Below are 72,089 nucleotides of genomic sequence, written 5' to 3' on the forward strand. Positions count from 1 at the left end.
TGACATGTGGCATCTCCCTTTCTTCCACTCACCAACGAAACTCAACAAGTACAGAACGCACAGTCAGTACATCATCACACTAACTGTAAACAGTTAAACACAGCACTGAATTTCACCAGGTCACATCTATCTTTGCCTGTCTGCAGCTGTCTTTATGAACAACTGTAAACATAACAGGCATGGCCATTATTATGATTGTTAATAATCAAATACTGAAGCCATGACATTCAAACTAGAAATAGCTCATGTATCAAATAATCAGTAATATCTGACAACAATTGGAAAACATCAACTGTATTTTTGTAAACTATTAAAAAGAAATAAAAAGGCACCCCCCCCGAAAAAAAAAAAAAAAAAAAAAGCTGAAGCAATGATATTCAAACTACAAATAGCTCATATAAAAAAGGCACTTCTAATAACTAAGCTAAACTAAAATAAAATAATTAAAAAAATAAATAACATAAAAAAAATAATAATAATCCTAAATTAAATGAAACAAAATTAAATAATTATACTGTACTTTTTCAGGCTGGTCCAGCTAATTGAATGAATTTTTGAAAGAAAAAGAGAGCTAAAAATAGAAAGAAGAAAAAAATAAAAGAAAAAAAAAGTTAAAAACAAGCAAAGAAAGAATGTGTTTTATTATGAGACTTTTTATTATGAGAGTTTAGTAATCGTCAATACTGAAGCCATGACATTCAAAATACAAATATTTTCTCTTATGATGATTCACAATTATGATTCACATCCATCTTTGCCTGTCTTCAGCTGCCTTTGTGAAAAACTATAAAACATAACATAACAGGCACGACCTTTATTATGAGAGTTAATAATCAAATACTGAAGCCATGACATTCAAAATACAAATACGTACATGCTAGAGATGGTATTGATCAGTATTTCTCTCTAAAGACTCATTCATTATCCAAAAATGACTTGCATAAATAGAAGGAAACAGAGCAGAGGGGCCACCGCTCCTGTAAAGGCTATGAAATCATTCTGCACATTGGGAAATAATTCCTAGCTAGGTCAAAAGTACAGTGACCCCAAAGGAGCTGCTGCGATTGACTGAATCTCACACCATGGTCTGCGAAAAACACGTAAACATACAGTGGTGGGCTAATAGAAGTGTGAGTGCAAGAGATGCTAGGGCCTTGCATAGACAAGAGGAGGAAGCTTGATTTTTCTGTCTCAAGGCAAGCAAACCTGACACTCGCTCAGTCTCTTGTATCGAGTGGAAAGAGCCTGTCGAAAAGGTCTGCGGGCAGCCCGGGTCCAAGCAGGGTCAAGAGTACCAGGGTGATGGAGAATAGCTTCCTTACAGCGGTAAGAAGGAAAGATAACAGCTCCAAATCCAGCTGTCCAAGAGCAGACCTTGTGGTGCAATCACTTCATTCTGCCTCGAGATGAAGCGGTCGCACCTCCTCTGTATAGGAGCACGAAAGTGAGAGAGCATGCTGGGTTTTCTCTGCGGGAGCCGAAATAAAAACTTAAGCCATTGCTATTGCGCATTAAAAGACTTACTGGGCCGAGCAACTTTGCCTCCACCATGCCGAGATGTTGTTTGTGGGTAATGGTTTATAAGAATTTCATGAATTAAAAAGAACAGAGACTGCTTTTGGCGAGCAATAAAATGGAGAACATTTTCTCATCTTCTCTCTCATTTCTCCTGAAGGGAGAATTATAAGGAGTTATAGTAATGACTAAATACTGTAAAAAGTGCAAATGAGAGGGAAATCGTTTCTTCAGATATGGCCACTCTTTGTCCCTGTGGTGAAAATAAACAACATGTTTAAAACAAACTTTAGTCTTGCTGGGATATTAAATTTGTCCACTAACAATGTCCAGAAGTGGATCACATGGCAATTATATAATTCTTGTTCTTGTTCTGAAACCCATGAACATTTTCATTACAATGTCATTTCCACATTTTTTTTTTATTGTATATAGCTGTAGCTTCTGAAAAAATGTATGCTTAATTGTCTTGCTATGACTATAAATGAAGGGCATTAAACAAAAGAAAAATAACTGAAAAAAAAAAAACCCTGACAGTTTTAATATGACCTTCATATATATATATATAAGTGTTTTCAATTGAAGAAACTCAGATTATTTAAAAAATTATAATTAAAAAAAAAAACATTATGAGTAACAAAAGTAATGAGTAAATAGTAGCATCAGATGTTTGCCTCCTAAAAATCTGGCCCTGCTCACATTTAGTGAGGTGGACAACTGATGGACAGCAAAGACAAACGAATAACACATATAACTTATGTTTCCAACGGATACTGTAAACATCTCAGTTAGTTCTAATAAAAATGAAATCGAAATTTCTCTTACTGGAACAGCAACCCCACTGAGCAGTGTGTCATTTCACCCAGATTGCAACTGTATTTGTGTTTTAGAGGAACTCATGGGGGGTTACGATTTTGAGAGAGCAGTATCCTGTAAATCAAATCAATGACAATTATAGTGTGAGTAACTCAGATCACGGCAATGAAGAGCAAGTCAGTCGTGACTGCAACAGCTCTTGACTCAACAGGCCAGTATAATAATAACAGAATGCAGATGAAGCCAACATAACACTAACTGTGAATCTGTCAAAATTTCCTTACTCCTTATAACCAGGAATAGCATGCACCTGTTTCTTTTTGAGGGTGGCGCCAGTAGGGGTCCTGGTACCATTCATAGGCCAAAAAAGTTAAAATAAAATGAATTATAGTTCACCTAAAAAATGAGAAAATTTTGTCTGCATTTACTCACCTTCATGTCGTTCCAAACCTGTATGATTTTTATGTTGAACATAAAAGAAGATATTTTGAAGAACGCTGGTAATCAAACAGTTGATGGTCCTTCCATTGTATTTCTTTCCGTACTATGGAAGTCAATAGGGGACCAACAACAAAATTCTTCAAATTAACTTCTTTTGTGTTTCACATAAGAAAGAATTTATACAGGTTTGGAAAGACATGAGGGTGAGTAAATGATGGGACAAATTTTCATTTTTGGGTGAACTATTCCCTTAGTAAATAAAAGTTCATTAATACATCTTTCAGCTTAATGCTGCTGTTGAATGTAACATTCCATGATCCTCTAACAAGAGGGGGAATCTGGATTAAATAGGGAACACCTCACTCTGTTTGCCATTCACCAGCTGCAGACTGAGGTTGAAAAGGTCTGACCCGAGGTCAGTGCAGTTCTCAAAACAGCGGACACTGACACAGGACAGTCACTTCAAATCAGGCCATGAGGAAAGAGAGCCTCTGCAAGCCTATTAAGAGCTGAGTCCACCCACGCTCCAGCACAGAACCAGCTATACCACACAAGTGTCACATTCTCTTCCGCCTTTTGTTTTGTTCTTCTCCTTTTCCCTGTTCCTGCATGGGCGTTGTGAATCCGAGGGAGCTGTAAAAAAGGGAAACGCAAAGCTTTCAGCCATAACAGCAATACATCCTGAGTGAAACTTTAGACAGCCATTAAGCTAATGGGCCACTCAGTCTGTGGTAACCGTCTCCTCGGTTTCAGCTCTGGAGGCCCCCGGACCTCATATTGATATAAACATTGTGCAATAAGTAACGTTATGAAGCATTAAATAGACTTTGATGGGCTGCTTTCAGGTAGAGCAAATTCAGTCCAGGTGTTTGCTGTTATTTCAATCAAACAAATTCCCGAGATGACACATCATCAAGAACGGAACCACAATTTCAGCTCAATAACCAAAGACCACGTCAAACATTGATGCATTTCATGGAAATAAAGATGAGCGCGTAAGACAAGACGGCCGATGAGGATTCCACATGCGACGTGTCCAGATGTTCTAGATATTACATTAGGTTTAATAATTGAACTCTGCTTGACACTTATACTTATGACCTGCAAACTCCAAACAGGCCATCATCAGCATCGTCAGCAGAAGAAATATGGCATCATCTATGCGGCTTGACCGGTTCTGATGAGGTGTTGAGATGTTTTAACGAGTTGACATCGGTGAGCAAATGAAAATGAAGCTGACTAACATTGACAAAACGCATTTGAATCATTACCCTGTTTAAAAAGCATATTTGGTCTTTATATGCACTCAGAATAAGAAGGTCATTATTCCTCAGACTAGTCCCATTGTGTACTGACTGAAAAGCTAAAGGAACGGTTAGCTAATGCTACGCATGAGCTGTGGCAGTGGGAAAGAGAGACCAGGTGCTGCTTCCACGGTTTCTGCAAAAATAATAAACAGCACAAATGCTTTCAGTCATTAATAATAATAAAATTGTTTCTTGAACACCAAATCAGCATATTAGAATGATTTCTGATGGATCATGTGACACTGAAGACTGGAGTAATGATGCTGAAAATTCAGCTTTGCATCACAGAAAATTATTACATTAAAATAAAATTGATACATTATGTAATAAAATTTCACAGCATTACTGTATTTTTTTATCAAATAAATGCATATGCATATATATATATATATATATACTATATATATATATATATATATATATATATATATATATATACACACACACACACACACACACATACATACAGTGCTGTGAAAAGGTTTTTGCCCCCTCCATTTTTTTTTTTCACACTTGAATCAGATCAAACAAATTTTAATATTACACAAAGATAACCCGAGTTACAAAGCAGTTTTTGAAATAATGATTTAATTTATTAAAGTGAAAAAAGCTGTCCAAAACTGCCTGGCACTACGTAAAAAAGTAATTTGCCCCCTAAATCTAATGAACTGGTCATGCAACACCTTTTTTGCAGCAACAACTGCAATCAAGCGTTACAACGATTAACTGTTAATGAGTCTCACATCGCTGTGGAGGAATCTTTGCCTACTCTTCTTTGCAGAATCATTTTAATTCAACCACATCGAAGGGTTTTAGCATGAATGGAATGTTTAAGGTAATGCCACAACCTCTCAATCGGATTTAAGTCCGGACTTTGACTAGGCCACACCAAAACCTTAATTTTGTTTTTCTTGAGCTATTCAGAGGTGGACTTGCTGGTGTGTTTGGGATCATTGAACTGGTGCATAACCCAAGTGTGCTTGAGCTTGAGGTCACAAACTGATGGACGGACATTCTCCTTCAGGATTTTCTGATAGAGTGCAGAATTCATGGTTCCATCAATGTTTGACTGTTGGTATGCTGTTCTTTTTATGAAATGCTGTGTTGGTTTTACGCCAGATGTAACGGGACACACACCTTCCAAAAAGTTCAACTTTCGTTGCATCAGTCCACAAAATATTTGCCCAAAAGTCTTGGGGATAATCAAGATATTTTTTGGCAAATGTGAGGTGAGCCTTTGTGTTCTTTTTGGTTAGCAGTGGTTTTTGCCTTGGAACTCTCTCCATGGAGGCCGTTTTTGCCCAGTCTCTTTTCTTATTGTTGAATCATGAACACAGATCTTGATTGAGGCAAGTGAGGCCTGCAGTTCTTTAGATGTTGTTCTGGGTTCTTTTATGACCTCCTGGATGAGTCGTCGTTGTGCTCTTGGAGTAATTTTGGTAGGCATTGGGCTCTGGCCACTTTTGGGTAGGTTCACCACTGTTTCAAGTTTTCTCAATTTGTGGATAATGGCTCTGACTGTGGTTCGCTGGAGTCCCAAAGCCTTAGAAATGGCTTTATAAACCTTTCCAGACTGATACATGTCAACTATTTTGACATGTATCATTTCCCCGGGTGCACAGCATAAATGGCTGCCCACTGCTCTGGGTGTGTGTTCACGGTGTGTGTGTGTGCACTTTGGATGGGTTTAAATGCAGAGCATGAATACTGAGTATGGGTCACCATACTTGGCTGTATGCCACGTCACTTTTTTTTCTTTTCACTATTTTGTTTCTCATCTGTTCTTGTATTTTCTTTAGATCGCGGCATGATGTGTTGGCTCTTTAAGCATGCTTCACTTTGTCAGACAGTTTCTATTTAAGTGATTTCTTGATTCAACAGGTCTCGGCAGAAATCAGGCCTGTGGTGTTGGCGTAGTGAAATTTAACTCAGCTTTCTAAAATAATGTGGTTAATCACAGTTCTTTCATGATTTAACAGGAGGGGGCAATTAATTTTTCACGTAGGGCCAGGTAGGTTTGGACAGCTTTTTCCCTTAAAAAATTTCCCTTAATTTAAAAACTGCATTTTGTATGTACTTGAATTATCTTTGTGTAATATTAAAACTTAGGTTTTGATGATCTGAAATCTTTTAAGTTTTAAGTGAGACAAATATGCAAACAAAAAAAAAAGGGGGTGGGGGGGCAAAACATTTTCACGCCACTTTTAATGAGTTACATATTTTCACACACATGAAAATGTTGTCTGGTTATTAACAAAACCACATATACTGTACTATATACAGGTATGTGTATAAATATACATCTATGTATGTACATAATAAATAGTAAATATAATATCAGACCGTGTAATTGTTTTGGTTTCATAAACATGTGTGCTTCATAATTATTCTGCCATTTGCATTTTGTTGAAAATCCCACAAAAGGCTGTTTAATTGCCAGTGTGACAACTTATCCCATACAGTGTGACAACATGATTTATGCTTTTCTTCTGGCCAATAAAAGAAGATTACAATAAAAAATTTTGTGACTTAAAGATATGTGACTACGCAGAAAATGACTTTCAAAAATAGACCCATGCTGAGAAACACTGACTGGACTCAAAAGGGTGACAACTAGCCCCGTTCATCCATAAAACGGCAACACACTCGCATTCGTGAGGAGGAAGAGAAAAAGAAAGGGATTAGTGCATCATCTCCACAGGCTCCAGACCTCCTTCCCCAGTCTGTTTGCTTTTAAACCACTAAGGGAGTGATATCGTCCCCAAATTAGAGGGGAAGTGCTTTTTTATGGGTTCTTCTCTGGAGGTACAGCTCTGGAGTACTGAAAAGTGCCACAAACAATGATCTCCTCACCCCAGTCCCTCTCACAGTCAAAGCCATTTGGAGTACTCATCCACAGCAGGCGCTCAGGCCACCTAAATAACACACACACACACACACACACACACACACACACACACACACACACACACACACACACACACACACACACACACACACACACACACACACACACACACACACACACACACACACACACAGATCCACAGGGGAAGGGGAAGAAAGAAGGGATAAGTACATCTTCTCACAGGCTCCAGACCTCCCTCTTGGGTCTGTTTGGTTTTACCACTGACGATATCATCCTCAATTAGAGGGGAAGTGCTTTTTTATGGGCATATAGAAATGTTCCACACACATGCAGCAGACACCACAAACTGTCATATGGTTCTATATTTAAAAAAGGAAATCATTATGGAAGTGTTCATCACCTGAGAAAATAATAATATATAATAATAATTAGACCAGTGAAAGATTTGTACACACACATGCTGGTCTTGATGTGTCTGTCAACATGGTGGAAACTGGCTGAATGCATATGTGACTGGAGCCATGCAGAACATGTTCCTGGATCAATATCTTTTGTTGGTTTTTCTAGCAGACAATACTAGGCCAAACACCACTCCTAATCTATCTGCCAAATCAAAGGGATCATAAATTGATAAGTATGCTGTTTAAGCCACTAACCACAGCCTACAGCATAATCCAGACCTCAAGGCCAGGAGCTACTCTTACCCTACAAGAATGAAAATGTTTGACAAACACAGATACAAAATACAATATATTATTATTTAATAGAATAAATGCAAAAGGGACTATTTTGCCCCACTACTGGTGTAAAATGATCCTCTATATGGAGATAGGAGGCCCCTGGAGTACAATTTACCCTAGCTGTTTTTTATGCAGAGTATGTAATATTAGATATCATTTTACCAAACTATTTATGTGACTAAATTTAAATAACTAAATATTCTAATAAAATACATGAATTTTGAAGTAAATTGAACCATAACAAAACACAAAAAAAGTTCAAAAGTTTGGGATCAGGAAGATTCTGACCCCAAATAAGAAAATAAATAAGAAATTAATACTTTTTATTCAGCAAGGATGCATTAAATTGGTGATAAAATGCTACAAATGACATTTATAGGGTTACAAAATTATAATTATTATATTAAATAAATAATAAAAAAAAAACCACCAAAACAACATGCTACTGTGTGAAACTTCTGTCCCAATACTAAAGGGGTGTCACCATACTCCAGGGGTCCTCACTTTAATTTTTCCCTTCAAAATTAAAACAGTATTTTTACTGTACAGCTTTAAATGAATAACTGTATCCAAAAGTATTCAATCAATGTGTTGAGATGATATTTAGGGATATCTATAATCAAGTAAAAAAACACGTTATTATTCAGATTTAGTTTCATGCTTTTACGTGCTATGATACCTTCAGCAGACTTTATGTGAGCCATTGTGAGCTTACAAAGAAGCCGAGATATTACAGGAGAAAAGCTTTAAGACACACAAAAAAAAAGGCGATTTCCCACAAGCATGCTGTGCTCCATCTCAGTGAGCAGACCCCGCTAAAGCTGTCCACCTAGACACTCAGACATGCGGGAAACAACTTTCTTTCCCTCTTTGTGTGTTCAAGAGGGTGGACACTCACCCCCCTTCCCTTCCCAACAAAAAGGAGGACACGGGGAGTGGAGGAGTAGGAGGTCTCCATCTTCAGGACCACTTCTCTAGGTGTAGATGAAGAGGAGGGGGAGACTGAGCTGCTGATGGCCCCCCTGACTCCACAGCGGGGAGCTCTAGAGGAATGAAAGGGAGGGCGGCAGGACTGGGATTCCAGGCCGCCTCTGTGGAGAGCCCTCTTTCTCCCGGCACGGCAGGCAGCGCGGACCGAACCCGCAGGTCAAGATTCCTGCACTTGCTTGCTTTATTCCTCTGACGACCAAACTAATCACACTTCCCACATTGTAGCCCCCTCACTACAGTTGGTTTCTCATGTTCAAAAAAAAAAAAAAAAAAAAAAAACTGTCATTTGAACTGTAAAAAATGCTATGGTTAAAAAAAAAAAAAGGCCATATAAGCTGCTACCTTATCATATATAGTGCAGTTTTTGGAAGTGAAAAAGAACTAATCACTTATAAATTAGCTTAGAATTGATGTTCCCAGAATTTCCTGTGTAACACTTCACATTTGATGCTTTTTCATTGAAAAAACACTGTTTTCTTGTTAGTTTTTTCTTTATCTATTATGTACATTAGGGTTTCACATGGAAGCTTGTTTCTGCCATGGGATATAATAATAATAAAATACAAAAATTCTGACTTCTGAGTTTATATCTCACAATTCAGACAATTTTTGCAGTTTTAAGGGGAAAAAGTCAGAACTGTGAGATGTGTGAACTTGCAAACTGCCTGAAAAAGTAAGAATTGAGAGATATAAATTCAGAATTGTGGGGAATAGAGTCACAGTTACGCTTTTCTATGTTTTATCCTGTGACAGAAACAGGATTTTGATACATCATATGTTGTAAATGAATGTTTACTGCATTATTTTAGTGTTGCGTGTTACTATGATGGTGTTTTGTATCTGTGTATCCATATATTAGTATCTACATCAGCTTGTGAAAAAGCTACTTGTGATGAACTTTGATTCATCATGTGGCTTTTTCCTTACCAGCTGTTTTTTTTTTTTTTTTTTTTTTGGTTGTCACTGTATAATTAAAGATACATATTTTACTACAGAAGGGTGATATATTATGGTTGTCATACAGTATAAATAAATAAAATACAGTGTTTTAAACTACACAAGTAAGTTTTAAATCCATAAAACCTGTTTTTCACCCGCTATATAGCAGTGAAGTATACGATTTACGGATGCAGCCCTACTGGTTTCTATTTCAGTATCATTTTTTATTTTGAGCCTTTCTCAGATACTGACTCCCTTCCACAATTCCCTCTGTCCCACCATTGTTCCCAGGTCCTCTCTTTCTCTGCATCTGCAGGTTAAGTCACACTGAGATGATTAATTTAACACATTATGTGAATACCACCATCCGGTTTTAAAAAACATCCAGGGTGGGCCCCTAGGAGCCCATGAAAATGCACAATCATATACATAAACCACAGAACCTCCTGTGCTTCGCCCACGTTGTTTCTAAAAGTGCATTCCATCCTCCCACTAGCCTCAATTCTCGAGCCTTCATTTTCCCTCGGTATCGGAGGAGTGTGAGCCTTGGGAGGCACCCTGCCACAGACAGACCTGCCAAATAAAAGCTCAATTACTTGCTAATGTTGCTCTAACATGCCACTCACAGGGTGCTGGGCCGCGTGAGGTCATGGTTCAGCAAAGCAGTGGCACCAACAAAGTTAATTACACACTCTTCCCGGTGGTTCCCAGGCGCCCTTAACCCGCTCAGGGTGATGCTGGGGACTTCCTGCAGAGCTTCAGATACAACATGATGGGAAAGTGATTACTTGCGTTTGTTACACACCAATGCATGCGCTTTATCAACAATATGTACAGCACAAATTTCAGCGCAAAAAAAAAAAAAAATGCAATTAAACAATACTTTAATTTATTATTAAACATTTTTTTAATACTAAATATCTTTAAATATATTTAAAAAAAAAAAAAAAAACCAGAAACTTAAAAATTGTAAATATTTAAATAATTGAAGGCTTGTTTAAAGACAAAAAAAGACAAATAAGAAATCAAAAGTAATAACAAAAAAAAAAAATAATTGAACTATAAACTTAAATGTCAAATTTGCTTGCAGTGTAGACAAGCAATTGCTTAAAGGGATAGTAAACAAAATAAAATGTTGCTGAGTGTTAAAGGGATATAAACAGTGGGTGGAGAGCGCTCAGGCTGCCTGTCGAGACTGTGGTTGGCTCTCTTGGGGATGCATTTGAGGGTTTTAAATATATTTCTCTACGAATTGACCTGCTTAGAGCTTCCCTATATTCCAGAAAGTTCCAGTCTCTTCCAGAGAAGGACCACATAGAGTGTACAAACAGCAGCTTAATAAGAAGACCTCTGGATATTACTTTAGTTTCGGGATTCTTTCCAAGAAACTACTACATCACAGGTGTTGATGTTTGAAGCCAAAACTTTCCATGCTGAACAGTTGGAGAACTGGAGGGTGCTGAAAGTGGTCACACGGCAGCTAAATACACTTGTCACAATTCTACATTCTACAACCAAAATTTACTACTGAAAAGTTCAGGTAGTGACAACAGCATTAACATTAAATTCACATTATGCAGAGGAATGCATTTTGTCTATAGTGCTAGAAAAAAATGATAGCAACAGGTACGTGACTTCATTCTGACAACGCCGTTGTTTTCTTTCTCGACCAGCCCTGTGAAAGCAAGCTCTTTAAAAGCAAAATTTTTTATAAAAATGCAGCACATCTGTTGATGGTGGGTTTATTAGTAATTGCCAAAACAATATGCCAGATAAAATAATAATACAATACACAATACACAATTTTACACACCACAAATCTGTCAAGCACATCTTTCCCAGCAAACATACACACGTTCACATCCTTCTCTTCACTCTCTGAGGCAGACATAAATTTGTGTTTGCAGTGTGGTGAACACAACAAAACTACAATGATAAAAATCCACCCACTCGTAATTTTTGAATCCTTTTTTTAAACCAAGTAAGTCTCACTAGGCCCTGCCGTTTTGATTTCATGCAGTGTGATGTCACATTGCATAGGGCTGGGCCATGGGGCTTGACTGTCAGCCTCACATTGCTATAGTTTCTGCCGTCAGCGGATGTAAGCTGTCTTTCACTTTCTCCGCACTCGAGCAGCTGTAACGTCAACACATGTCTCGTAAGCAATCCCGATGCTCTGTGTTTGGATGTAAGACTGAACATAAGAGTCTTCATTTTCTCCCAACATCTGAGCTACTGACGGATGCTGTGGATTACTTTTATTTTTCAAGGTAATGCGCCTCAAAAATCTACCCTAAATACGTGTATCACTCCAGACTCCTTTGTGAAGGTCATGTCATTTATAGTGCTTAACGTTTTAACCCCGTATTTGTGTGCGAACCTTAAGTATTTTTTAACTGATCAGTGGTGCGCTTGTGAGATTGGTTTCATAGCGTGAGATTCATTCGGTAGCATGGTGCATGGCTCGGTCAATTGATTCACGCTGATGACAGGTCAGTGCGGTGCCAGCTCTGTAACATCGCACTGTTTCGTCCTACTTTCAATGCATTTGGCTTCTCATATGTACTGCTAAACAACTGGTTCTCTCGTTCTCAGTTATGTTTCTTTTACCGGCTGTAGATATGCACATGCAGACACCGTTACGTCACGCCCTCTTCTGGAGACGGGGCGGGAATATGCAGCTCATTTTCATTTAAAGCGATACACTCCAAAACAGCTCTCTTTTTTTAGACACACCCCAAAAAAATGACATTTTCCAGCTGTTATAATAAATTAACTGTTGGGGCTTTTTGGGCTGAAACTTCACAGATACATTCTGGGTTCACCCAAGACTAATAATTACATTGTAAAAAGGGGCATAATAGGTGCCATTTAACCCTTCTCTTTTAAAGGATTAGAGACCTGTTTCCTTTCTTCCTTCATTGCAAAAAACAATTGAACGAGCGGTGTTCAACCAAGTCATCTGCCTTTCACACACAGAACAACCTCCACGACAGCAACCAGTCTGGTTTTCAGAAGTGGCCATTCAACCGAGACTGCCTTGCTCTCAGTTGTTGAAGCCCAAAGACTGGCAAGAGCGGATTCCCAAATCTTCAATACTTATTTGCTGGATCTGTCCGCTGCTTTTGACACGGTTTACCACGCGAGATCCTAATGTCAACCCTATTGGCAAAGGGCATCTCAGGATTCCTCACTCCAGTGGTTTGAGTCTTACCCTCTCAGGTAGGTCCTTTAAGGTATCTTGGAGATGTGAGGTGTCCAAGTCGCAATATATAAATACTGGGGGTGCGTGCCTAATTAGTTCTTGGACCACTTCTCTTCTCTGTCTACATGGCATCACTAGGTTCTGTCATTCAGAAACATGGCTTTTCATATCACTGCTATGCTGATGACACTCATGCTGACGCATCTCAGCTTGTCTAACAGACATTTCTTGCTGGATGAATGACCATCACCTTCAACTCAACCTTGCCAAGACAGAACTGCTTGTGGTTCCATCAAACCCATCGTTCCATCAAAAACTTTCCCACCATCCAATTAGGGACATCAACCATAACTTTTTCAAAAACCAGCCAGAAACCTTGGAGTTATGATTGATGATCAGCTGACTTTCTCAGATCACGTTGCTAAAACTGCTGGTCCTGCAGATTTGCTTTATTCAACATCAAGAAGATCAGGCCCTTTCTTTCGGAACATGCTTCACAACTCCTTGTTCAAGCTCTCTTTTCAGTCCAGGCTGGACTACTCTCCTTGCCAGGTCTTCCAGCCAGTTCTATCAAACCGTTACAATTAATCCAGAACACGGCAGCAGAATTAATTTTTAATGAGCCAAAAAGAATGCACCTCACACCTCTGTTTATCAATTTGCACTGGCTACCAATAGCTGCTCACATAAAATTCAAGCCACTTAAGATATGTTTGTCTACAAAAACCACGAACCTGGCTCTTGCACCACCTTTACCTAAATTCCATTACTTTCAGACTTATGTGCCCTTTAGAAGCTTGTGATCTGCAAGTGAACATCACTTTTGTTGCCATCCCAAAGAGGCACAAAATCACTTTCAGAGAACTTTTAAATGTTCCTTCCTGGTGGAATGACCTACCCCAAAACTCAATCAATTTTGATTGCTTCCATTGTCCTCATTTGTAAGTTGCTAAAGATAAAAGCATCTGCTAAATGATTAAATGTAATGTAATGTAATGAAATTATTTTTTATAAAACAGCTAAATTGGCTAGTTTGTCTATTCTTTTTGCATTTCCAGCACTGTGTAGAAAAACTTCACAAGTGGTTTTGGTTTGAGGCATGTAGTTGAAAGAGGTGAAAGATAAAATTCTCAAGTACGCAATCATTTTTTAAAAATATTTTGAGAAATAGTTTGATAGACTTACACAAAAATAAACATGCAGCTCCATGGCTTATCTGGGGATAACTAACTATTTCTTCATCAAAGTCTTCATCAAAGGAATTTATCTTCAGGATATCTTACAATCCAATTGTCTAACTCATTAAATAATGAATGATTTATAACTGAATCAAACTTCCAAAAATGCCATGTGGCCCTTCTAAGCGCAACTGGTTCCTGCTGCAGTGTGTCTAAAAACTGAAAAACTCCTCTTTCTTAAGCAGGGACTGCATCACCAGGCACAAAATTATGCATTCACATACCACAGCGAGAGTCTGGGTCTTAATGGTCTGGAACCCTGCACTGTGAGGACAGATTTCCAGAGAGGCTTTTGTCACTCATTTGGCAATGTGTGGTCTCCTATCTTCACCTTTTCCAAATGAAATCTACATTACCATGCAAAAGTTCTTTGATCTTATATATATATATATATATATGATATATATATATATATATATATCTATATATATCTATATATATATATAGATATATCTATATATATATTCATACTTTTATTCAACAAGGATGCATTAAACTGATTATGTGACAGTAAAAAATAATGGACTCCACATAGTGTAAATATTAACTGTTTCCAGTATAATGATGATGATAATAATAATGATAATAATAAATGTTTCTAGAGCACCAACTCAACCAACTGTTGAGCATCAGAATGATTTCTGAAGGATCATGTGAAACAGAGAGGAAAATCTCCTGCATGTCATTTTTGGGAGCTTCTCTAGGTCAGTGGCACAAAAAAATGCATCTCCCTGGTTGCATCCCACCCATATTTCTAACAAAATTTTGTAATATTCTTCAGCAATTCAGCAACAACGCCCATCCTTAAATATTTATTTAATCCACAAGCCAAACGGACTACTGACGGCTGTTTACACACACACCCCAGCTCTTTGCTGGGGAGTGGGGTGAGAGGGAGGAGCATTTGCAAAAATGTTTTTCATAAGAGGTGAAGTGTGCTTTTTCAACACATTCCTTATTCCAAAGCATAGTGGTTTCTGAGTCACTGCCATACGACCTCATTACCTTATAAAAAGGACAATTATACAGGATATCATCTAAGTGGAGTATAAATGTAGCATAAAGAGAAGGGAACGTCTGGCACATGCTTTGAAAGGGAGCCACAGAGCATTCAGTCTCTCCCTGACCAAGCAAGGCCCTGTTGACAGAGGCAGAGATGGCATCCACCTGATAACGGCTGTTCATCATCACATTGCTCTCTGCAGCTGCATTGGCATTGCTAGTGGAGATGGGTCCACACTTACTTCAAACTGGCCATCGACCTGACTGGTCAAAGTCTTGCAGAGTGAATCGCTGTGGAGAGTGGACAAAAGCCATAATGATGACAGACAGAATGTAGAGTGGCAGAGCACATGTAAACACTCTCCCACCAGAAGTGATTCCCCCCCAAAATGGGGCTCTTTACAGGATTTAAGTGTCAGCAAGCAGTGATTAAAGGTCTTGGATGGAACAAGCAGTGTTACATGTTTCACTATTCATGTTTGTATGATAGCATCAAACTAATTTCTCACAATTCAGCTAATAAATAACACAACGGGTGATATGGAGATTAAGGGTTAGTCAAGGTTTGCTAAAGAAACCAATGCCATTAGGACAAACTACCTCCTGACACTTCTTTAAAACAAGGAGAGGAATGGCACTGAAGCAGCTATTAGTGCACCGATCTGAAGCACAATGGCCAGAGCTTGGTGAGCAATGGTCTTGAACATGTTTGAAACTGGGCACAGAGTAAAGACGTGTCTCTTCAACAAAGCATGTTATTCTGCAGACTAGCAGCAAAACTAAGACCAAGCCAATGCCACATTTTCTCAACTTGGTGCTTCTTTCTGCTCTTCTGAACCAAATACACCTCTTGTTTTGCTTGGCGTCATGCTAACACTGAGGCATAGCTGAACAGGTTCTGGCCAGTGCGTCAAGGGATTGTAGAGCGCAATGGAAACTCTCTGTTGCTCAAACTTCACAAACTCTCACAGTTAACATGCTAAAATCTAATCAATAGCTGTATAAACAATTTGGCTTAAAATGCCCACTGCAATATATGTCAAGCATTTGCTTCATTTCTCAACAAAACATCCAACTTAAGAAATTGCTGATGATAACTGTAGGAAAATATAACAAAAAGATGAGAAAATTGCTTGGGTACTTTGCATCTGACGATTTATAAAATTATTTAATAGAAAAATTGGAGTGTTGAACTGAACTGATCTTTTTAACCTCCCTAGCCTTCTTCTAGTCAAAGTTGTGAACTGAAAATGTCTTTGTACAACAAAGATTTATTATATTAATCACCATTTTGTAATGTTAAAGATTATTATATTTAATCATCAAACAACAGCCGACTTAATTTGCTGATAAAAAAGAAGAAACAGGAACTCTGTATCTAATTATTTAATAGTAAAATCTTTTTTTGCCTTTCCAGCACTCCTTGTAGAAAAACAAAAACAAAAGTGCAGTTGTGACCTTGAAATGTCTTTGGTAAATTACTATAAATCTGTCCAAAAATTATTTTATTTTATCAGCCCAACATCCAGCTTAAGTAATTGCTGTTCAAAAACCTCACAGAAACTCTGGACTTAGAACAAAAGTGAAACAGGTTAGATTGTGATGTTGGCCCGTTTTATGCAAAATAACAGCCTAATTGCATTGCAAACTAGGGAATAGTGATTAGTTATCATTACTAGTGAAGCACAGCCAAGAACTTCAGAATGTTTCCTCGATGCAGAGATATTGCTTTGAAATATTTCTCAACCCTAGAAAATGCATATACCAAAAAAAGTGTAACAAAGCATGCTTGGGAAAATAGAGCATCAGATACTTGCAAAAAACTAAATTGAATTTTTCCATCGTAAGAGAAAGCAGTTCCAAAATGGGCAGATTTTTTTTAACTAACAACCGGTCTAAATAAATATATATATATATAAAAATAACAACAAGTTGACACACTATGCTGTGTCGTTTAAGAACCTCAGATTAGCAGGTCAGTCGTGTTGCCCTGCGCTAAACATTTAGTGTATCAGAGCCCGCCAGTCTCAGTCAGGGGCAATTGGACCTGGGGTTTGTTTTCCCAGAGTCATCTATAAACTCAAAGCAGTGTCCTCATCCAGTGTTTTACACACATTGTGTGATGTCATCCAGTCACTGGCCTGCGAGCAACAGCAAAAAATAATATTTAGCCCTAAAAAAAAAGCATTTCTTGGACTGGTTTCTATGGTTACTTAAATATTGTGAAGAGCTGGTGGGACACCCATAACACTATAGAGGACAAAGGTTAAGCGTTGCTTCGTACAGTATTGTCTGCCAGTTTCACTGGACTCTGAATGATCTTTAAAGGCTCTTTAAAGAAAACACAGACACATCTGGATATTTGAAAAATACATCAATGGACAAACAAATAAATAACTGATAAAGATCTACTGACCAGAAAATCATGGTGTAGTACAGAGCTGCTGTAGGGCAGTAGTGGGGCGGTGCTGTAGTGTGTGGTGACTGAAACTAGTCCATGGTATTTTTCATGGAGGATTACCAGGTTTACCTCAGTACAGAATTTTGTGAGACGGCACAATGGTCTGCAGCAACCTAAGTCCAAGAACTACCCCCTTCTGCTCACCCCTTAAAAATAGCCTTAAACAAGAGGTTCTCTCACTGGGCCAACATCAACATCCAATAAAGCTCAAAGATAAACATGGGGCGGGTTCCATGGCAGAGTAGATTTCATCCCTGGGAGGAAACGTGGCCAATTCTCCCCCATCTGCTCAAACACAAACCTGCTGGCTTTTACGCCGAACAAAAACGACTCCTGTTAGAAAACATTACCTGGAATTTTTATGTGATTGTCTTTGAGCAGCTGGGAGAATTATATATCATGGTGACCATCGGTTTTGATTGGCTTGTATAGGCGACAGGTCCGTTTTTCTTGGAATCACCTCTTCGTATTATTCCCTCCTGCACACTTTTAAGGGAGAGAGTGGTTTGAGTTTAAAAACATCAGCTATGCTGCCATCTCACTTTCACAATGTCCCTTGACTGTGTACCAAGATAAAGAGAACAATTTTATGCTGGAGCACGTTCAAGAAGAGGACGAGTCGAAGGTGTTGCACTGCAAACCGGAGGAACCTTGTTGAGATAAAGACAACACTTAAATGAGGTATAAACAGAGCATAAAACTAACCATGCATAACTTCTCACACCTTGAATCCACAATGCATTTGACCTGTAAAAACAATTAGCTCAATAAGGGTTAGTCGTTCAAACTTGGTTCTATATTTTCCATCAAAGGCAAAAAACCTAAGAACCATGGTTTTAAAGTGCAATTGTATAATTATTTCAGCAAATCATCTTAACTGAATGGGTTTAAAAACATTTGAAAACTTCTATAGGGTCTTCTCCCATCGACTGGACCCTCAGTGTGTTGTCTGAAGTCAAATGTCCGCGTATTGGAGTATTTCGGCCATTCTATATACTTCTCTCTTGTCAACAGATGTTTTCAAGGCAATGAAGCCAGCAGGAATCATGAGACGGGAACGAGTGTGGGAATGAGCTTGAAATGACAACTAAATGCATGTTTTTTTTTTTTTTTTGTGCGAAAGTCAATCGTGCATTACACCAATCTACTGCAGATCTGTCACTATGTGCCAGTGAGCAGATGTTGGCTTTTTTAATGATGCAGCATCTGGGGGATTCTTACAACAGCATATGATATACTAACAACCAAACCCAAAATACTTTGCGAAGCACACAGAGTTACCTTGGGTGTTTACATGCGTCTCTTTTAGGCATGTCGCCAAATTACCAAGCTGTAATTTACAAAAATAAAGACTTCTAATTAGTTTTATTATATTAAAATGGCTCCTATAATTTTGTGTGTGTGTGTGCTAAGGATAAGAATGTCACAAGTCCAGTTTTAGGTAAGGTGCACTGTTACAATTTTAGTTTGGCAGACAAAACAATTGGTGAAAAAAAAAAAACTTAAATACACTATACAAATTGAATTAATATAATATGTTAAAAAATGTATATATATACATATATATATATATATATATATATATATATAGATATATATATATATATATATATATATATAATATATATATATATATATCTATATATATATAATTATTACAGTTGTGGTCAAAATTTTACATAGACTTTGCAGTATCTGTAAAATATTAATTATTTTTATCGAATAAGAAAAATACTACAAATTTTTTTTTTTTTTAGTAGTACTGATTCTGAATTTTCACATAAAGATGTTCACTATATAGTCCACAACGAGAGAAAACAATCGTTGAATTTAAAAATGACCCATTCAAAAGTTGAAACATACATAAACAAACACACCGGTTACATGGATGATACACACAACTTAGCTGGCTTATCTGGTAAACTTGTTTTAGGGCCCAAGGTCAGTAACACCACCCCCCTTTGCAAATCTAATGCATGCTGCATTAAATAATTCTTGATTTGCAATGACTTGATTTATCAATTCTAATGATTGCAGTAATGAAGTTCAGCCTCAGGTACGGAAGGCTAAATTAGATCATCCACAAGGAGTGGGTTGGGAGCTAGATGAAAGGAGATCAAGGACACACAAGGGCCTTCCAAATGTTCTCCACCTCCAATAAGTCTAATGAAGATCTGGAACTGCCTGTAATCCAAATGCACCTGAATCGTGCTGGTTCTAATTTCCCTCTGAAGATCATGTTAATACCTTAAAAGCCCTGTTATTAGAGAATGAGGTCCAAAAAATTTCAACAGCTCTGCTTACATCACCTCCTCTCTGCCTGGGGTAAAACCAGAGTAAACAGTTGTTATTCTGCTCTGGAAAACTAAATTGTTTTGCACTGGAATCAGACGTCTAGGAATTAAAACAGCTGGTTTAAAAACTAAAAACAATAATTTCCGTGTGGATCAAGGAGATCCTGTAATAACATTGACTGTTTATATATCTGTAGTTACATCGTAACTGGCATCTTGCCTAAAACAAAGGAAAAGAGGATGAATAAGGAAAAAAGATTTTGGAAAAGGTATCTGTTTACTGATATAGTTTTGGTTTCAGCCCAGGGTTTAGACAGTTATATGGGAAATCCCATTACCCATCTAACACATATAGGCTACAGGCCAGGAAGGATCTAGAGCTTTAGCTGTGATTGATTCCCCTTCATCTAACACATACAGGCCTCTCGTAAAGTGAAACACATAACCATTTTATCCGAAATCAAAGGCCATTCTGCATCTGTTCTCTATAGATGGGACAATTTCACATAAAGACTTGGTCTCAATAGTCAGGTTTTTCACCTGCATTTTAATTTTATAAAAAATGGATGGGATGGGGAATTACATTTCCAAAATGTGCATAAAAATTCCAAGATCAGAAGATGTCTTCTAAAACCATGATGGAACATGTGACTTTGCCTCAGATCATGCAAGCGAATGGCTCAAACTGTAGAGCTATTGTGCTAGCAATGCAAGGATCATGTGTACAATTCCCAGGAACTGCATAAACTGAAAAACAAGAAAAACATCTGCCAAAATGCATAAATGAAAATGTAATGAATAATACACTCAGAGAATAAAAGAAAACATGTTGCTCTGGTCATTCTGCAATGTGAGAGCCAAAGCCTTTCATCAAAATGACTGGCTGCTATTTTAACTCCCAGACATAAGACGATGGAATGGGATTGGAACGCTGCTTTATTAGCAAATATAAATTTTGCAAAATTCAAAAGTTTTTTTTGGAACTTAATGGAAATTTGTAACATGGGTGGAAACATAGAGTGCCCTCTAAACTTTGGAAACACTCTATAAGGATACAAAAGCTAAAATGTACTAATTAGGCATAATATGTACATTTATGGTACTTACATGGACAATTTAGGGGTAAATAAAATGTACTTTTTAGCTTTTATTGTTTGAGGGTACCACCCCAGTGACAGCTTTGTACCTTTTTCCAGAGAGAAGCTTTCAAATGTGTGGTTTTTGGCAATACCAGTATGAATCCGTACCATTTCTTGACAAAAACATTTAAACATATTCTGAATTCTTTTGTAATGAAATGTGCTTCATAGTTTATGTCGTCCCTTATCAATGCAAAGTCATCAGAAAATGCTTAGCCTGGGGTGATTTCAAACTTTTGGAGGAAACTGCAGCCACTGACCACACTTAAATAAGACTTAAATAATGTAAACTTAAAAGTATTTGTGTATATGCAATTCTTTGACAAAAACAAGCTTCTCTTCTTTCGTGAAGCTACAGTCAAGCCACAAGTGAGCGCTCCAAACACCATGTCCAATTTCAATTCTTCAGCGTTTTCATTGGGTTATCAAATTAAATCTGCTCTGAGTTGGTCCTGGGCATTGTAAGAGCTATGTGGTATTCTGGATAGGTAAAACAAACCAAGACCCTCGAAAAGTGAGATTAGAAGCGCGTTTGGAGAAGATGCCGATCTGAGGGGGCCTAGAGGCATGAAAAGAGTAAAGAGACCCCCATAGAGAAAGAGGTGGATGTGTGTGGGCCGTGAGCCAGCCGGTACTGATGGTTAACTAGTGGGGTAAGACAGGAACTGTGTTAAACTCCTTCACCTGGAAACAGCATCTGTAAACATCCAGCTGTGCAAATACATACGTGTTTGAGTGTTCCAGGCTGGCTACCTTGCATGAGGGCAACAGCAACACAAACAAACAAATGCAAAGCGGTTTAAATGTAATGACTTCTGTGGTGTAATGAAATCAAGCATGGCAGATGTTTCAATACTTTCCTTCCGCCCATTACCAGCAGAAAGACATCTATTAAATGTTGGAAAGAATTGAATGTGTTGTTTTGCTTTATTCTTTGCAGTTTCATATTTTAGTTGGTATACTAAGGGATTATAAAATCTTATCTAAAGTGAACTTGAAGGGAAACTGGTTTGCTGCGGGTCCTGCAGAACATGGTGACTCCAATTATTATCAAGGTTGTCACATTTAAAAGGAAAAAAAAAAAAAATCTCAAACTCAGGATTCAAAGATAAGGATGGCCCACCGGCCCAGAGCCCATGTGCCAGAGTTTTGGGCCAGTTTATGCATCAGTAAGAAATGTGTTGAATGTACTGAATAATACACACACACACACACACACACACCACACAACACACACACACACCTGTTGTTTTTGCAATGTAATTTTTTATTTATTTCTGCCACACTTAATACCAACAGATAGCAATAACCAATTTAGTAATTGTGCTAATTTAGTTTAGTTTTAACACATAAAAATAGCAACACTAAAACTACAAAGTAACATACTAATAATAATAATAGAAATAAATAAAACAAAATAGAAAACAATGAAAATACTCAAATTAATCTACAACAGTAATAGGAGTAAAAAATTGTCAAAAAAAAAGTTTCAAAGTAAAAAAAACCAAAAAACAAAACAACAACAACAACTAAACTGACATAGAAAAAAGTGAAAATAAAATAGATATAAAAATTAAATTAAAAACAATAATAGCCAAATCTCTTAAGTCTCTGGGATGGAGGCTTGAGATGGTCCAAGAACATAATAATAATAATTAATAATAATAAATTGCAAAAAAACCTGGTAAGCCACATTGAGCTTTAAAAAAACAAGTTTGAGAAAGCGGCACTACCTTTAACGCACCAAAATGATCATGTTCCATTGGCAGAGAAACATCAACGTTGTATTTTTACCATAGTGAACTTCTTTTCCTATGCATCATGGCACATGTTTTGGCCAGGCGAAGGTGTGTTTTCCAACTCAATAATAAAAGCTAAGTGCTTTGCAAGCCATGGTTAAGTCCAAAAGACTAACCTATGCTTGGCACCCCCACCTGGCACATGAACATCGTGCATGACATCAGAGGCCTGGAGCCCTGTTAAATCATGTCTCAGCAGGGCTTTTTAACACACCATGTCAGTGCGGACCACTGGGTAACAAAAGCAGGTGGGGATGAGGAATCCCTACCACCAAACCACACCCAGTGCCACAGAGGGTCAGCTTCCATGGCATCACAGTCACGCTATTTCAGAAAGGGTACATAGGGAGTTTTGGCTCCTGAAGCTGGTTTGAGCTGGGAAAGACGTACCATCGATCCCCAAGATGACCAGACCCCACTGCAGTGGGCAGGAACAGTTCCATTAGCTCAACCCTGCATGAGTCACAAAAACCTGAGGTGTTTGCAAAGACACGTCAATAGTGTGAGGTTGCCTTTTAAGAAGAACAAGGAAATTCTGAGAGAAACTTTGAAGGGCTCTGGACTCTTTGATGGAGCTGGTCACTAACATGACTTTCAAGACACACGATCAAATTTCCTAAATTTTTTTTGCCAAGTACTATTTGATGGAAGAGCTGTATGATATCCCTTTTCCACTTAATTGCTCCTAAGCTATGGTGTTTGGACCAGAGAATTTGCAAATCTCTAATTTTTCCATTGCACTTTAGAAACAAGAACTGACATAGAAACCCTACCAGACTTCTGACAGACCATTGCGTTAAAAATACATACCTATGTAGGCTATGATACTAAACACTGCAAATACACATAGTAAATACAAACCCTTTGCCTTAGTAAATAAGAAAAAACAGCACACACACAAAATCAAAATAAAGCAAAAAAAATTACATAAAAGAGCGTTTAAAAGCAGTTGCCTTACAGTGGATAAGAAATTGAGTTGCTACTATGCAGAAAGAATTCCGGGAGAATAAGCATTAAGTGAGTCTCAAGCAAATACTTAATTTTACGCTAAGGCAAAAGTAATTAGATACCTTTCTGGTTATCTAAAAAAAAGCATAAACAATTGAAATAAATGAAAATAGTTTAATGTTGTCGTGAATATACTTTTTGACATTAACAATTATTTAAGCATCTTTATGCCGCATGACATAAGGATGGGATCGGTTATTTTATAACAAAAATATAAAATTTAGTGTAGTAAAAATTAAATTGGCTGGAATAGGTGTGCAGAGCAACATGAATAGAAATACGTGTTCTTTGTTTCTGTAAACTGAAAAGGTCAAATTTGGCCCATAGCTCTAACACCAGCACCTGCACCCTATCAATGGAAAAAAGGATATGAATATCAATAACTCTTTGACCACAAGTTTAGACAACACATATGTGATGCTACTTTATATACATAAATGAATAGAAAGTTAAAACAAATATTCTATATAGCATCAAAACATATAAGAAATGTTAATAATAATAACCCCCAACACTTTATGGCCATTCTGGACATTTGGATCTCTATGGGGAAATGTTTTTAAAGGCCAAAAGATTTAATTTGCATTTGTGGCATCCCTTTTTTTAACATTATCCAGAGAAATACGCAATTTAAAACTCAGTGTTTGTTTTTGTAGTGTAAATCATTTAAAACAAAACAAACAAACAAAAATCATTTAAAACAAACAAACAAAAAAAGCTTTCGTGTTGCATGCATTCTCACTGTTGCCCCTCTTCTGGTCTTACATGACAAGGTGAATAATGATCGCCCTGTTCTACAGTCTGCTCCTGTAAAGATACATACATCTACTTCCCAAACAGCAGCATGAAGAAAGGCCATGATGGAAAAAGTAGAAATAAAGGCACCATTTCCAACTGTGAGGATCAAGATAGATGAAGATGATGTCATACATGAAAGATGAAGATAAAGGTGGATTTAGAGGTCTTGAGAACATTCTAGAATCTTATCAACAAGGCAACTCTTCTCAAAACTCAAAGGCAGGCAGAAAGTACAAACACTATGCTGATCAATCCCTGACAGCCCAATTAATTCTGACAGAAGGATTAAAGGAGGGGTGACTCCCAGGTCATGTGATCATTTGGTTTTAATACACCCGAAAAAAGATGCTAACCCAAACATTTACTTTCGTCTGTGGACCGTGCTCCCTTTGGTCACAACAAACATAGGCCCTATTGCATCCCACACAACATGGGCAAGTGCAAGAAAGGAGCAGATGCAAGAACAGAGCTGACGCACGAGACTGAGACCTGAAGCTTCTACTGAGGCGACCAGTTGGAGACACTGCACACATCTGTACCGTTCAAAAACTTTTAGATCGGTAATTGTATATACTTTTTCTTTATTTCTTTTCTTTATTTTACAAAAAAAAAAAAAAAAAGACTTAAGACTGGAGTAATGGCTGCTGACATTTCAGTTTTTGCCAGTTCACAGTTAATACATTAAACAATTTTTAAATCAGATTCAAAAAGAAAAGTTTTTTTTTTTAAATCAGGTAGATAATATATCACATATATTACTGTGGTTTTTTATTGGCACATTTTGACCACAAATAAATGCAACCTCTGTGAGTCATAAGAGACTTCTTTCATAAACATTTATAAAATCCTAGCATTGCTGCTTAACTTTTGAATGGTACTATACTATGTCAGAAACACAATCAGGCAGTATCCAATAGCTAGGAAGAGAAAAATTCCTTTCAGATCTTTTTTAAAAACCTCTTCAAGCTATCGTGAATTTCACCATTCAACTACTTTGAGATTTGTTTCAGCTCTTGTAATGAAAATGTCAAAGTATTACCGTGCCCTCCATGAGTATTGGAAACAGTAAAGACAAAATTGCTTTTCTCTGCTGTGGAGTTAAGACATTTGCAAATCATGATTTAAAAGATGAATATGTGACAAAACTTACAGAATGTCACATTTTATTATTAGGTCTTCAACAGATACATGTTTTTACCAAAATAAAAAGGACAGCACTGTTTAGAGTTCATTTCCCACACTATTTGATGTGAGCATAAGTATTGGAACAGTTTTGAAATTTAAGGCCGATGTAAAAGTTTTAAAAGCTAATATTTAGTTGCAGATCCCTTGCACCCGTGCAACTGCAATTCCAATCAGAGCAGTGAGTCTGGCAACCCATAGACATCACCAGACTCTTGGTCTTATGCTTTGAATATGCTTATGCTTTACCCAGCCTTTAATGTAGCCAATTCCAAACTGTTTGTTTTGTTTAAGGGAAGTTTCTGTCTTTAGTCTCCTCTTTCAGCTGGTGAAATTAATGTTCCCCCCCCCCGGATTTAAAATCTGGAGATTGATTTGGGCAATCTACGACATTTACATTTTCTTTTCCCTGATAAAGCCCTTGACTGAAGCTGGCAGGGTGTTTTTGGGTCATTGTCCTGATCCAATATGAAGTGCTTTCTAATGAGTTTGGTGGCATTTACTTGAATATTGAACTATTGGTAGCCAAGATGATTTTGTACCCTTCCAAATTCATTCTGCTACTACCATCATCACATTAAGTCATCGATACATATACGAGTTCCTGTTCTAGACGACAGCATGCATGTCCATGGCATGACCACACCACCTCCACCAAGCTTTACAGATGAGGTTGTATGCTTAGAATCATTTGCAGTTCCATTTTTCTCCACACTTTTGCTTTCGATCACTAAAATAAAGGTTAATCTTTGTCTCATCGGTCACACCATCAAACTAATTTCCAAAACTCTACTGGCTCACATTTGTGAAGAATCTTGCCTATTCTATTTTTGGTGCTGATCAGAGGTTTGCATCTTGCTGTGTAGCTTCTGTAATTTCTCTGTCAACATTCTCCTGCGGACTGTAGGATTGACAGAGCATCACCCCAGCTTTCTGGAGGTTGTTGGTGATTTTACAGACATGTATTTTAGTGTTTCATTTTCACAGCTTTTATGATTTGTCTGTCATCATCTACTGTTGTTTTTCTCAGCCGATCAGGTCGTCATTGGTTGCTGATGCCGCCGGTAGTTTTCCAAACTCTTGATTTCTCCATGCCCTTTGTTAGTTTTCCTTTAGTTCTAATTTGACTTTCCTCTTTTAGCATCCAAATTGCTTGCTTTTCTTTCAGAGTCTGCTTCCTCATCTTCTCCTGGTTTGTGTGTGTCATCATTGAATGCAAGACTAAGAATGCAGAAGCTATGGATATAACTTATAAGGCACATTCCCTGCTTTAATATCTGAAGAATTAATGCAACAGGACACAGCTGAAAAACTTAGTAAAAGGCCTGTGAGGCAACTGTTACAACACTTATGCTCACATCAGATAGGGAGATGAAAACTCTAAAAGTGCTGATCTTCTTAGCTGGTAAAACATCTTGTGTTGAATCACCCAATAATAAATGGTGTGACATTCTGTAGTTTTGTCTCATATTCATCTTTTAATTTACAGATTTCTTGCTTCCACAGCAAACAGAACAATTTTATCTTTACTGTTCCAATACTTATGGAGTGGGGCACTGTATACATAACAATTCAAAAGTTAACTGCATTTTGGACTCATTTTCCTCATCTTTAAGATGATTTTATTGTGTATCCTTGGCCATGTTCTTAACAGATTTTGTGTATTTTCATTTATAGGTCACTCAGATATTAGTAATTAAATTTGAAATAAAATTATTCTCTCAATTACAAGACGTCCATCTGATACTGAGTCAATACAGGAGAGAGAAATATCATCCGAGTGAACTTTCCTGCTAAAAACCTGCTTTTGGTGAGCAGACCACAGATAATAGTTCCAGTGTTATCGCTGGCTGAGAGCCAAATATCTTGTTGCTTTACAGAGTGAAGAAAGAGAAACACTGCACGGTTACTCAAACCATGTGTAACCCAAGTTAAGTGGTACAAATTGTTTATTAACAGGTATTAAGTCATAATACGATCCAATGAGATGACCGCGGACACACATGTGTTGCTTTAGATATCTGGGCTAGATACTGGTCCATCATACATGATTTTTACACAAAACTAGAAGCAAAAGTTCAACAATCATGAATAAAGAAAAATTAATCACGGATCACAGCCTAATAATGGGCCCGATGCTGACACAAAGAAACATAAATTCCATCGTGCATGTAAAAGTTCTAAGGAATGAATAAAAGTATAATGTTCATCTTTGAAAGTCCATATATGTTGTGTGCTCTATATACTATAGCTCACACATACTGAAGAGACTTCAAAGTAAATTTTAGTTCATGGGGTCAATGCTGTTTGAACAAATAAAGGGTTTGTGATGGGGGAACTCCCCATCATCCACGTGTGCTCTTTAACAGTTTCTGTAACAACAAAGGGAAGAAACACAATTATTTAGAGTAGAGGGTGGCACCAGTGACATGCAAAGGGGTAATTACTAGAATGCGAACAATAGCCAGAGTGTATTATTTCAGTTTTGTAATTTAAGGACCCTTACACCTGCAAAGTCAATTTACAGTAGACAGATACATACAAACATACATATATATAAATTTATTAATAGATAAATTTAGCCCAAATAGTCATTTAGAAAAACACCCAGTTTTTCTGTTACACCTCTGTTTTTTCCCTCAAATTTACACTTTCCATGGCAGGGCTCTACATTACCACACACCTGTTTTCAGAGGCGGCCATGCTGAACCAGTCTGCGCCTGAACTCCGTAAAGCATGTAATTCCTAACATGTTTAGTTGTGACAGGCCATCATGACTCGCTGTTGATTTGGAACAAGCAGAGCATATTTCATGACCCTGCTGCTCAAGTGCATCTGTACAAGGAGCACTCTGCACACAATTACATCTTAATCAAATAAGCTGCCTGCCCTCGTGAAAATAAACGCAGCGCGATGACTCAAAATTGGCCGGATCTCTGTTTCAGTGTTATTGTGACCCTCATTTGATGTGGTGCCCCATTCAGATCTATAGTGCTGGAGAAAAAATATCCATCAAAAAGGGTGGTTGCAAGATGATGTAGCCGGATTCCGGCTGCAGTACAAGTGTGTTCATTTGCTGCCTTAATTCCTTTTGCAGGTCATGCAGGACCTGAGCCTCAAAACAATAGATGAATAAATAAATAAAAATCACAGGAGATTCAGCTGGGCCTAATCTACAGTAAAACACTCTATCTAAACTAAACCTAACAGCCATCACACACGGCAGCTCTGCCAAAGCATGGATTGCATTTATGATTAAACTTCAGACACATGCTTTCATTCCTGAATATTTAGTCTGTTTAAAAAGAAAAATGCCATCCTAAGGATTCGCTCACTCAGATATCTTGGCCATTTTATTTTATTTTTTTTCAGAATTTGGGGTGAACTGTTTAAATTTGTATTAGTGGGGGAAAAAAACCCCCAAAAATGTAATTTAGGCCTCCATTCTTTATGGAATATATAATTTCCCTTTTTTTAACCTGGGCATGATCGGGAGTGTGTGTTTTGTACCATTTTATTTCTGATTTTGTTTAAAGCAAAATTCCATGCACTCCAGTATGGTGTTTTAAAGTCATATTAGAATCTATCATAATCAGCACAGGGAGCACGCAGCTGCCAATTTCTTTTCATTTGTGTGTTGATATGAACTCACCCAGTTTCACTCTAAAAAAACAGGCTGCATTGCTAACAGACTGGACCTGCAGATAAGCTGCCATTCACCTAATGTAGCTCTTGGCACTCCGCTAATAAACAAATTGATTGCTGTAACACATACTGTTGAGAAGATCAATAGGGTGGCCACGGGTGACATCTGCTAACAATGCAGCCTGATCAAATTTAATATGCATTGGAAACCTAACCCAGTCAATCTCAGGTACCCACTGTGCTTGTTAGAGAACATCACTGCCTCAACACATTGTTGGACCTCAGGCTAAAAATAAATCAACTGAAGTATAAAGAAGGGAAGTTGGAAGTACATTTTTGTCTGAAAGTTCAATGGTGCACAGACCAGAGATAAAAGAAGTTCACTTTCGAACCTTTACGAAATAAAAACACAACTAAATGTTTACATGAGAGACCAGCACTCACAGAACAAAGGTTCAAGAAAGAACAAAGGAAAGCAGCATATTTTGTCCATAGGATCATCTTCACTACATTTAGGGGAAAATGAAGATATATGGCACGTGCATTTAAGGACCATTTTTAACACTCATGCCTTGCAATATATGTAACAATGAACAAAAATGCTAATAAGTACTTACAAAGTGCTTTTAAAAAATAAATGATATAGTAATGATAATTAATATAAATTAATACAATTCATATAATGTGGTATTATTATTTATTAAATAAAATGTTATAAATCTACTATCTAAATTATAATAACCATTTTTGCAGGGCAAAAATAAAATGTCAATATTTTCAGCTACTCAACATTGTGGGATATTGGTTGAAAGTTTTAGTGTCTACATAGCTACATTGATCTAATGCAGCTTAGAGGCATCTTTAATTAGCTTTATTATTATGGTGGTGTTGGATACCTTTGCAACAGCTCTGACGTGGTGAACTTTGATGGTTGCTGATTTCTCCTCAAAGGCTTTCACCCTAGACTCCTCCGCTAGCCGATGCAGGACAAACCAGGAGGTTGAGCTGGGCCTGTGGACACAAGAGAAAAAACCAATTAGTTCATTCATTTGTCACTTATCTGACATTTATGCAATGTAAATTACAGCACACTTATTACTGACACCATACTCTTTAAGCAATCTAGGGCATGTGAATGGAATACACTGAGAACAATTGTTAACTGCTTATTAATTGTTAATTAAATAGGATTTATTAGGCAAGGCAAGGCGTTTGCAGAATTTACAGACTGTAAATTATTGCACAAATGACTTTGGTTTATTACTCAAGATAAACACGCAAAGGTAGAAAAACATATTAGTTTCTTTTAACCCAAAAACTAAGCCAGAGCTTAAAAAGAACCACAATGCTTAAGTGATGGACAGCCATGTAATCATTTCAAGAGGCTCTTAGTGACTTGGTGCACAAAAGGCCAAACGCTTGGAGTCAAGAGGACTATCCGATGTTTTGAGCGACTCAAGTGAATATCATCCGCCAGGTGTAGCATGCAAGCTTGCCCTATACCTGTCCATGGATCAACAGATAAGTACCGCCGTAAAGGAGGATTATGTTACAGGAACTGCTAGGCAGATCCAGGAAAAGGGGGTGTCAGAGAAAGACAAATCTTCCAGCCCTCCCCAAAGACATCGATCCTTTTGCAACCTTGTCAGATTATACAAGGAAATTGTTTCATTTTCAGCACTTCATCTGTCTTGGTGCATTTTTTGTCACGAGATGTTGAACGGAGGTCTGCACTCTGGGATGGATTTCACATCATCTTTGAGCTCAAATTAAGTTTACATATTTAAAATCACCACCACTTGTGCTGGAACATGTGCTAACATGACAATGCTGTATGCAACATACTCTACAACAATATGAACCAAAGAAATAAACACAGAGAAGGAGGAAGAAGGACTGAGGAAGGAGATTTGTGTTGTTGAACATATTCTTAATATTCCTAATAACAAAATGTGAAATTTATTTTCTGCAATTTCACCTTCACTGTAGTCTGCGCTGTGTACTACTACAAGCTGTTATATGAAGAAAGTTCTGTATTTTATTCCCCTGCACTTTCTCTGTCTCAAAAACACACATACACAAATGAAACAAGTGACCACATCAGTTGAACCACATCCAGCTAGTTTTCCTAATGATTTCAGCTGAAAAAAGGCAGCGCTCCTTGTGCATCTACACAACGCCATTTGGATGTAATTTAAATCTATTAATACCTCTCATAATTGTGGGTCATCTCTGGGGCGTCTGAATACTTCTCCAACAGCTGGTCTTGAGAGTGTTTTCGAGAAGGTAACAGAGAAGCCCATGCAGGCTTCCCCTGTGCCAGAGGCTTTGCCAAAACATAACGACTGGGCTGAACTGATTACAGCGAAGGCTGTCTCTGCTGCCTCGCTCAGACACGGAAAGCACATGGAATCCTCACTGAGGGCAGAGGAGTGCAGAGAAAACCTAGTTCACACTGCACCATTAAAAACCAGATGAGTTAACAAGAGTGATACAACAAAACCAACAGGCAATGATGTTTTCTTGGCCTTTAGGCCTTCCTGTAGCTCAAACAGTAGAGCATAGCACTAGCAACTCCTTATGTTCAATTCCCAAGGAATTTAAACCAACTAACTTAAGCGAAAAGAAAAATAAAAAAAAAAGCACCATCTTTGCACTGTAAAGTAAGTTATATGAGATATGCACTGAAAATTTTCATTCTGGACAATACCGATAATTAATAAAAAAAAAATAAATAAAAAAAAAGCTCCATTTAAATATTATATACTATTTTGTCTAAATAATATCAAAAAAATCAATCACTTTAAATTTTACAGGAGATCATTTAATTTTGGGCATCACATCATTAGAAATTATTGAATAAAAAAATGTTCATATTGACATTTGCTGAAAATTATAAAGTGAGCATTAACTGCCAATGTAAGATAAAAAAAAATATAAAGAATGGGCATGCAAAATTTAATCCAATACTGAAAAATTAAAAATAATAATATTGGCCATTACAATAGGCTCTGATTGTGCTTCCCTAATAGATAATTGACAAATATACAACAGAAATTTCAAACACAATTCAGTATGCAAATGAATGCAAGAAAGAAGACCAACAGCTCCTGGTGAACATTCTAGCAACATAAATCAATTCTAACAATGTAAGATTTTCAAATATCTTAAAAAGCACAAATTCAAAGCATTCACCTAACCAGACTCAACAGACCAGGATTTGCATTTATCAGCTCTTAAATAAACACTCTTAAATAACCCTGCAACCACCAGTTTTCAGTTCAGGAACCCATCATCCAATTACAGTAGACAAGCCAGGCACAACTTCTAAAGACCTGGTGTGAAAATGCCAGGAGCTGTTTGCCAGGGCCGCCAAAACAGGCCTTTGATTTTCCACACTTTCCCAGAGATGGAAACACCAGGGAGGAAACGTTGCTGTCGGGGGGCAAGAGTGGGTCTACGATTTGGGGGGAGATCTGGAAAAAGAAAACAGACACTTTTTCACAGCTCCCTTGCAGGATGCTGCTGATTATTTCCGTGTTCAATCAACCATCAAATGTTGCATAGGCTATCAGTTCAACAGGGGGAACAAACTGCTGTCTTAAGCCACTGCTCCACCCGGCGGGACGCACTTATAAACAGGAGAGACGAAATAGTATGACTGGGATAATTTCACAAGCTGTTTCAGTGCTTATAGAGTAAGATCAAAAGTCTTTTCTGAGGAAATTGAACATGGATTCCTGTTAGTGTTTTACAGTTCAAAATCCGTACTCTGGGTGCAAACACCTCTGTTTCTCACTTGCCATATTGACATCTACTCTACCAGTCTATTTATGCTAACTGAGGCCTAAAATTGCCTCCGCAAATGATATAAATACCTGCAGTACACATTATTTTGTTTCCAACGGAATTGTTTTTGTATATGACTTAAATTTCAGTCTGTTCCCCATGAGCACACAAAGCTATCAAATGGCTTCAGAATACATTAAAAATGTGTAATTTTCTAAAGATTCAGTAGGATTCAAAGTTCATACATTGGATGATTCATAGTCAAAGAACAGGTTCATAAAAGTCACTTGTTTGTGAATCAGACTACACTGGTCATGCTTCATGTTTTCTTTTGAGTGTAGAAAAAAGAAAGAAAAAAAAAAAACACTGGAATTATTGTGTGTTTATCTTATCACATCCAATTCAGAATGCAATCACATTTAAAAAAAAAAAGTTCTCTGAACTTTAATATCAGTGCTGGAAATACTTGTAATTGTAGGTCTACAATCAGAGAACTAATGGTTTCATCTGAAAGCCAAAACAAGATCATAGCTTGACCAATTAAAAGCAGACTCATTCATGATGTGATGCATAAGGCAAAGTGTGAAGGGCCTTATTAGGAATTTTGTCATTAAAAGCAACAGGAAACCAGATCAAAACCGGTACATATTCATAGGATGGTAAAATAAAAGAGCCTTTCTTTCATTTTTTCCTGCATTTTCCGTGTAATTTAATGGCTGGATTAGACCCCTGTAAAGCAGAGCACCTTTCAGGCGGCTTTTACATCCCCACCTCCAGTCTCTATAAAAGAAAGACCAGCTGCAATGGACCTTTAATTAGGACCCTGTTAGCACACGGACATCCTACACACACAGAGCATAATCAACTATGTACAGTGCCCCTCCACTTAAAAACAACGGATAAGAAAATCCCTAATTCCCATGCAAAACACTAGGCAAACTTGCCGAAAGGCAAACCCCAATCAACCTAAACCACTGGACTCCACTTTTGAAAACTGAAGTTTCTTTTAATCAGCTTAAGCTATGAAGTGGTCAGTATCAAGCAATCAAAAAGGCAGCATGCGACCCTGCCACACATCTATTGCATGTAACACATTTGCAGTGGCCACTTTACGTGATAATGCATGACACAAATTGGTTTCATCAGTGCCGCTTGGATATATAAAAACGTTAAACAAATGTAAACACATGTGCTAAGTTAAAGGGCCAAGTTCCTTAAAATAAAATTTACTTCAAAAAAGTCAACATGGTGGTTTGGTTTTAATGGCTTGTCCTCCCATTAGTGGTTTCCTGATCCTAGAATTAGGTCTTTCCCTAAGTGGCAAAGGTGGGCAAGAACTTTACACTGGTAGCAAACAAATCATTACCCGTGGGAGCCAAAAACAGACAAAAAGCTTTAGAAACAAGTTATAAATAAATAACGTATGTAGCTTAGTGTATATTCTTAAAAAGAATAGTGACAGCAGTGCTTCTTGAGTTTTGAATAATAATGAAAGAAGCAATAAAATGCATCAGACTGTAACATTAAACATTTCAATTCACCTCCATATGAAAACTACTTTGGGAAACAAAACTTTTTCTTTGGGAAACAACATCATGAGCTTCCTCATAATGTGGTCTGCAAAAAGACATGAAAGGAGCCAGTAATGTCCCACTAATTCAGCTCATTTGCAATAGCTGTATTCCTTTCTCTAAACAAACTGGCTCACCCATTCTGTAAGCTATATATAAGTTTTTGTTCCAAATCAAAAAGACCACAACTGACTAATATGGTATGTTCCTGTAAGTGGCTCTACTACTAGCACTATATCTTTTCAAAAATAACTGTAACCAAAGTGTACAATGCATTATAATATTTGCAGATTCCTTGTTTACATATGAAATTGGTTGCTTGTCACATATTTTTTTTTTTTGTACTTTCTAAAGGTGTAACAACGAATAGATATAAGTATTATAACTGTGGTTAAAAATAATGCATTAATGCACTAAAAACACTTTTATAAAGTGCTACATATTGGCTTCAAGTACTGAGGAGAGCCCTGAAAACATGCAACCTTGCCATATTGCATTATAATTTTCATATAGGCTAATTATTATTTTCTATCTGCATTGTGCTACAAAATAGTCAGATCTTGCTCCTTAAAATAAAAAATAAAAAAACCTGAACACTCAAAGGAAAAAACAAGACCCACCACTTCTTTACGTGAAATACCACAATTTGCCTCTTTTTGGGGGGATGGGGTTTAAAACGTTCCGAGCTTCCTAGGCTGTCCAAAATGCTGTCTAGGTAGACAGCTTAATGCTGTCTAGGTAGGCAGCAAAAATAATTTTGAGACACAGACCTAGACAAAAAAGAACAACCATCTCTAGCCTAGTAAATATGACGTTGCCTTGAGATGAAACAGATAATATTCTGCCTACACAACTCCATAACAATACACACGTCACCTGACAGTTCAATTAAATCTGAAAGCATGATTCCATGCGAATATGACAAGCGCGTTTGTTGTGGAAACTGTTGTGGTTCATTTTCGTTAACTCACCATCAAGTCTGCATTTTTTCCTATCCGTATATTAGTGTTCTTCTTCATATGGAGCTTTAGGGCAGCTCTCGGTGCTTTCTTTGACATGTTTTGGTCGCTTGAAGGCGTTAGTTTACGGTTTTGAAGATAGCAAATAAAGCTCGCGACTGTTTGTTTTTCTTTGTATTCAAATATTCAAAATACCGCGCGTCTCACTTCCGGCTCCTGATGATGACGTATAAAGAGTTCAATGGTTGCTCTCACCAGCACGTGACTTGTACGTATTTACGTCGATCTGTGGGTGAAGTTGTGTGGATCACTTAAAAAGTAATGAATCATTATATTTCTGTGAAAGTTTAGAATGGAGTCCAGGGTTTTACATAAGAAATGATAGATTCTTTTTATTTGATTAATCGAGTTCTGTTTTGGCTTAATGATTTTACACAAGTGAAAAAATAGTATTAAAGTCTTGATTAAACTTTTTTTTTTTTTTTTTTTTGGCTAAAGATACAAGCCGTTTAATGTATTCCATATGTATTATAGCTATTTAATGCTATTAAAGCTATTTTTATTTAATTATACCTATTTTTTTTTATAGTATTTAATAATTCCAAATCATTTTATTGTTTTGAAATAGACATAGATTGCTGTAGCTTGAAAAAAAAAAAATGCCAGTAATGGTACTAAACCAAAAAAAAAAAACAATGCCAACAATACATACCAAGAAATAAACAATATAAAATACAATAAAATAAACATTCATCAGACTTTCCTTCTTTTTCAGGTCTATCACTTTCTGGGAGTTTTTGTCTCCTGGGCTTAAAGAATGTAAAACAGCTGCAAAGCATTTGGTGAATTAAAAAGAAATTAATAAAGATGGAGCTGAAACGTTGCCAGAACTTTGAGTCCATTTTAATGGCACATGTTTTATGGTTTCGATTAATTGCTCTGGGCTTTGGCATTTGGCTGAGTTTAAAATGAAAGAGAATAGCCTCCGGCTTTATTCGTCTTATTCACTAATAAAACGTATCAGCTCGATCCACTCATTTTTCTCCATCCTCACTACAGTTTTTTAATACACATGTAAAAGCGTGGCCATGACATTACTCACCTTTAATGGAGCAAATAGCTGATTCATCTGTGCTTAAGATCTTTCTTAACTGATATATTGTGATGTGAAATGACCAAGCTGCTTAGAAACAATGCGGTTGCAATAATTGAAAACTTATTTTTAAGTGTTTATTGCATGTATATATATTTTTAAATTTTTATTTTTTAATTTTTATTCTTATATAAGAATGATTTTTAAGCGTGGGAGTTTTAATAGTGGGAGTTTTGTAATTGAGTAAGAGTTCAAAGGACTGATTAGTGGTAGTTCTTATATTTCATGTGGGTTTCATTTACAGATTGATGGAATCTTTTGGATCAAGACATTTAACAACCAGATACACAATCAGATAGTTTTAGCTGCAGGGTTCTTATCATGTAATTACATGGATAAGTGTATAAGTAATTCCACCCAGAACCAGATTCAAAATTGCAAATATCTAACTGAATACTTGCCATATTTTAATACAAGAATAAAAAAAATGATATTGTTCCCAAGTTCTTGAAACCGTTGTCAGTATATACACTGGTTCACACTGGCTAGAGACCCATCAACCTCAAAACTATTGTTTTGAAAGAGGAAGATATATACCACACATATAAACATAAGACATCAATAATTTAATATATATTTTAATATATATATATATATATATATATATATATATATATATATATATATATATTTTTTTTTTTTTTTTTTTTTTTTTTTTTGTAGTTTTTTTTTTTTTTTTTTTTATGAGTTTCTTTCAGTTGTTGGACACAAATCAGCTGTTGGACACAAAAGAATATATTTTGAAGAATGTGGGTAACCAAACAGTTGAAGGTATCCACTGACTTCCATGGTATGGAAAAAAAAAATACTACGAAAAACATTTGAGTGAACTATTCCTTTAAGCATCTTTTCAGCATTCTACAACATATTTTTCCACTTCCTGTTTTGATGGAATCTTGAAGTCTCCGCCAAAGCTTCATACATCATTTACTCGAGAGCACTGCCATTGCAGCTATTGAAAATAAAGCTTTATCACACTCATCTTTACACACAGCTTCTAACACCAACATTGCCATATCTTACTCCACCAGGCCCAACCATCCCATTTCCTACATTCATCTTGTGAAGCTGAGTCTCATTCACAGAAAGCAGCACAGTTATGGAGGTGATGAGTTCTCATAAGCTAAGAGTATGGACCAGACACATGTTTCAATGGCTGACAGACATAATGCTACACAAATGCAATACTTCACTTTTAGATTTGTTCTGTACTCAGTCCAAACCACTTAAGAAGCCACAGATTTATAATATTATGTGGATATCACCGTTTTAGTAAATCAAACAATGAGGACAGACAGATCAAGAGGTCTAAGAAGGGGTCGTATATTAGGACAAGTGAATTACCTTGTCTAGACATTGTCCCAACGTGCTCCTCAGTCAGTGATAGGAACTCGCTGACATTGTAATGAAGGTGCATCTGTTCTGCACTCTGTTCAGCATCTAAATAAAGCAAACACAGAAGGTCAACAGAACAAGTAATGGAGGTCATCAAATTGTTTTATCATAGCTGATAAATGTAGCAACCAAGTGTTCAGAAAAGTCCTGCTGGATCCAATGTTTGAAGTTTTGCCACAATGGCTACAGAAGGGGTAATTTAAACCAGAGCAAATGGATTATAAATCTTCAGAGAGCCTTTGTTGCAAGACTTTGATAAAGAACAAGCTTTTTGAAACAGGTGGTCTACAGATATTACTTTAAGAAAACATATGATTTTGTACAGATACTATTCTATCTGCATATAAACACCCTAACATCTACCATTCAACACTTTTCCATTAAAACAGAACAAGAAAATTTCCAGAATAATGAAAGATTAATGCATGAAAAACTTTCAAAGATAGTACCTAATGGTGCGACTAGGTGTTTGATCAAATCTGATTTGGCTGAAATAACTAATAATCCGAGTTGGGACCTCCAACACTGACTTGCAACTTAAAACAGGTGAACAAAACTGCAGTACGTCACACACATTTGCAGGAGAAACGTGTTAAGGGTTTTCTCAGCTCCTGCTGAATGTCATAACACCTTGGAAAATATGCTTCACATATGGATTTACAGGTGCAGAGTAAGCAATGCAATATGTCCTCACTATGACCAAAATGTATGCCAAACATTTAACATTTGAATTTGGATTTCAATAAATATTTCATTGTAAATATTTAATATTTATTCATTTTGCAGACACTTTTATCCAAAGCAACTTACAGTACATTCAACAGTATATTTGATCAGTATATTATGGAAACCTGTTTTCCTCACAAAAATAATAATAATAATAATAATAATAATAATAAAAAATAAATAAATCATACAATATGGGCATTTTGTTGTTGTCGCACTTCTGAGAAGAAAAAAAAACTTATTGTAAGATATAAAATCTACTAACACCTCAAAATACAGTAGTTCTTTTTAAAATATTTTAAATATAGAAAGAACTTTTGTCTGCTTGTCCTGTAAGATGGAAGGAACATCGTCCTCCAGCTACTTCATGGAAGATGATGGGATTAATAACCTTACCACATGGTTGTAGGCAACTGAAACTCATTCCATATGATTAAAGAAAATCACATATTGGCACGTTTATACGTGGTTCTGGTGGAGATAACTCTGAAGATGCTACCATGGAAAATCTTAGTATTGGCTCATACATTTCCTGCAGCATCATGGGAGACTTTGATTCCTGGCTGTAATAGATCATATGCGTATGTCTTTTGGACAAAAACTGCGTTTATGGCAGTTTTCTCCACAGGAGGTCTGTGAAGGTATTTCCAGATTTTTTTTTGCAAAGATGATCAGTCAGTCATGGATCCATGAACTCTGGATTTCTGAGAGTAAAGTTTCAAAGTGACGATTCTGCATATAAATTCATATTTCATGGGGGAATGGAGCTGGGGAGAAATGCATTTAACCAGATTCATAATCTTCTTGGAAAGTCTGTTCTGCAATACAAATTAATATATATACCATGCTCTCCTTGTGGACAATATTTCTTTTCTTCTCAGGCCATGGTGCTCATTCAGCATGAGTCTCATCCCTGCATAAGAAAAGAAAAAAGTTTCAAAAGAGGGAGTTTCATAACTCTGACAGAAATTTTTTTTTTCTCCCTGGCTTCCTGTCTGTCTTTAAATTATGACCCTGTTGGTGAAGTATTTCCACACATCAGCATTATACTGTACATCTGATTGTAATGTTGTTGGGTGTATGTTAAATATATGCTTTCAACAATTTGAAGGTAACAGTGTGGGAATAAAAAATGTCATAATTCCATTGGTATTTTTAGCCAATCACCTGAGTAAATGCCACAACTGCAGGATAATGTCTTGACATAACTGATTAGCTGTTTTGATACATATACTGTACGCTTTATACTTCCTGCCATGTCTATGTCCTTCTCCTACATCTCTGTCATGCCATTAAAATTACTAAATGGCCTAATTGCACACACAGTCCATCAAGTCTGTGCTTATTTAAATGGCACTGTCATGCCTCTGATCCGAGGAGTTCACGAGAGCAGTGTCTGAGAGGCCTTTTGAAATGCAATCACTTGTGGAAGTAAATTTCGAGAGAGAGTCTAAGCAAAAGCGGAAATAGTAAAGGGGGGGGGGTGGTTTGTTTGCATTCCCACTTTATGTTTATATCCACTGTGGTATGGGGCCTGACGGCAGGCCCGACTGAAGCCGTGTGAACGGGACACACTGGAACTCCCTGCATTTACCGTGACAAATAACAACAAGATTATGGATTAAACAGGGCAGTAAACTGATTCTGACTGAAGAAAAACAAAGAGACTTTTGGAAAATGGACCAGCTGTTATGGGAATGAAGCAGCAGTTATGTCAAAGGATGCTGGCAACCATTGTGCAGGGTGAATACACTGTAATTGGTGCACCAAACATCAGTTGTAGAATCACCCATAAAAAGATGATTAATTAGTACTTTGTATTTTGTGTAAAAGGATTCTGTTGTAGATTGTGCAGTAAAAAGATGATTAATTAGTACTTTGTATATGCATATTATAGCATCCAATGCTTCTGCTGACCATTCATCCATCCTCTCTCACTCATTCTTTTTTCTCTCCCTCCTGCAGCATGTGCATCATTAAGGTGGCTTGCTGGCTCCTACTGTCTCACGTTCATATGTTTTGTTATCTGTTGATGACATTCCTGGGTGTCAGGGAGACACAGTGGATATTCCAACTGGCTTACAGTCTTATCAGGGAACATCAGGCTCCACCACTGTCTTCCAGCACTGCATGACTGCAGTGTTTCATCATATGGTGCTAGGCCTCAACCACTTTTAGAAACATTAAAATACGGGCTATTTCTTGTGCATAGTCTGTCCTCATTCACTCACCCTCATTTCATTCCTAATCCTATATTATTTTCTCTATTCCTGGAGGAAGCACAGAAGGAGTGCATCATTGGGTGAAACACTCCTTTAATTCTGACTAGGGAAATGCATTTACCACCCTAAAATATTTTGCAGGGAGAAAGTATATGCATTAAAAAAGAAAACATGAACAGGCCTAACTGCTCAAGCAAACCCCAAAGCAGCACAATATCTGTCAAACCAATCAGGGTCAAAGGTCAAGAGAGGTGTGTTCAGACCAAACAGCAAATAAAATTGATTTCGGGGCACCTTTTTCAGAGTGTACTCAACTATATAAACTGTCCAAACTTGGAGTTACCACCTCTGTGCAATGAACACCCACAAACATCAACAAATACACATTTTGTGTGTCACTGTTCTCCCTTCTATGGTCACTCCCTGAGCTCAGGAGACAAGGGAGCGTTCTTGTAATTTTTATGGCTTGAGCTCGAAAACTGACCTTCCATTATATATATATATATATATATATATATATATATATATATATATATATATATATATATATATATATATATATATTTGTTCTCATAAAAGTTTGGTCATGTGGTCCTATTCACATAATAATAACTTTTTGAGCTTATTAATTCTTTTAATTAATTGATTGGATAAAAAATATTCACTGAGTCAATTATAATCCATGATTTCTGATTTTATTAATTAAAGATATACACATTAAGTATTTTGTTATAATAAATACTGCTTTTATTTATTAATTCACCCAAATTTGATCCTAAACGCGAATGACTTTTGTTCTACTACTGTACTGCTGCAAAAGCACCATAAAGCAAAGCACACACACTCCACACACACACACACACACGCACAGTGAAGAATGAATAAATGCATAAACATGAAATTGAAACATGAAAAAAAAAATCACGGTTCTCATAAAAATGTTAATTCACAAAACTGTTTTCAACATTGATAATAATAATAATAAATTTTTACTTGTGCACCAAATCAGCATATAATAATGATTTCTGAAGAATCTTGTAATACTGAAGACTTGAGTAATGGCTGATGAAAATTCACAGAAATAAAACAGTTATTGTTATATTATTTAACAATATTAGAGCCTTGGTCTGACAAGACATTAATTAGCATTTAGTATTTTCAATTATATGAATTTACAGTAACAAAAAGTATTAGAAAAGTTAAATTCCCATGCCTAACAAGCAAGTAAGAATGTTTGTGTGGTTTGTGTGTATCTGGTCAACTGTGTCATGCTCCGGAGTCTTGTGTAAGAGCGCTTCTCACTATGCTGAGGGGGCAGTGCTCAGGGAGTGCAGAGCTTATGTTGTTATCAGGACTGATGCTGCGCGTCAGAGACCCTCAGATAACAATGCAGCCACACTCTTTCCTCCCATCAACAAAGCCTGTCTGAATCCAATTAACCACAGGGCACCAGGGTGATGGAGCATGGGAGGGTCGCGAGCACACAAGCTGACCACACAAACACATATACAGAAAAAACATTCAAACAAGGGATGGCCATTTGGTTATTTGCCTACTCAGTACTCACCGAATAAATCATTTGAGTATTCAAGTACTCTTGAGGGTTTTTTAAAAAATGCTGTGAGACTAATGTATAAATCTTTGCACTCTGCCTGACTTTGGTAAACCATGCTATAAAAAATAAATAAATAAATGCCTTACCTATTCAAGTACTCTTTGTGAGTAATTGCATCTCACCATTTTTAATATATTGTTCAGAAAATATATTGGCAAATACATAGGCTAATGTGCAAATCTTTGCACTTTTGATTTTGGTAAATAAATAAATGCCTTATCTATTCAAGTACTCTTTGCAAATAATTGCATCTTGCTTTTTTGTTGTTGCAAGACTGTTTTGGAAAACACACTCTCTAACCAAGCTATTGTGCACATTTTTATTTATTTTGGTAAACCATGCTGTAAATAAATAAATATTAGTCTTACCTAATTAAATAATCTTTATGCTGTTTTTTTTAAACTTTCTAAATAGGCTAATGTGCAAATCATTACATTTGAATCTCATTTTGACTTTGATTTAAAACATGATGTAAAAAATAAAAAAATAAAAAAATAAATAATCATCTTACGTCCTGAAATACTCTTTATGAGCAATCGCATTTTGCCGTTTTTTTAATTTTTTTTATTATTGTTATTGTTTATATTTTTGTGAGACTTTGTTTGTGGCAAACACACATCATGCTATCTACACAGGCTAATGTGCAAATCCTTGCACTCTTCTCAACTTTGGTAAACCATGCTGTAAAAAAATTGCATCCAATGCTGTCTGGCTCTATGAGCCATAAGATCTCCACTGACAAGAATGCATGTGCAGTGATGCATGGCGCCCTTTGTCAGCTTAACGGTTGTTTTTACTCTCAGGATCACTGACCTCAGCCTGTGAACATATGAGTGTACAGAGCTAAAGATGCCTCTCGTGCCTGGAGTCCCCCCACTCTCTCTCTTTTACTGGTGTCTTAGCGTATTTCCTCATCCGACCTGTTTCCATTGTGCTAGATCTTATCTTTACAGACAATCGGACACCAGAAGTTGTGGTGTCTGGCTTGCATGTTCTTTCTATGTATGCTTCTCACAACCCAACGGACACAAAACAGAGTGATCAGCCATGGGTTTAAATCTGCATGGTTAATAAATCCCCCCTCTCGGTAATTCATTCTCTGACTTGCCACAAGTGAAGTGAAATTAAGCAGATGCAAGTAGTTTTTCATGGTTAGAGAGCTACTGATTCTGACACCACTCTGCTCTGGAGTGAGTGCTATATCTGGATGAGCCCTTGTCAGCTATGAAGGGCAAAATGCTTCATTAGAACTAGAACTAGAATTTGAACCGCATCAGAACCATTTCTGCTGTCATTTTACATCTTGATTGGATGTGTTGAATAATAATTTCATGGTTTCCATTATGTATCATACAAATATCATGGTATATTATTATGGCAAAAATTGAAGCCATATCAGATGGTAAATCTGTTATTTATTTATTTATTCAACATGATGTTACACTGCAAACAAATAAATAAATACATAAATAAATATTTTGTGTTGTTTTTTATTGAAAATATCTGAATCTCAAAACAAAATAAAAGTTACTAAAGACACAAAATTGCCTAAGAATTTAAGACTCAAATGGTTGGAGGTAGTAATTTTTATATTTTGTTTTTGAGAGAAGAAAAATAACCCAATATATCTGTTCAGCAACGATGCATTAAATTGATCATATGTGACTTTTACATTCTTACAAAATAATTATATTTGTCTGTATATCAAACAATTCTGAAAAAGTATCATAGTTTCCACAAAGATATTAATCAACACAGGTGTTTTCAAGATTGACAATAATAAGAAATGTTTCATGAACAGCAGCTATATTAGCATATTGGAATGATTTCTGAAGGATCATGTGACACTGAATACTGGAGTAATGATGCTGAAAATTCAGCTTTCAAATTACTGATGCAAACTTTTGGACTGTAGCGTATATACTTAAAAATTGCCCTCCTCCACAGCTTTTAAATCTTATTTGTGTGATTTGATTTTATGCATATTTAAATTTGACATCATGATCACATCACAAATTACGATCATCATCATTGGGATGATACAGTGTGTTTTAATGCATCATATCTGAATATAAGTATGAATGTGAATAAGATTTGAGATCTGTAGCAAAGGAGAAACTGTAAATAATGGGTTAAATTTCATTCTTTTCCTCACACAAAGCTTTCATATAGCTTCAGGTAAGTAAATAATAACATAATAATAATTTTCATTTCGGGGTGAACTCTCCCTTTCAGCACACACCTGCCTGTTCCAACTTTCATTAAATGGGGCTCAAAATATAACATCTGTACTAATAAAGAGGTTTGTGTATGGCGCCGTGTGGTTCTGTACCCAAATTAAAGAGGAGATTCCTGGAGCTCTGTCCCACTGATCCACACTTGTGTCCCCCATGGGGGAAAGGTGATCCCAGATTGGGTTGGTGTTGGTTCAGGCTGGTCCAGGAGAGAGAGAGACAGACAGGGGCTGTCACCCTGCCAGAGCCCTCAAGTCATTCAGAGGTGAATGCTGCAGGAGAAAAGAAGGATGAGGAGGAGAAGAGGACAGACACAAGAGGAGGTGCGGGGTCATAGAGGTCACAGCCAGGGGAATTATGGGTGATGAGTAACAGAGAGACCAGATTAATGTGGTCATTAATTCCAGATGGAAATGGGACGCTGAGGTGACTGTGAGGAGAAAGAATAAAATGTTATCACTTTGCACAGTTTGTTAGATTAAGTGGGTGACACGTTGCACCACTCTACCTCTAAATAATATGCATGCACACATATCTGAAGATATAGCTCATGATTAGCTTTTTTTTTTTTTAACACTTTAACTATATTTTAAACATGTTGACATTTTTCAAACAATGTCAAATTTTTAATTTGCAAAAAAAAAAAAAAAAAAAAAATAGTAAAAATTTATATCTACAAATATAATTTCAAAAAAAAAAAAAAAAGTTTTTAAAAATAATTAAAAAACAAATTGATTCAGTGTCCAAAACTTTGACTGGTAGAGTAAATATAGATCAATATTTGATGATGTTGGCTCTTTGTCAGGTGCATGGCCTATTTTGTTTCAGAAAAAGGGCCCCTGTGACCTACCAGAGGGGGGACAGAAGCCATCAGCACTTCTCTGTACTAACAAAGAGCTCCCCTTTGCCAGGCCAAATAGGTGTGTGTGGTTGATGTTGGTATTACCTCATGCAGAGTCACTTATCTGTCTTCTGCATGATGACCTTGCGCTGACCTACAGAAGTATCTTTTTCACCTGTCTGCACACAAACTGTTGCCATTGGCTATAGTTGCTTTGATTCACACTGGATCCTCTGGTCGGCTGTAGAGCATCCTACAACAAGAGAACCGTTGGTACAATATTTAGAGAAAGACCTGTTTTAAATAACAATGTTGGAAAATGTTCTTGACCCTCCGACTCCCTCCTGTGGCCATGTCAGGGTGAGAGATGACTGCCTCATCAGAAAACCTTTTTATTATTTTTTCAAATACTTTTATAAATGTAACATTTAAATTTAGTCAAGTCAAGTCAAGTCAAAGTTTATTTATATAGCACAAATTTAACACAACTGTAGCTGATCCAAAGTGCTTTACAGTAAAACATGATTTAAAATAGAAAGAGTGGAGATATAAGCAAATATCATTTACAACAGAAAAATTATACAAAAAACACCAACTATATATACATAAAAGAATAAAATAATATAAATACATAAACAGTATCACTCAAAAGCTAAGGTATAAAAATATGTCTTTAAGCTAGTTTTAAAAACATCCAGTGATGGAGAAGCCCTTATACTCAAGGGTAGACCATTCCAGTCTTGAGAAGCAACAGTATTTTATAGAAAAAAGGCCAAAGGTCATCGTTGCAGAGGTACGTTGTGAGAAACTGTCCTGGAAAGAGAATCTGGCTGGATATTGGTCAGCGCAGGAGGTTACCCTCAAGGTTCACTGACATACAGAGGCTGAGCGATTGATGCTGATCGGCCGGTGAGCAGGTTGACACCGCTCTCATCCTGAACAAGAGCTGCTGTAACCAGAGTGCTGAGAAACACACGGCCACAAAGACTCGGAGAGTAGTTTGACTAGTGCACTCAAAACAAGAAAGAAAGAAAAGGGCCCATAAATGTCTGTGGATCCTCTGATGGAGATGTCCTAGGCATGCTTGGATCTTCAAGGGTGCAGGTGAGAGTCATTGTGCTCCCTGACGTCTCACATTACCCTTTTAGCTCCCAGAGGGGGGCAGAACATCAAAGAGGAGGCTTAAAAAGCCTGTCATTGCTCACCTCCACATAACTGCAGTCCGTGGTCTCGCTCCCGTCCGCTCGGGCCAACAGCTGCAACTCAAAGGAAGAGCTCTTAACTGTACTCTGTCAAATCAAACAATTGGGGGTCTTCCAAAGGGCTCACCCCTCAGCTGAGTGACTGTCATGTATAAGGATATGATGGGATCATTTCATTTGGCTGTGACAAATGAATACAGATGCTTTGAGAACAAGTGCAGAGAAGTGGAGCTCATTCAGAGCAGTAATGCATCTTCATGGCACACAAACAACTTTATCATTTAGCATAAGAGCACCATATATAACAATAAATTTGCAGTGCAGTGCTTATATCTTTACCGATGAATTTAATGTGTCCTTACTAAAAAAAAAAAAAATTGTTAATTTCTTAAAAAAAACTGAAAGAAAAACTGCAGAAAGATTACACATTTTAAAAATAAATAAATAAAAATACTGCAAATAAACAAGTGGTCAATGCAAATTCTTCTACTCTCTTAACATCAAAATGTAATCAGACGTGCATTAAATAACCTGATTAAATGAGCAAAATCAGTCAGTTGGGTTTTGCTTATCATATTTGCAATTTGGAAATATGGTTTTGAAATTTGAATTTTATGGTGTTTACATTGCACATTGGCTGCTTATTAAAGCAACTGTATGTAGTTTTGTGTATTTTTTCCACTTTGGAGCAATCTGCCCCTTTTGCAGAAACTTAATACCTGCTCACGCAAACTACCAGATCACATGTTTTTGGGGCTAATGTGGGCCCCTGATTTCCAAAATGTTAAATAAGGCTCTGCTTAATGTAGTTTCAAAAATTTAAGTCTACACAACTGCAATGTTCTTGCGCAGCACAAGATTCCTGTGAAGCCTATTTCTGTTGTGTCTAACTTAATTTCTGCTGAAACTAAATCTCAATGAAAACACAGTGAAACCCTCAATCCCTTTCATATTGAACAGACATTGTCATTAAAAATACCAGATTTCATACCTTTGACGTTTTATTGGACTATAGTATAATGTCCAAAAGAATAATTGGCACTTTTCTTTATACTCAGGCCAGTAAGCCAGAACTCGCCCAGCACTCTGAAGTTCAGACCAGAGCTCAAAGATCTCAGCTAACAAGCAGAACATCTGTCAACGCACATTTGGAGCTGGAAAAAAGACCAAAGAGTGAAAGGTGAAATAATGCTTGGAGATGAGTTTCAGTTTAGTGCAGGTGATTAAAGTTTTCAATTATGACTCACTGACATTGATAAATAATCATATTTTTTGCAAGCTTTAATAGTCTCATGCTTACAGCGTCATCTGAAGTAGGTGGTGAAAACGATGCAGAGTTTCTGCCATGTTTTCAAACTCCTGACATCACTGAGCATTCAACACCCTGCATGTGTTTGATCTTCAGATAGTGTGTGACCGCATTCTTGACCTATTCAGTATAATGCATGATGTACAGGGATTTCAACACCCCCAATCATACTGTACAGTGCACTGTTTGCAGATTTAGTCATGTGTTCCAGCATGCGTGTAGTGCTGGGTATTTGCAATTCTGCTGCATTCAAGGTTAATTAATTTGTTTATATTTCCAGTCTTGTTAACGGCATCAAGGGAAGGGTATGTTAGTAACCAGACACAGCACCTGCTTCTTATTAAAGGGTAATCATATATTTTCATGTCCATATCAGCCACACTGTTATTCTTTGGACATTTAGTATTGCTGATAACTTTTGGAAACACCAACTTTTTAATATATATATATTACAACAGGAACATACTTACCAGAGCTTGGAATGTTTGGTTCTGTTAACGGTTCTCGTATCGTATGTCCATTCCTTTTGAGAATACCAAATTGAAACACTGACAGAATTTCTGGAAAAAAATTATTAAATTTGCGCAACTTTGCAAGTGAATCTCCCGCATGACCAGTGTAGTCTAATTTCAAAGCGAATGACTCTTTTTGAACCGATTGCTTTAAGTGAATCAAAAGCATACTGCGTAACCAGTGTAGTCAGATTCTAATGACTACTAATGAAAGATTATTTTGGTGAATCAGACACATACAGCTTGTAACTTAATGTGAGACTCTAATGCAAACAGAAGCGGTAATAACATATTACTTAACATTTATTTTTTTTCTATCAGTGGCATTACATGGTTTGTGAACAAATTCCAGAACCTGTTAATAATCCACAATACATGCATTCTTCCATGAGAACACTGAATTTAAAACACTCTGCCTAAATTTGAGGAAATAGTTATTAAACACTGACTCTTATGAACCTGATTATTTTACGCGAATCAAAAGCATACTGTACAACCAATCTAGTCAGATTCCCAAAGAATGAGACTAATGAATCAGCTCATGTTTTTGGTGAATCAAACACATACAGAGAGTAAAGAGCTGTTTAGAATCAGAACTTTCCATATCAGATTGGCTTAATGAATCACTCTTTGATCTAATCAGTCTGGCGGGTTTGTAAAAAGATGTGAAATGGTTGATTAAAGTGGACAGTCATTCACACAAAATTAGTTACAGGATATTTCACAAGACAGAAAACACCGCAGAACAAGGTAAACAGCTCTGGCAGCCAGGTAGACACGATTTGTATCTATTATCCTATCAAAATATGGACACACTTTTTTTTGTAGGCCTGTGCCTAAGTGCTGATGAAAGGGCTAGAAATGCCCCTGGACTTTAATGGAAAAGAGTAACATATTACTGTAGATACAAATGAACAATGTAACGTGACACTCCTCACTGCAGTAAAGTCTGGTGTGGGGAACAGCAGGCTGTAACCTGTTGTGTAAATAATCAGCACTGTTCCAAGTGTGGCGGGCAAAGCTCTAGATCTTTACAGCTGCATCTGGGGGAAGTGTGATGAGGTGCTAAGTGTGTTATAAAGGCAGATCAACACTCCTCTAAATCAGGTGAAGGCTCTTTCATTCTTATGCTTTCAAAAACCTTGAGCTAACTTCTTTGGCTTAAATAATTATACTGCGTGCACTGATGTTTAATTGCATCGTCAGAGGTGCTGATAAAAATGATTTGCCATTTATTCGCTTGGTGAATTTCTTCTTTCTTCATAAGCCAAGGAAACTGTTGAAAGAGCAAGCTACTGCGATTTACAGGTACGACTAAAGGTTTTAGTGCTCCAAGCAATGCTGTCACAACTACTGATTATTTTACACCCTTGACTGGTGATTTTTTTAAAGGGGTCATATGATGCGATTTCAGTTTTTCCTTTCTCTTTGGAGTGTTACAAGCTCTTGGTGCATAAAGAAGATCTGTAAAGTTGCAGAGACTAAAGTCTCAAATCCAAAGAGATGTTCTTTATAAAAGTTAAGAGTTAACCATGCCCTCCTAAAACGCCTCGTTCTAACATGCCCCAACATGTCTACATTACTGTGTGGGAAGATTTGCATAACACTGCCCAAATGTTCACGCAAAGAAAGAAGGCGTAACTTTTATTCTCGCAGTTGCTGCTGCTGCCATGTTGTGGAGATGCTGTGTGTTTCATTGTGAAAGTGAAACTACTTTGTTTGGCCTTCGATCCGTGCTGGTCGTTGAGGAAATGTATCAACTTGGCGCTATGGCTCGCCAGATCGGCTTTCACCGTGGATGAAGCAGAGTCCAGCCTGGGATCATCACATGTGGTTGCCGCAAGCCCACAGGCCGCTCCTTGGTCAAATCCGCCGGCCGCGCGGTTCTCAAGCCCACAGTGTGTGATGCTGTGCGACGCATTTTATGGAGGACTGTTTCCTGAACCTGCAGACTAGCATACAATGGGTCTGTGCTCAAAGGCTGTTCTATAAAGTGGGGCAGTTCCAACTTTGCAAGGACAATTCGGCGCTTCTGACTCACAGCCTGTAAGTACATGTTTTATATTTAAAGAATCTGCCACTGATGATTCAAACGCGAGTTTTAAGCAGTGTAGTGTAGCGCTTGTTGTTTGTCGTTTCTCCGATCACAAATCCAGACATGGTTTTATGTTTACGCGGCGTGATACGCAATGCAATGTGTAAAAACACAGTATAAGTCATTATAATCAGTAATTATGTCCCCACTGGATGCAACAAATGCCTCATTTGTAATGGGTTCTATTGGTTTTGTCTCGTGCCAAAGATCAAAATATTGAAAAGTCCTTAGCAATGCATATTACATTTTGATATATTTCCGGCAAGAAATTTACAAAATATCTTCATGGAACACAATCTTTACTTAATATCCTAATGATTTTTGGCATAAAGAAAAATCGATAATTTTGGCTATTGCTGCAAATATACCAGCAGCTACTTACGGACTGGTTTTGTGGAGTCAGGGTCACATATTGATTCTTTGTAATTATTTGTGAAATTTAGTAGCAATGTGAGTGAAAAAAATGTTTATATAATATTTTTTTTTCCAGTGTATATTCTCTCTTTGTTTACCCACATGCCAATGAAAAAAAAAAAACATTAAAATGCTATATGTTATGTTATATTTTCATACCTGAAGGTTTGTATGAAGAAGAAGAAGGGGATCAACTAATAATACTCTTGAGTTCTCTTTAAATTCTTCCATCAAAAAATTCTGTAAAAAGAATAATTTAAACAACTTTACAGTTTAAATAATACAAAGTTTGACAAAAAAAAGTTTTATGAAATGAGAAACCTCACATTTCAGGCTTTAAACCATTTTTTAAGAAAATAAATTGGTCAAAATCATAAATGATTATAGATTTCATATAGGCTATAATGGGCTGAACACAGCATATGGGCTGGATGAAAATGCAAATTCATGTATGAATTGCCATACGGCAAATGCTGCATAACAGTTCTTCACAAATGTGTTTTGGATGAAAAGTTTCTGTAAACTTATTCACCAAACCTGTAATAATTCACCTTCTGTTCATAAGTAATCCTACAAGGTGGAATTTTGAAAGCATTTAAGACCTGAGGATTTAGTACTAAGGGGTGTAAAAATCCCTATAAAATAATTGTTTGGAAAATGGAAAATTGGACCTTTTCCCCCACATATGATGAAATAAGTGGCGTTAACGGAGCCAAATTCATAAAGCAGAGTTCAATAACTTTCAAAGAACAGAACGGAAAAGCCTATGATGCTTTGTCCCCCTATGCATACTCTGCTGAGTGGTGAAACAGCACACCCGAGACATTAGTTGTTTCTTCCATCACCTATTGGTGCTAGTCAACCAGAAAACATTTCCACTTGCCCCAAGTTATCCAACATGCTATACTTTTATTGCATTTTATATTTCATTTTTTAAATGTTCCTGATTCATATTATTTTCCTCCTGTTTTCCTGGATGACAATAAAAATAGCACTTCTGACATGTTTTTAGCCTACCTAGGAAAGTCTGGCTTGGATTTTTCAGGCATCAAGCGTAGTCCTCAGACTTCTGAAGCGCCCATTGTGTGTTATACAAGTTCTCTCTTCCTGTGGATATGACACATGGAAAAACGTAAGATTAAATGCACATTGATTAATGGTTTCTTGATGGTCTAAGGCTGTATCATGGTATATTTCTATGACATAATCAAAATAAACTTTGATCTCAGGGCCTACAAACATCACGGTCTAGAAATATTGGCTAAACAAACATGGAAATCACACATCAAACTCCCATAAACTGCATTCTGCCCGCATTCACAAAACCCCTCCATACAGAACATGGCTGTGCTATTTATTGCATCATAAAAACTGAATGCTATCACTACATTCATTTATGCAACCAGTTTCCATATCTGGCCATTAACCCGCATGCAAAAAAACCACTAATCATTTCCAAATCAAATAACCCCCATGAGAGAAACAGATCTGAGTGGTAATTTTGTTGGATTCCTGAGCTTCGGTGACCAAGCTGTAACTGTTCTGCGGTTCATTTGCAGCTGCAGAGCAGGAATAAAAAAAGCCTTATGGCAACATAGTTTAGCTACCAGTTAAACTAAAGCAAGCACAATTAAAATGCGCAATTGTCAACCTTTACAATGTGCATTCATCAAAAAAGGATGGAAAGCTCAAATAAATATGATTTAAGTACAAAGAACATTTTAAAAATGCAAGGTACAGCCATCTTACTTTCAGCCTCAGACACAATATCAATATTAAAATCACTATATTATTATCTTAAAGGAAAAGTTTACCCCAAAATGAAACTTTTGTTCATTTTCTCAACCCTGGCGTCACTCCAAACTTGTATAAGTTTCTTTATGTTGAAACACAGAAGATATTTTGAAAAAACCAAACAGTTGGTTGGTCCCCATTGACTTCCATAGGGAAATAAATACAGTGGAAGTCAATGTTTGATTCAGCATTTAACTGTTCACCACCCCCTAAATGTCATAAAAATAACTCTTTCCTTGACTCTTTCTTCTCTTTTTCTATGTCAAACAACCCCTTTTATTAACTATACACTGATTACAACACTTGTTCTGTACATGATAAATATAAATACAATAATAGTCATAAATGTAAAAATTTCATTTTTTCATAAATTTTTTTATAAATTATATATAGATTATATATATAGAATATATATAGATAGATCCTCCACCTGTGGGCCATAGACAGGTGTGATGCCGCCTCAGTCAAGGTGAGCCTCCAGGGGTCATGTTTACCTGCACAAATTTGTCTGCCTCGATAGAGGTGATGGTCTTTGAGGAATCATGGGGGAGAAATCAAGAATTCAGTCTCTTGCTATTTCCTGGCCTTGGCTAATGTAGACCCTCATGTACAGTGCATTCCACGGTGCAAGTCAGACGTGAGAGCCTGGGTGTTGGCGGCTCAACACCCCCAATTACATCCCTCACGACTTTGCAATCACCTCCTCCCGTGTGCACTTAAGCATATCACAGAAATTCAAACCCAGTGACCCAGATGAAAAAAAACAAAAAACAAAAAACAGAATTCTTAAAATATATTGTTATCCTGACAGTACACTAATGTTACTTTGTTTTTGTTTTTGTTTTACCCCCATTTCAGTAAAAAGTGGTGATTATTGATCATTACTGACTATAAATTGAACATTTTTAAGGGCATACAATATAAAATAATTTATATTTAATTAATTTAATTTAATTTCAATAACATTATTTAATTAGTATATTTTAAAGAAATGTTTAAAATCAAGATTAAGAGATAACCTTCACTGTAAAGTAATATACCAATTATATACATATATTATATATATATATATATATATATATCTATAGATATATATATATATACCAGATTTAATAAAACAATAAAAATGCATATATGAATTTATACAACTGTTATAATTATATTATTTTTATTTTATTGGTAAAAATTTTTTGTGGTCCAACATTTATTATAATAATGAATCTATATAAAAACAATAATGTAGAGAATTACCCCCCAATTTTCCAATATGAAACCTCTACTGATGAAAAACTGTTCAGACTGGTTTATGCCCATTGGAATGGAAAGAGAAACAAGCAGAGGATGGTGTCATGGTAACCACATTTGCCACTTGGCGCCCACGAGTCATTAAAATGTGGCGGGATGAACCCGTTTGAGGTTCCCTTCATTGAGGATAATTATGTCGGCCTATCGTTAAGCCATTTTTTTCCGCCTAATTTCCCCCTCAGATGTTTTAGGGACTTTCTACTCGACTAATAAAAGTCGCGACACTTTTTTTTTTCAGTGTTTGTCAATGTTTGTCAACTTCGCCTCAGAATGGGGTAAAAGGGAAGTTTGTGGCATACCTCTGAAACTCTAGTACTAATAAAAGCGGTTTGACCGACAGGTTGGAAAACAGATTTTTGTTTTTAACAAAATTAGAATGCAAGGCTTATGTAAGTTGTAGGGTCACACCAGCTCACGAAACAGGAAACAGACGTGATAAAGGATGAGATTCGGTGACAGGCCGGTCACTGACTCTCGATTTCCACCTTTTTCAAAGCATGGCGTGCGTTCTAGGCTCATCTGGGTTTTCTCAAGATGAAGAAAGTCATAATCAAAGTGGGTTTATTGCATCCCAGCCACTCCACTGAAGTGAGAAAAGGTCGGCACAGTATAGTGGAATGTCCAGTGGGAGGAAGTGAGATAATAACTTAAGCGGCTGGAATGAGTAGACCATTCCTCATGGTCAAAACAGAACAGCCCACACTGAAGTAGTAAAGTTTTTTTTTTTTTTTTTTTTGTCATGTATTTATGGGAATGCATGAAAAGTTTAAGAGTCCTTGACCATTGCTATCACTTGTAGAGGCTCCTCTTAGCTAAGCGTCTAAGTCAAAGCAACCACTTTTGCACTCAATAGGTCAAGGTTTGCATGGTTAGCACTTGCTAATAGATTTCGTGACTACAACATCTGGTTGCAAATATGAATTAGCCTTTTTATAACATCAAAACATAACCTAATATTCATGAGCCCATGCTGTAGTGTATATTAACACACAAAAAATGAGCTTTAAAAATAACTTGAAATTAAAATTAATTCAAGATCCCTTTCAATATCCAATCAATTGTTGAAGGATAAAATTAACAGAAAAGATCACCTAAAGATTACAGACGTAGATGATTTTGTTTCTTCATCAAATTTAGCACTTGTTCATCAATTGATCCTCTGCAGTGAATGGGTGCCATCAGAATGAGTCCCCAAACAGCTGATAAAAACATCACAATAACCCACAAGTAATCCACATAACTTCAGTCCATCAATTAATGTCTTGTGAAGTGAAAAGCTGCGAGTTTGTAATAAATCCAGCATTTTAACTTTAAACCATCACTTTTTACCAAGTTTACCAGTCAATAATCCATAATAACGCTTAATCCAGTGAAAAAGTCCATCTTTTTTTGTCCTCTCACATCAAAATCCATTAACATATTTGTTTAGAACCCTTTTGGACGATGTTTTTACCTTTAAACAGTGCTTCATCTGTGCAATTTTCTTTCCTGATTCAGATGAGACGACTTGGATAGAGGAAAGACAGTTCATGTTTAAAGGGTTAGTTCACCCAAATATAAAAAATTCTGTCATTAATTACTCAACCTTGTGTCGTTTCAAACCCGTAAGACCTTCTTTCACGCGCCGGAACTGTTTCCTGTGTTGTTGTGATTTTAACTGAACGGAAACAGCGTATCGACATGACACAGCTGAGATATTCTCCAAAATGGCACCAGGGTAATGCAGAGGAGACAAATTGCTGAATAAAGTTTTTTTTTTTTTTTTTCTTTTGCGCACAAAAAGTATTCTTGTAGCTTCGTTTAATTGCACATGAAACACTGATGTCACATGGATTAATTCACACATCTCCTTGCTACTTTTCTGAACTTGGGAACATTTCAGTTGCATTGCTGTTTATGTAGGGTCAGACAGTTTTGTTTTTTTACCGACAATAAGTTTTTCACTTCACAAAACAATAACTGATGGGCTGGAGTCGTGTGGATTATTGTGATGTTTCTATCGCCTCTTTGGACTCTCATTCTGACGGCACCCATTCATTGCAGAGCATCCATTGGTGAGCAAGTGATGTAATGCTAAATTTATCCAAATCTGTTCTGATGTAAAAAGAAAAGAAAAAAAACATCTCTTTGATGGCCTTATGGCGAGTCATTTTTATGTGAACTATTACTTTAAAATCTGCCTTACACTTATTGTTGAACATGTTGTGTTACTATGAAATGTCGTTTTTTACGAAAGTCAAATGGGTTTGCAAACAGCAGGTCAAGTTGCCTTAAACAAACATTATGTCACATACAAATGGTCCAGTCATAAAAATCTTTCATTTAGGGTGAGAATCACAACACAGCTTAACAAGACCCAGCTGAAATGTGTACAGAATCTACCAAAACTCCTAACACCTCGGTTTGTGAGTAAACATTTGGGAGCCACAAAATAGCCGAGTTCCAGAGAAATTAATGAAACACAGCAATCATAGACAGCTCATCTGTTCTCTGGTTTGTTTGTGTAGGCCGGGAGAAAATGAGGGGGTGACGGAGCTGAGGTGGAGCTTTTAACTTGAGTAGACCATCACACGGAACCTGAAACAACACACAAATTACATAAAATAAGCGCACAACAATGCCATTTACTTACTGTTCTGTAGGTTGATTCCGATACTACACAAAACCAAAAAGCGTTGATAATCGATGCAAGCACATGTAAACCATGTGAACACACAAAAGCTAAAAGCTAAGTATGAAGAATCGTTGATGTTATTCGGTATTGCTATTTGGTTCCTCTTTTTCCTATACATTTTTTGGTGTGTGCGGGTGAATGAGCAACATATTTGTTTTGCTGCCATATGAATCTAATAAAACTGTCTCAAAGCTTTTCTTAAGACTCTGCGCTGCATTGTGGTTATTTTTTTTGTTGGTTATTAGTTTTATTGGCTGTTTGTGAGCAACTCATTTAAAATGCACAACTCATTTGAAAACAAAAGGGAAATGTTGGGAATTAGAGTCAATTTAGATATTTTTAAGTGCTTAAATTGAAAACATCTAGCCCTGGCAGAACACTCACACTAGGATAAATAACATTAAAGCACTCATTACACACATTGGTTTAAGACAGAAACATGTCCCATGTGTAACTTTTTTATGTTGCAGTCATTTAATTAGGAAGTAGTGGTATCTATTTAAAATATATATACAAATGGGAATACTCACATTTGTAAAGCTCCTCCAATTTTATGTCATGTTTTACTTTAAAATATAATTTATAAAATAACATTTATTTCTCTACAGCAATGCTGGATTTCCAGCATCATCACTCCATCATTAATCCAGTCTTCAGTGTCACATGATCCTTCAGAAATCATTTGAATATGCTGATTTATTATCAGTGTTGGAAACAGTTGTGCTGCTTAATAAATTTATGGAAGCTGTGACACTTTTTCAGGATTCTTTGATGAATAAAAAGTAAAAAAGAACAGTGTTTATTCAAAATAGAAATCTTATGTTACAATATACACTACTGTTCAAAACTTTGGGTTCAGTAATTTTTATTTTTATTTTTAAGTAATGAATGCTTTTATTCAGCAAGGATATGTTAAATGGATAAAAAGTGATAGTAAAGACTTCTATTGTTACAAAAGATTTCTATTTTATATAAATTCTGTTCTTTTTTATCTTTTTATTAATCAAAAAATCCAGACAAAAGTATCACAGGTTCCAAAAATATATTAAGAAGCACAACTGTTTCCAGCACTGATAATAAATCAGCATATTAGAATGATTTTTTGAAGTATCATGTAACACTGAAGACTGGAGTAATGATGCTGAAGATACAGCTTTGCATCACAGGAATAAATTATATTTTAAAGTGTGTGTGTGGTGTGTATATTATATTATATATATATATATATATATATATATATATATATATATATATATATAATATATATATATATATATATATATATATCAATAATAGAAATGTAAATAATATTTCACAATATTCCTTTTTTCTGCATTTTTGATCAAATAAATGCAGCTTTGATGAGCAGAGAAGAGACTCCATTAAAAAATCTTACTGATCCCAAACTTTTGAATGGTAGTGTATATACAGTGTGTGTGTGTGTGTGTGTGTGTGTGTGTATATATTTTTTTTTTACATTTCCATACTTAAGGTTGTTTTTTTTTACTTTGCATCTTTAGATAAGAAACCATCTGACTGACTGCCTTTTTTTTCATGAAATGAAGAATCCAAGGCTCCTTGATATTAAAAAAGTGCTTAAAATAACGGTATAAGATTACAAAACAGAACCAAATAAACAAGAATAGTTATTTTTGTATTACACCCCATGTGAGTGCCTTGGGTTTCTTGTTTCATAGGCTGTTTTCCCTTCTCCTAAGAGCACCAGTGGAGGCAATGGCCAACATCCTTGAAGCAACTTCCTGCTGCCAATTTTTTTTATAGCCTGGAATAGTGAGGAAAGGACTGGACTATATATTTCTTTAACAGAAATAAATTAAATTCCAATATCATTCAACTAATGAACGCTGGGGCATATAATAGAATCTCATCTGACATTAAAGGGCATTTCCACCAAATTTTTCAAAAAAATATGTTTAGAATGTTGTTAGTCAAACCATTATGGAAATCAATGTTTACTGTCAACTGTTTGGTGAGTAAATGACGCCAGAACGCTCCTTTGTAGGTGAACAGTTCTGTGGCTATTCACTTAATCAGTCCTCTACAGGGGAGAGTTGAGGAATGGAAGGGAGCTTATCTGCTTCCGGGAGATGAACAATGATCCATTTAATTTCTGCTTGCTCTAAAGATTGCCTGAATCGGAAAGGAGACAGAAAAAACAGAAATAGGAATTGTGCAAGAAAACAAAATAACCGCTTTATAATGTCTGGCATCCGCCTCAGGATTTAATAAAGCAAAAATTTGGTCTATCCTAAAAGAAATGCATGTATCTACCAATTTATGACATCACATGTTAAATCTCTGATCTCCAAATCCCTCTAAGATCTCTCTGTATTTTCATCTCATGTTGAACTAGACGGCTCTCTTTGAGGTGAGTTTAAGTCCAAGACAGATTCATTAGTCAGACGTCTACCTGACCTGGTTTAAACTCTTAAGGGAGTTTAGATAGCAGGCCCAGTGCTCCATCTTTCTCTGCAAATGTCCAGTAGGCACATTACATTACACCCCTACATCTTTCTACTTCACAAGCACTCAGAGAAACAAGTATTACGCTAATCCCTGTCACCAATTTATCTGCAACACATATTTGTAATGCTGCAATAAATTAAATCGCACTTGTAAGGCTCACTTTAGAGAGGAGAAAGATAAAAAGAAGAGGAGACAACTGATAAAACAAGGGTTTTTACTGAAAAAAAAACCAAACATTTAAAATACATTAATTTTATTAAAAAGAAAATGTGAAAAAAAAAACTATTCTTTTCATGTTTTATTCTTTATTTTTTGGGGTGGCTTTGGCGTCCTTTCCGTTCTTCTTGGTGAGACCACTGAAGTATTTCTCTCTGAAAGAGTTGTGACCCTGGTATGGGGTGAAGCGAGGGTCAGCAAGGTGCGACAGTCTGTCTGAATCCTGCAAGAAAGCATATTAAACAGCTTAAATAAAGAGAACATCCGAAGTGCAGGATTCAAGCAAATCTTCAGTGGTGGAGAGTTCAATTCTATTAGCATTTTCTCTCTTAGAGGTTAGGAACAACAGTCAACTTCAAAAGGCAAATTGGTTTGAATAGTTTTTTATTGGCAATAGCCTACATTCAGGTGGAGCTGGTTATTTTCTTATTTTACATTTTCTGGAAGAAACAAAGTCATGTGCCTTACTGGTCAAAAGTTTAGAACAATTAATAATGTTTTTTTTTTTTTTTTTAAGAAATATTTAATGCCCACCAAGACTGCATTAATTAAACCAAAATGCAGTAAAAACTGTAGTATTTTTGTAATTTACCCCTGTAATGGCAAAACTTAATTTTCATTAGACATTACTTCATTTTACAGTGTAACATGATCCTTAAGAAATCATTGTAATATGCTGATTTCATTCAGCAAAGATACATTAAATTGATAAGTGACATTAAAGACATTTGTAATTATAAAAGACTTATTTTTCAAATAAATGCTGTTCACTGAACGTTCTGTTTATCAAAGAATCCTGCAAAAAAAAAAAAAAAAAAAAAAAAAAAAAACCCATCACCATTTCCACAGAAATATTAAACAGAAAAAAAAGCCAAAACTGATAATAACTGAGCATCAAATCAGCATATGAGAATGATTTCTGAAGGCTCATGTGGCACTGAAGACTGGAGTAATGGCTGCTTTGCTATCCAAGGAATAATTTAGATTTTAAAATATGGTTGTTCTAAATTGTGTTCATTTTTCACAATATTGTATTTTTTATTAAATAAATGCAGCCTTGGTGAGCATAAAAGACTTCTTTCACAAACATTAACCAAACTTTTGTCCTCTAGTGAAAGTTTAAAATGTAATGCAAAACAAGTAGTGGATAGAGTACTTTTAAATTTTTATGAGTTTAAATGTACGTATTCAAATATTTCAACAAAAAACAAAGACGCACTAAAGTACAGCACACTTTCATGTCTTCCCTTCACAAGCTCACAGTCAAGTGCCTAATGACAGACAGCAGAGTGTTAAGTTCCTCAGATTTTCCTGCTCAGAGCTTAAGCAGGACCTGCTGGAGGAGGGCAGGAGGGAAGCACACTGCACCACAGGCTAACGAGGTGGCAGGAAGACTGTGAGCTTAAAGTGATGACTCCAGCTCTGGGCCTGCAAACCATCAACGGCACCTTCTACAACACACTCCCATCTGCCAGTCAGCAAGGACTCAACTCAGGTCACACGCGCCGGGCTCTAGTTTACAACGCAACCTACGCAACACAGACCACACAAGCCTCAGGAACAGACCCTATACTGTCTGTGGTGGTCTATGGCCTGTAATGTCAATTAGAATTACAGGATGAACAAATGAAGAGGAAAGCACTGGGAATCTAATGAAAACTGTCATGAAATGTCCAAGTCATATTACACTCCAAATACAGCAATAAAAAAATTACAAAATTAATATATAGAGTGCCAATCATTAACTTCAATTTAATTCAGTGCCTTACAAAAATTCTTTCAAAAAAGTCTTGTTCTTTATGCTAAATATAATTCAGTAGTTTTGGTTTGTGACTTTCTTTGTAAGATTTACCCAAGAATAAAACCAGATCTTTGGTGTAGGTACTTCAGCAGGGGACATGAGGACACACAGAATCTATGTGCCAAAATGTAAAGAGAAACAACAGAGTGAGAGAGAGAGATGGAAACAGAGAGAAAGAGAATGAGACAAGGCAGAAACATGGCCTCATCTTGACTCAGAGTTGTTTGACAGTTATGGACTAATGCTACATCTGCTAAGCTCCTAAAAGTCCTGCGTTTCTGTTCTAAAAATAAGCTACACTGGGAAATATTTATCCCATAACGCAACAAGACATGTTCCTTCTGTTCTCAAACAAAAGCAACAGAACTCTAAACCTAATATTATAATTCATGTGAAGAGCATTTGTAGAACAGTCTAACAGAGCCGATCAAGGACATGAGGATAAAATCCATAAACAATGAGCAACAGACACTAGTCAGATGTTTTTTGCTACTGCTGGACACGAGGAGAAGTTTTGCAGAGATCTCCACAATCTTATTGACGGAACTGATGCCAAGATCACATCAGAGCTACTTAAGCTTTGGGAAATGAGCCAAATTTTCACAGAAGAGACTGATTTAATAGTAATTTTTTGTCTTTGGGGATTGAAACAAGTTCAGGAGGAAAACAAGGACATGACATCTACAGATAACATACACGTTCCAGTTTTGGAGCAGAAGTCGGTGGAGACACATGCCAGTCTGGGTAAATATTCGTGCGTGGGTTTCAGGAAAGCTTTTATGGGAACAATTTGGGGTTTTGAAGTGAAGTGGTTGTCAAATCCAAAGATGGATTGTTTTCCATACAATGTGTGATTAAGTCATTAAAGCGGCGTAAAAACAGAGAGTCAATCACAGCCAGATGGCAGGATTATTTTCAGATTGGCGCCATAAAAGACGTAGCAGTATAAAACATGTTCAGGACAGTTTGCATATATCAAGCTCATCTTTAGACCAAAGGGCCTCCACCCAAAAAAGCCTCACATACCTCAGGCTCCTTAGTCTTCTCCATGGTGATGAGTCTTCGTGACGTGTGGCTGGACAGAGTTTGTTCGCAGTTGCTGATGAGAGTCAAACAGGGGTGAAGAGGCACCATCTCCTCACAGTACCTGCAGACCACAGTACAGTTTCAGATCAGCCAGCTGCACGCTTAAAAAACGAAACACCTTGATAGTGGTAGGGGATGTCACAACTATCAGCTGTAGTTGCTGAAATTGTGCCACTGCTCACTTGTGTGTGTCACATGCACTGCATAGCAATGGAAAAAGGGTGATACATTAAACTGGCATTTTTCATAGACTGCCTGCCAATTATTCCCCAGTGAACAAGGAGGTCACCAAAACAAAAACAGAAGCAATGCATGAATGTAGTCGATCATTAGAGTGTGCATGGATCTGCACTTTGAATTACCACCTTAACACACCATCTGAGTATCTTCAGGATACTCATTTCAACATACTAAGATTTAGGACAAGCTCATTCTAATTTCAAATACTATTTATAATGGATTTTTTGCAGACTGGGACACAGCAAGTGTCTCGACTTCTTCTGGATGACGCATTAAAAAATAATCGGCTCATAAAAGTCCTTGTCTTTGAATTGGACTACACAGCTTTCTCTGTGTTTGTTGTTGCACTGACTTGTTGATACATCATGCTCTAAAGACCGATTTAACAAAATAACTTCTGAAAACACATATTACACAAATTTTTCGCATTTGTGACCATTTTAAACCGCAATCTGAAGCACTGCCACAACCATGAGAGCACATCTAACCAGAACCACTAAGAACATCTAAACTATTCGTTGTTCCCAGAGGCAGTGAAGACATTTAGTAGGGACATTAACTCAGCAGTGAGTTGAGCTGGTGGGCTGTTAACATTCACATGCTGACAGACGTGTTCACACGCATCGACTCCCTTCATTTTTCAGACGATTACGTAAATATGGCTAGTGCCTGAAATCAATGAAAAAAAATGGGTTTGAGGGCTGCCAGCTCTAGCTGAACCTCATCCACACAAAGCCAGTGATCCACAAACCATTGCGCACACGCAGTTAGCTGTGTTTCAAACAAATCATAAATTATGTGCCCACGAAGGCATACGAAGCATACATATTCTCCATCGCACTGTTTACACGGAGCTACTCCTGTCACCTTGGAGAAATGTCTAACAAATGTCAGCTTTCCAGGAAAGGGCCCTCTGGAGAACCCCATCCACAGAGATCACATGACAGATTCACATTTCTGAATATAGGGCAATGAGTCAGAACAGTCTAGTGCATTATGGGGTACTAATGACTGACTAACATCCCATGTGGCTCACACTCATCTCTGCCTTCACTTCATGACGTCTGTGTCCCGTAAGAGAGATTATTCTTCTATTTGCAACAATATGGAGTGGTAACAAAACAATTAACATAAAGGTCAAAGATGTGTCAACTGAATCAAAAGACTCACTTTTCAGCGTCATGTTGACGTCTAGATCACGATAGACATTATTAAAATATGTTAGGATATTTTTCTCTGTCATACCTCATTTTGTTTTCTTTTCAACAACTGACCCGTTGCGTCACCAGAAATTTTGATGTTTACTATGGAAGAAGTGTTTAATTTGGACTGGTGCTCGATTGTTAACTTTCTCCTCAAGACAAAGTGGATGAATTGGATACTGAGGGCTGTTTCCACTTCTAACAGTTACAAGGGTAATCAGTGACAAAGCCCTAGATTCCAGCAGCTGTCATATGCTCCTTTCACACCAAAGTTTATAAACACAAGTGTTGCTATACTAACGCCGGCTCTGAAGATGCGGTCATAAAGCTCCTGACGCCAGCGCCTCCTTGTGGTGATGTCACTGATAACTATACTGGTTTCTTAGTTAAAGGGGTCATATGACGTTGCTAAAAAGAACATTATTTGGTGTAATGAAACGGGTTGATTTTTACAAAGCTCATAGTTCTGAAAGGTGAAGTGTACACTGATCGGCCAGCTATCCAGTGCACTGTGATTGGCCGAATACCTCAAGCGTGTGATGGAAATGTTACGCCCCTTACCATACTGTGACGAGACAAAACCAGTTAAACCCATTACAAACAAGGCATTTGTTGCATCCAGTAGGGATATAATTACGGATTATAATGACTTATCATTTTTACGTGTTGTGTATAGTGCTGCGTAAACATAAAACCATGTCTGCATTTGTGATCTGAGAAATGAAAAATAAGCGCTACTCTACACTGCTCAAAACTCGTGCTTAAATCTTCGGTGGCAAATTCTTTAAATATGAAAACGTACCTACAGGCTGTGAGTCAGAAGCATCAGACTGTCCTTGAAAAAGTTGGGATTGCCCCATTTTATAGAAACAACTCTCCCAGGATCAGGAAACAGTCCTCCGTAAAATGCGCTGCACACATCTGAATATTTGGGTTGAACTGCTCTGGAACAGTGTTGTAAATACAACTTAACCACTGATTTCTAGTTGTGTCCTCTTTTGGAAAACAACAGCTAGAATCAAAGTTACGCCTTCTTTCTTTGCGTGAACATCTGAGTGGCGTTATGCAAATCTTCCCACACAGTGACGTAGACATGTGTGGGCGTGTTTAAATGAGGCGTTTTAGGAGGGCGTGGTCGACTCTTAACTTTTAGAAAGAATATCTGTTTGGGTTTGCGACTTTAGTCTTTGCAACTTTAGGGATATTATCTATTCATGAACAGCTTGTAACACTCCAAAGAGAAAGGAAAACTTGAAATTGCATCACATGCCCCCTTTAAATTCTTCCTGTCTGCAGACCCCAACACATTCACCAGATACACTTCTGACCCGTCGACCGGATATACTGGAGTTCAGTTGTGTGTAGTTTGGTTCTGGCTCTCTGCAGCACTTAGTGATAAAGATACACAGTACCATTCAAAGTTTGGGGTAATTTAGTTTTTTTTTTTTTTTTTTTTTTTTTTTTGCAAAAAGTCATTTATTGGATCAAAAATAAAACAGTACTATTGTAAAATAATATTAAAATTTAAAATAAGTGTTTACTATTTTAATATATTTTAAAATGCAATTAATTCATGTGATGGCAAAAGTGAATTTTAAGTGGATGAAGTCATTCTAATATGCTGATTTTCTGCTCAAGAAACATTTCTTAATATTTTATTATTATACTATTATTATATGATACATTTTTAATTCAGAACTCTTTGCTGATTAGAGCGTTCAAGATCAGCATTTATCTGAAATAAAAATCTTTTGTATTTTTAAGTAGCTTTTGATAAATTCATTTAATGTGTACTTGCTGAATAAAAGTTGAACGTAGTGTACAATACAGATCTTTCGCTTCCACTATCATATTAGTATTTTGTTAACATTGTGCCAGACACACTTTGAATTAGAGCTGGATATTGTACGACATTAATTAATCTGTAGGATATTATATGAATGAACACAAAAATAAAAAATAAGGAGAAAAAGAACTGTGATATGTGACTGTATCTGCACAGCCCTACTTGGAAAGCACTTCAATCATGAATTAAATCAAGACAACGCAAGCTAAAATCATTATTGTTGGCATCAGCAATCTTGTGGGAGTGAATCCCGTAACTATATGATGGAAAATCTGTCTATAAGGGAGACGGAGATGAGGTAAAGGTGTAGATCAAGCGGCGGGCCCCTCCTTTGAGTAACTGCTCTTCCCGGGCCCTGTAATCAGTGGAGAGCATGATCTGTGGACACTGCTGTTTGTGGTCAGTGGGAAATACCCCACGGCTTCACACCTGCTCCTCTTCTGGGCTGACCGCAGGTCAACAAGTCTGAGCAGGTTTAACATCCACCACCTCAACAGGGGGCTTGGGCTACTGATGTGCTTTGAGCGCCTATCCACAGGCATAGGAAGGTACAAGACAGCCCCCTAGTGACTGATTCAGTACACATATGCTGGAGGAATCTGCTGCATCTGATAAAGTTAGTGAATGTTATCAAGCTGTCTGATTAGATGTACTTACTCTGGTCTGTAGATTGGAAGCCAATAGACGAGACGTCCACCTAAAACCAAATGGTGGGCTGCAAAATTCAAGAGGTCGGCAAAGATATCACTCAGGTGATACGCCATTGAAACGGGGACATGACTCTCTCCAGAGCTGCATTGGGATATGAAACACAAGAAAATATAATCAACTCAGAATCTCAAGAGAAAAAAGTCTGTCATCATTTACCTGCCCTCAAGTAATCAGTCAGGAATCAGCCAATCACACACTGATCAAAGTCTAACGAACAAATCAATTTAAAATTTAGCTTTTTGAAGCACTGCAATTGCAAGCAAAGGGGTGACTAATACATTATACACAACATTACCTTTTGTGTTCCATTGGGAAAAGAAAGCCAGAAGTGTTTTGAAACAACAGGAGTGTGAGTAAATGATGCCAATTTTAATTTTTTGGGTAAACTGAACACAAGAACCGGTTTCCTATACCTGGATCAAGTGAACATCAAACTCTGATACAGTCTTCAAGACATTATTATTTTCTCAGGCCTGAATAAACATTAGTAACTAGTATATAAATATATAAAGATTTTTCAGTACTGGTAATAAAAATAATATCTGGGTCACACTTTATTTTAAGGTCCAATTCTCACCATTAATAAACCATTAACTATGACTTTTGCCTCAAACTCCTAAATTGCTGCTTATTAATAGTTAGTAAGGTAGTTGTTGAGTTTAAATATTGGGTAGGGTTAGGAATGTAGAATATGGTCATGCAGAATATGTGCTTAATAAGCACTAATAAACAGCCAATATGTTAATAACAAGCATGCTAATAAGCAAATAGTTAATAGTGAGAATTGGTCCCTATATTAAGGTGTTATGAATATTTGTTTCTTGAGCACCAAATCAGAATGATTTCTGAAGGATCATGTGACACTGAAGACTGAAGTAACGGCAGCAGAAAATTCAGCTTTACCATCACAGGAATAAACTACATTTGAAATATAAATAAAAATAAAGTTATTTTAAATTTTTACTATTACTATTACTATTATTTCTCAATACTTCTCTTTTTACTGTATCATTGATCCAAAAAGCAGGACAGACTTAATTTTAAAAAGCCTTTGAATGCTAGTGTAACTGTATAGCCTTGTACCATTTGTTGTGTTAGAGGTGAGGCAAAGGATTACTGAAAGACTGGCTCATATCTAAAGAGTGTTTCAAGTGGATCCATTAAAAATGCAGGTGGATAAAAGTGATAGGCTTACAAGTCCTCAGGAGGTTTGATGATATCTTTATGAGATCCCGTTCTCCTTGTGGACTCACGAATGCCATATGGAGCTACACAAAGGGAAAAGAAAAACACTTGAAGCTTCAAAACAACAGTTAATAGTAACAAATAAAAAAATCATGTGGCTTTAAAGGTGAAGTGTGTAATTTATGAGCCACTAAACATAATTGAACGATGTTTACAAAAAGTATTCCCATGCAACTGAAATTCCAGAATCTCGATCCAGCTTGTTTTCAGCTGATCCAATCAGGTGTGCAATAGTTTTTTAACATAAAAATAAACTGTACACCCTTCACCTTTGAAGACCTTAAGTTTCTAGGTACGTACGGTCTGTAACAATGGCATCAAACTGTGCAGTTTTTCTCCAAAGAGGCTTGGAAGCATCAGACACCATGACGTCGACATAGAGACTCTCAGTCCCATACTGCCGCAGGTTCGCTCGGATGTTCTCATCCGGTCCTCTCCATTTCTGATTCTTCCTGCTGGCTTTTCCTGCAACAGTTTTAAAAGCTCACAGGTGTGCACTCACTACAAAAGTATGACTAAACCTACACTGTGTGAAAACTGAAGGAGAAAATTATTGGAAGGCTTTAAAAAAAAAACACACACCTATTCCATGAATAGTGTTATAATCTATGTCTGTTCCACATACATACGCCCCAAAGTGTGAACACGCTACCAGAAGACTACCTGAAAAACAAAACAGAGTAAGACAATTATCATTACAGAATTTAAGATAATAATATTAGTAATCTGTACAGTAGATCTTTATATCTGCTTGACAAAGTATGGCCTATAAGGATTTCCTGGCAACCAGAAAGCGTTCAACTACATAAGCACATCTGGCCTGCAGATCTCAGCGCATGTGGTGACAACAGACTTATGATAAAGCCCTGGAAACATCATGGCACGCTACAAACTCACAATAAGCCACACTTTGGGAAAGAGACCGAGAGAGCAATGCAGCCCCATGCTGTTTTAAAAGCCAGCAATCCTTCATTTGACTGATGACACTCGAAAGTGTCTTTTCAAAGTCAAATGAAAGAGGAAAAGTCAGCCAACTGAGACTGAAAAGTGAGAATTTCTGTAAGCCAATTCAAAAAATAAAAAATAAAAAGAATATGATATATAGATCTGCTCCTGGTTTGTGTTAGACACAAATAAGAGACAGAAGATGACGGCCCATATCTTCAATCACTCAGACAAGTTGTCAGATGTGATTTCACTCAGAACGAGAAACAAACACAAACACCTGCTTGAGTTTGGCCCAAAATGAAGCGTCTAAACTGTTCTGATTAACAACGTGCCAAACAAACCCATTTCGCAAGACTAAATGAATTAATTTGCAGAATAAAGATATCTGACATCATAGGCATGTTGGATGAGAAACTTCTACACTGACTTTTTATATTAAAACTGACTTTTTAATACTAGTTGTCGAAGAACCACATTCCAATAATTATTTAATGAACAGAAGTAAATATAAGTAAATTGATAAAATGCATTACTGCTAAAAATTACTATTTCAAATAAATACCATTCTTTGAAACTTGCCATTCATCAAAAAATTTGAAAATGCATTACAAAAAATAATTCCACAAAAAAAAAAAAAAAAAAACAGCACAAATGTTTTCAGCATTGATAATAATAAGAAATATTTCTTGAGCATCAAATCAGCATATTAGAATGATTTCTGAAGACTGAAGTAATGGCTGCTGAAAATTCAGCTTGAATACAATACACTTAAAAAATATTACAATAGAAAATAGTAATTTATTTACAATATTACTGTTTTTACTGTATTTTTGATTAAATAAATGCAGCATTGATGAACAGAAAAGACTTCTTTTTTTGGTTTTATAAATGCATTCTCAACCCTGAACTTTTGAACAACAGTGTTTATGATGGCTATTTTACAACTGCTTTAGATATGGCTCATCCAAACAGATATTTGAGTCTGAATTTATGTCAAGAGACATGAATGGTTGTATTTAAAAGCCTTCTATGCGCTTGGACATTTCCTCACCTGTTCCAACAAAAGGATCATAAACCAAATCATCAGCCTTTACTTTGGCATGATTGGCCATGATGAAGGAGAGGCCAGCGTCCATACTAGTGTTCCCAATGAAATGTCTCTTCTTCACACTGTAAGAGCGAATTAATTCTCTCTGACCATCTGCAATCTGAAGAGAAAACTGTTTAATATTTAAGAGTTGATACAGTAGGTAATCTTTTATTTCAAAGACATCATTCATCTAGGCCACAAATCAAGCATTTTACAAATCTATACAATAGTCAAATGTGAAGGCTAGTTCATCTGCAAAGACTACAGTTCAGAAATGTAATATATATATATATATATATATATATATATATATATCTATATCTATATATATATATATATATATATACATACATACATACATACATATATATATATATATATATGGAAAGTGCTGCTCACCCATCTCCCAAAGAATATATGGAAAGGCTCTTCTGGGATGTCATTAGGATCAGATCCATAATCCTCCAGCAAACAGAAAATATGTTCTGGATCCTTCAGATTGACTGTCCCTTTAAATGGCAAGAAGTCTAGAGCCTGTGGCAAAAGCACACTTTATATATCCACATATGTTTTTCACTGTCCATAACAGAAGACATTCAAACTTGCAGTTAAAACTGTTGCTACATTAACACCAATTATGGATTGTATTCTACAGAACCAGGTGTTCAAAATGCACAAACATGTAAATACAGCAAAACACTTACATCAATCTTTTTGATTCTGTCCTTAAACACTAATGTTTTGTTGAAAGTGTAGACATTGATCTTATAAGTTGAATTTTGTTGTAGATATGGAGCCTGTGAACAAGTAATACAAGAGATTCAGATATATTTTCTGTAAACCACATTGTATTTATTAAGAGAACATGAACAAACCATGTTTTCTGCTGGATACTCCAACAATGACGTCCTAAGCTCATCTGTTGTTGTTCCATGACCCCAAAGTTCAAAAGAAGACCTTGAAAGCAATATTAAACTTCACATAAATCCAGCAATTCAATAATTATTACTGTTTTTTGCTTTTGTTCAATTAAAGGGTTAGTTCACCCAAAAATAAAAATTATACTTTGAAAGATCAAAGACAATTTTTTAATATAACTCCGACTGGATTCTTCTGAAAGAAGAAAGTCATATACACCTAGGATGCCTTGAGGGTGAGTAATTTATGGGAAAATTTGCATTTTTGGGTGAACTAATCCTTCAAGGCTTTACAATAAGATCTTTTGTTTGTTAATGTCAATAAACAAACTAACAATGAGCGATAGACCTATATATTTTAACTGCATTAATTAATCCTTGTAAAAAAAAAAAAAAAAAATTACATTTATTCACTGTTTCTTCATTTCAATTCACAGGGCATTATCTAATATTAACTACTTTTGGTTTTGAAATTGTATATACTGAAATTAGCATTAAGATAAATATATGATGTAGAAATATTGTCCATTGTTGGTTCACGTTAACTCATGTAATTAACTAATATAAACAACCGAAAGCTTATTGTAAGATAGCACCCATGTTTTCTCCCATGAAATATTCATACACTGCTCTTAAGCCAATTATTTAGTATATTCAAACACATGAAGTGTCTTGATTAGAGTAATATTTATAATAGTTTGTCATCTTGAGCATTTTACATGTAATGTAAGTGTAATAAAATACTACAACCTACTTTCCACAAACTGTTCTGGACATGACACTCCGTATATCATCTTCAGATAAGCCTTTCAGTTGCCAAAAGGGAGACTGATGAGAAAAAGAGTTAGAAAATAAATAACATAACAGTTACTTATGTCAAGTGAAAACTATTTTGGGTTACCTTTTCGCTGAATGTTTCTGATGTATCAAATGGACGGTTCCTTAGAGACAGCAATGCTTTTATTTCCTGCAAACAATAATTCAGGGAGTGATATATGAATATCTACCAAACACAATTAGATCTTAGATTTAAATTAAAATAATTAACTCTATAATACTGAATTGAACTGTGAGTAATGAGTTCTCTATTCCGAAGTACACT

The 72,089-nt window shown here is 36.5% G+C and overlaps 1 protein-coding gene and 1 pseudogene across 1 annotated transcript in view; both read right to left on the reverse strand.

Annotated features, from left to right (window-relative positions):
• Positions 1–28,088: 28,088 nt before the first annotated feature.
• Positions 28,089–35,962, reverse strand: LOC122144561 (annotated as a pseudogene).
• Positions 35,963–59,896: 23,934 nt separating this feature from the next.
• Positions 59,897–72,089, reverse strand: part of LOC109105922 (tRNA (guanine(10)-N2)-methyltransferase homolog) — a 12,316-nt gene continuing 123 nt past the window's right edge. The window contains exons 2-13 of the mRNA XM_042755575.1: positions 71,889–71,954; positions 71,742–71,815; positions 70,946–71,027; positions 70,775–70,867; positions 70,470–70,604; positions 70,032–70,188; positions 68,615–68,695; positions 68,333–68,497; positions 67,983–68,055; positions 66,734–66,868; positions 62,729–62,849; positions 59,897–60,124 (exon numbers count right to left, since the gene is read on the reverse strand). Of these exons, the coding sequence (XP_042611509.1) occupies positions 59,984–60,124; positions 62,729–62,849; positions 66,734–66,868; positions 67,983–68,055; positions 68,333–68,497; positions 68,615–68,695; positions 70,032–70,188; positions 70,470–70,604; positions 70,775–70,867; positions 70,946–71,027; positions 71,742–71,764 (1,206 nt within the window). The 5' untranslated portion in view covers positions 71,765–71,815; positions 71,889–71,954 and the 3' untranslated portion in view covers positions 59,897–59,983. The remainder of the gene's footprint in view (positions 60,125–62,728; positions 62,850–66,733; positions 66,869–67,982; positions 68,056–68,332; positions 68,498–68,614; positions 68,696–70,031; positions 70,189–70,469; positions 70,605–70,774; positions 70,868–70,945; positions 71,028–71,741; positions 71,816–71,888; positions 71,955–72,089) is intronic.

This window comes from Cyprinus carpio, unplaced genomic scaffold (genome assembly GCF_018340385.1).
Source record: "Cyprinus carpio isolate SPL01 unplaced genomic scaffold, ASM1834038v1 S000006725, whole genome shotgun sequence".
Classification (NCBI taxonomy): Eukaryota; Metazoa; Chordata; class Actinopteri; order Cypriniformes; family Cyprinidae; genus Cyprinus; species Cyprinus carpio.